At 57.3% G+C, this 68,445-nt stretch overlaps 2 protein-coding genes, 2 long non-coding RNA genes and 1 pseudogene across 6 annotated transcripts; 3 read left to right on the top strand and 2 right to left on the bottom strand.

The window, feature by feature from the left end:
* Window positions 1-4,918: 4,918 nt before the first annotated feature.
* LOC309859621 (cytochrome P450 11B1, mitochondrial-like) lies at window positions 4,919-12,978 on the top strand (the record flags this gene model as incomplete). The annotated part of the gene is made up of 9 exons (XM_082720549.1): window positions 4,919-5,157; window positions 5,566-5,721; window positions 9,493-9,692; window positions 9,822-10,025; window positions 10,300-10,454; window positions 11,517-11,683; window positions 12,109-12,187; window positions 12,285-12,482; window positions 12,728-12,978. The coding sequence occupies 9 exons, from the start codon at window positions 4,919-4,921 to the stop codon at window positions 12,839-12,841; spliced, it is 1,512 nt and encodes a 503-aa protein (XP_082576675.1). The 3' UTR covers window positions 12,842-12,978.
* A 20,282-nt stretch (window positions 12,979-33,260) lies between these two features.
* Window positions 33,261-41,114, bottom strand: LOC309859662. Its single transcript, XR_014308788.1, has 3 exons — window positions 40,264-41,114; window positions 37,909-38,147; window positions 33,261-33,987 (listed from the first exon to the last, which is right to left on the bottom strand). It is a non-coding gene; the product is annotated as an uncharacterized lncRNA (long non-coding RNA).
* Window positions 41,115-56,013: 14,899 nt separating this feature from the next.
* LOC309859656 lies at window positions 56,014-57,308 on the bottom strand. Its single transcript, XR_014308782.1, has 3 exons — window positions 57,044-57,308; window positions 56,851-56,965; window positions 56,014-56,302 (listed from the first exon to the last, which is right to left on the bottom strand). It is a non-coding gene; the product is annotated as an uncharacterized lncRNA (long non-coding RNA).
* Window positions 57,309-64,343: 7,035 nt separating this feature from the next.
* On the top strand, window positions 64,344-65,605 carry LOC309858770 (glyceraldehyde-3-phosphate dehydrogenase pseudogene; annotated as a pseudogene). Its single transcript has 2 exons — window positions 64,344-64,804; window positions 65,105-65,605. The product of its transcript is annotated as a glyceraldehyde-3-phosphate dehydrogenase pseudogene (transcript).
* A 1,301-nt stretch (window positions 65,606-66,906) lies between these two features.
* LOC309859642 (lymphocyte antigen 6H-like) lies at window positions 66,907-68,390 on the top strand. 2 transcript variants are annotated; one of them, XM_082720603.1, is made up of 4 exons: window positions 66,907-67,012; window positions 67,123-67,207; window positions 67,379-67,504; window positions 67,795-68,390. In XM_082720603.1, exons 2-4 carry the CDS (start codon window positions 67,156-67,158, stop codon window positions 68,046-68,048), a joined length of 432 nt encoding a protein of 143 aa, XP_082576729.1. In that variant the 5' UTR covers window positions 66,907-67,012; window positions 67,123-67,155; the 3' UTR covers window positions 68,049-68,390. The 2 variants fall into 2 exon arrangements, with proteins under 2 accessions (XP_082576729.1, XP_082576730.1); XM_082720604.1 differs by having other exon boundaries at window positions 66,930-67,012; window positions 67,120-67,207.
* The last annotated feature ends 55 nt before the right edge of the window (window positions 68,391-68,445 follow it).

Here is a 68,445-nt window from a genome sequence, read left to right as displayed (position 1 = left end):
ACTGAAATTCACAGGAAGGAAAAGAGATGGGACATGCAGCCGGAGGCCCAAGTGCTTGGCCAGTGGAGGACACAGTGTAGAGAAGTAGGGAGAAGGCCAAAGAGGTCAAGGGAAGAGGACGCACAGGCCACATTCAAAGTAAGAACCGTGGAGGATGTGCCAAGGGGGCTGAAGGGCAGGGCAAGGGAGACGGGAGGTATGGATGGGTTCCTCGGCACAACGCTTCCGTTGTATGGGGCGAAGAGACTTGCAGAGGGTAGCAGTGATGGACACAGGACGAGCTGATGGCACTCAATACCCCTGAGCTGAGCACTACAAAATGGTCAAGAAGGTCAAGTTCTTACTCTGCGCATCTTAAAACCAGGGAAAGCGAGACAAACGGAAAACATGGCGTAATCTGAAAACAGAACGTGAAGAATAATCGTTCTACATCAGTTATTGCACGTACGCCACCAGAATGAATTTGGGAGGAAAAGGCGCCGAGTTGAGATGGGCAACCAGACACCGCCGCACAGCACTCCAGGAGCCTCTGTCTCCGATGCAGTTTCCTGAGAGGCCGAGAGTCGCAGGATGGAAATCTACATCGCAGGCGACGGTGGCCACAGGAAAAGGCTGCCTCCGTGCTGCTGGGGTGGGAGGTGCACCCATGTCTTCCGTGGACCAGGGCAGGGCCCCGGGCCGGTGAGCCAGCATGGGTCCCTCTTGCTACCCGCTCCGTAGTCTGCCCAGAGGGATGGGGGCACCCGGGCAGGCGTGGGTGGTGATGAGCACACCTCACCAGCCCTCGGGCTGTCAGCGTCTTCTCCAGCGACCGACCACCCGGAATACAGACGCAGCTGGCGACGTCAGAACACTGCAAGGGAGAGCCGCGCCGGAGAAGCACCCAGCGCAGAAAGCGTCAGGTCGGTCCAGCTGTCTGGCTTGGACAGAGTGACGTCCACTCCGGATGGCAAGATTCGCTGACGGCCCTCTCATGGCCTCGTGCTGTCCCATCTCACACTGGTGAGCAGCTGGGTGGCAGAGGGACAGAGAGAGGAAGAGGTGTGTGTGCGCATGCACGAACGCACACACATACCCACACACACACACACACACCCCCTCTCCCACTGCGGGCACCGGCCTCCCAGAGACCCAAGTTCAAAGCAGTGAGCTCTGCAGTTCTCAGAGTTGATCCCAGCAGGGAAGCAGGAAGCACAATGGTCCAGAGGTTGGAGACACCCATGTTCTGTGGAAAAGCACCTGAGGGCCCCAAAGAACCTAGCGGGGAGGAGGCACAGGGCGCTGGGCGGCCACTGCTGTCTGCACGTCGGGGCTGTTGGTCCGTTCGAGAAACACTGCCTGAGTCCTCCCCACGTCACCTCTGCCACCCACGAGGCCAGACCCAGGTGCTGGTCCGGCACGGAAGGACAAGCTGAAAGGCCAGGACACTGCACTTGGAGCCCCTCGTGTTCCCCGAGCACCGCAGGAGGCGCTCAGAGAGCCCAGGCTCGACGCAGGAGCTGCGGACCACTGTGGGGGCCACTCTCTGCCTGGCGTTCGGATTGGCGGTCTGCCACCGGCCAGCGATCAGCCTGGGAGGAGGGGAGCTCGGGATGGCTAGAGCCCGTTTGTCTGCTCCTTGGTCTGTTGGTCTGTCTGGTAGGAGGGGCTCCCGTCCAGAGCTTCAGGGCATTTGAGCAGGTGCCTGCCCTCTGCTGGTCTGCAGCCTGCCGCGGGGGCAAAGCTGCTGTCCCGGGGACCCAGGAGCAGCGTGGGGCCTGACTGGGTCCTGCCCGGCCAGAGCAGGCTACCCGCACTGGTGCCCGCGGACCACTGACATTGGCCTACAGGCCTCGAGGTCTGTTGCTTCCTCGCGGAGGCCCTCTTCGGAGTGGAAGGAAGGACCCAGCCCAACCCTAGAAGAAGAGCAGGCAGTTCCCCCACCTCCCGTTCCCAGTGCACCACCTCCCTGTTTCCCCCAACGTAAGGCCCGTCGTGGGGTCTCCGTCTCCCCCAGACCTCATGGGGGACCTGACCTTAAACAGCCATACGTCGTAGTGCACTTCAGCGTCTAGCTTCTGGCCGTGCTCAAACCTGATGCCAAGCGTGTGGTGCCGCGGTGAGCAGCTGAGACGTGTTCCTCCTCACCCGGGGCTGTCTGGCCCCCTGGCCCTGTCCTCGCTGCGGGTCCTTCTCCCTGCAGGCCCTGGGGCAGCGCCGCCCCCGCCCGGGGAAAGCCAGCTACCACCTTGGAAGGCAAAGAGGCGCTTCTCTTGCACGAGGTCCCGTGGTGATGCCTGCTGAGCACGGGAGGGAGGGTGGGGCAGAAGGGGGAAGGGAGGGAGGCAGCCCCGGCCTGGCCCGTCCATGGCTTCCCCTTCAGTGATGCGCACGCGCGGCCGGGACAGCCCTTTCCCCCCGACCGGACATGGGGGGGCACTTGTTCCCCGTTTCTCCCCGGTTCTCCTAGAGCACCAGCGCACACTTAATGCCATGTTGGGAATATAGTATCATGGCGTGGAGGCCGAGAACATTAAGGCCATCCCCCGTCAGGCTTAGCTCTCGCATAAGTACGGCCACCTCAGCCCAGGCGGCCGGCTCAGACCCTGTGCCCAAGGGCTGAACTACCCCTACTTCGCTTTCGTAAGCCCCACGCTGCTTTGGTTCCAGGAATCCCCACCCTGCTCTAGTAGCAGGAACCCATAAACACCCCTGCCTTTACCAAGCTCGCATCCGAGTCCCTGCTCCGCTGTGTCGGGTATACTTGGGCCCAAGCTTAAGCTTGACAAATAAACCCTCGCGTGATTGCATCGGTGCTTGGCTCCTTGGTGGTCTCTCGGAGGGGAAAACTCGGGCACAACAATGGAAATAGAGGGGCGGGGACTCCCGGGTACCAGGGCATGTTCTGTGCGGAGCTCCCTGCTTCCAGAAGAGGGGCCCCCGTGTTCCCCATGACCTGTCTGGTCTGCCATCATTGCGAGGCAGCTGATGGGGCCAGGCCAGGCTTGGGTTTGCTGCCCGCAGCCCAGGGGAGGGCGTCAGAGAAGCCCCTTGGGGGCGGGCTCCGTCCCTGCCGTTGGGGCCAGGAAGGACTAGCTATAAAGTGTGGACAGCTGGGACCCAAGCCCCAGGGAGGGCGGAGGGCGGACCCTGTAGTACTTGCTCCCAGCAGCCCACGTGCCAACCTCAGCTCTTTTGCAGAGGCGGGCCCGGGGCTCAGGGTGCCCGTCAGCGGACAGTTCTTTTTCCGGACACTGGGCCTTGGGGCGCCCGCCTCATTCAGGGACACCTTGCACTGGCCTTGCCCTGGCCCGCCTCCGACTGTGTTCTTCTCCCTCCCCCGCTGGTGCGCTGTCAGCAGGAACGGGCAGCGCCAGGGCTGGGGATCTCCCTCTCAGGCCGCTTGGGCCTTGGCCCCCCAGCTCTGCCTCAGAGCAGCCACCCTGCCCCGCCCCCCAGGGCCTGCCAGGCCTGTGGGTCCATGGGGGGGGCAGGCAGCAGCGGAGCAGCGGCACTGGCAGCCCTCCTGGGTGCGCACCAAGGAGGAGGCTTCACAGGAAGAGTTTTCCGGAACCTGCTTCCGGCCACAGGGCTGGGGCGCCGGCCCGCACCGGGACTTCGGGGCAAGTGCAGGACCGTCCACCACAGGCACCTCCCTGCTGGAGCCGGCTGCACCGTTCCTCTCGGCAGGAGAGGCTGGCTCCAGGGCACCTGCCTGCCCAGGTCCTCACGGCAGGCTGTGTGGGGACACGGAAAGCAGACCCCTTGCGGTAGCCCGGTCAGGCCCGAGAACGGGCAGCAGAGGTCCGGAGGGGCCGGGAGGCAGAGGGCCCACGGGCCGGCACGGGCAACAGGAGTGTCCGGCGCGGCGTGGGCCGATGTGCCTCCAGCCTGCCTCTCTGCCCGAGGACCGCTTGGGCCGCCTCCGGGTTGAGGCACCGCACACATCTCAGCTTGCTGAAGGGGCCTGCCTGGCCGTCCTGACTCCTCGGCCGCCGCACCTGAAGACCTTCCCCTAAGCCGCCAACCCACGGAAGGGGCAGGAGCAGGGAACGGATTCAGCAGGAGGGTGACCCTGGGAGGTAGAAGGAGCGAGGGGCTTCTGTCCCCTTGTCTGGGCATGGGAACAATGGCGGCCATGGGAAGGCTGCCAGGAGTCGGGGGGATAGGTGCCCTGGGACCCCGACCCGCGGGCCCAGCCTGCAGAGGGTGGACAGCCCACGCCCGCAGCACCCCCAGCACAGACTCCACGCTGCCCCCGGTCTGCGCTCAGAGTCTGCATCCGGGAGAGCCCGCTTCCGAAGGAGGAGAAAGGAGGGCGTGGGCCCCGAGCACAGGCCCGGGCGGGCCGGCCAAGCTGGGGCCAAGGCGAGCGAGCCTCTCCCGGGGCCTCCGCCCCATCACTGCCATCCCCAGGTGTGTTTCTGGGTTCCTCTGACTGACCCCCAGCACTGAAAGGCCTCACTGGCGGGGACTCAGGGACTCTTGCCAGCTCAGGGCTCCTGGTTTGAGTCCCGGTGCCCTGCACCTAGCCGGAGGCCTGGGGAGGAGCAGACAGAAAGGCCCTGCGTTAATGGGATGGAGGCCCTCGCTCGCCCCAGCTCCTGTCCCAGGCCTCTCCTCTCTCTCTATTCCCCACGGGAAGGACGGAAGGGCCCCTACCCCGCCGCCGACCGGCCGAGCCCACCGAGCCCCCAGGCCAGACCCTGCACAGGCTCTCAACAGCCACCCGCCCGCAGGTCTTGCGTCAGTGGGAGACAAGGCACCCATCCATCTCTTTCCTCTGCCTCCAGCCGGAGGCCTCCAGCCCTGACCCCTGCCTTGGGTTTCCTGGCCTGGTCCAGGGACAGCTTCTCCCGTGACGTGGTCAGGTCGGCTGCTCCAGGCCTCCTGGCGAGATAAAAGGGTTGCGCTGCCCAGGGGCAGAGGGAGCTTCAGAATGGCACTGGGGGCAAAGGCACGCCGGTGGCTGGCCGGGCGCCGGCTGTCCCTGAGCTGCGCACGCACACTGGGCACCAGCGCCGCTCAGGCCCCCAAGGCGGTGCTGCCCTTCGAAGCCATCCCCCAGTGCCCCGGCAACAAGTGGCTGAGGCTGCTGCAGATCTGGAAGGAGCAGGGCTCCGAGAACCTCCACCTGGAGATGCACCGGACCTTCCAGGAGCTGGGGCCCATCTTCAGGTAAAGCCCTTCCTGCCCGCCTGGCCGAGAGCACCCTAACCGGCTGTCGCTCCGGACGACTGAGTCCCGGCTGGGTGCCTCGCACCAGCGCTGTCACGTCCCTGCCGGGCGCCCGTGGCCTGGGCTCTGTCTGCGCCCTCACGAAGGCAGGGTGGGAGCCGCGGGGTGGCTGTTCTGGGCCTTTGACGGTGGAGGCGGCGGCTCTCGGTGAGGACAGAGCAGTCCCACTGGCCGCTGAGAGGGCGGAGTGCAGACAGCAGAGCCCCAGAGGCTTCCTGCCTTAGACAGCGGGAGGGAGCGCCTGCTCTGGAAGGGAGAGGCCCCCGGAGACAGGCCGGCTTGGTGCTGCGGAACGAGGCCCAGGGGAGGGCAGGCCCCTCTGGCAGGGCTCTGAGCTTTGCCCCGCAGGTATGACGTGGGAGGGACACACATGGTGTACGTGATGCTGCCCGAGGATGTGGAGAGCCTGCAGCGGGCCGAGAGCCCTCAGCCCTGGCGGCCGCTCCTGGATCCCTGGCTGGCCTACCGACAGCATCGTGGGCACAAATGTGGCGTGTTCTTGCTGTGAGAGCCAGGAGGGGTGGCGGTGGCGGGGAGGGCGGGGGACGGGGCTGGGGCGGGGGAGGGGGGGCACGGGTGGCGCGCACCCCAGTGCGGGGTCCAGCCAGGTCCAGAAGCCCACAAGCGCCCCTGGCCAGGGAGATCCTGAGAGCAGGTGGGCCCTGTGTGTCGCAGGGGCGGGAAGGGGCCGTGGGACCCCAGCCCCAGAGACGAGGAAGGATGACCACTGGCACTAGGGAGCACCCACTCTGCGCCCGCCTCTGCGCGTTGTCCCGGCAGGGTGGGCTTCTCCCTTCCTATAGGTTGGGACGCCCAGGCCTGGGGGGGGTTCACCGGCCAGGCGTCCATGTCAGCCTGAGGGCCCCCCGGACTGCAGCCCTCTGCACGAGGTCCCCTGTGGGACTTCGAGGTGAGCGCAGGTAGCCAAGGATGGGGAGGCTGGGGTGGGGAGAGGGCAGGCAGTAGGAAAGGCGCCCTTGTTCAGAAGCGAAACTCTAAGCGGGTGCCCGTGCGAGCGTGAGCCTGTGCGTGTGCCCGTGTGTGTGTGTGGCTTCCTGGCTGGAGCTGTCTGCAGCCTCGGAGTTGTGTGCGCTGTGAGTGCTGCATACGTGCGCGTGTGTCTCCGTGTGCGCGTGGGTTGAGCGCTCCAGCTGTGCTGTGGCAGCGGTGTGTGTGGGGATTGTGGGCGTGCTCACGCGTGTCGTCCTGGTCAGCGAGCGCGTGTGCAGGCGTCCCGCTGTGGTATGCTCATCTCTCCGGGCGCACGTGTGTTCGCTGGTGTGCAAGTGTGCACGTGTGTGCACGCGATCGTTCTGACGACCTGCTGGCAGCCAGCCGAAGCCAAGAAGGTGTTTCTGCTTGAGTGTGGCTGAGGATGCAGGGGCCTCCCCGCAGTGCGCTGAGGGCGTCCGTCCATCCTTTCAGCCACCACAGCCCTGGGCCCTGGTGCCCTCGGAGAAAACTGGTCTAACCATGTCCTCATCAGCCTGTGGGGGAGAAGCTTCTCTCCTCCCCTTTCCCCCTCCCCCCCCTCCACCCTCCAGCTCCTCCTCCCCTTCCCTTCTGCTGCTGCTGTGGCCTCTTCTCCTCCTCCCCCCCTTCCCCCCCCTCTTCCTCCTCACCCTCTTCCTCTGTTCCCCCTCTTCTTAGCCTGTCTCTCCTTCTCTTCCTCCCCTCCCTCTCCTGTTCCGCTCCTGTCCTCCTCTTGCTGCTACTTCCGACTCACGGACCTGTACTCCCATGAACTGGCGCACTAGGACCCGGGGTCCAGTGGAAAACTCAACACTTCCGTGTGCTGCTCAGCGCTCACCCCTACACGCGCACTCTGGATCCCCGTCCCCCACCCCCGAATTCCCCCGCTCCTGCAACCACAGTTTGTTGTCTGGATTTAAGACTCTGCGTTTGGTTTGATCTCTCTGTGTCTTTGTTCATTTGCTTTGTTCAATTCCGTACATGAGCAAAACCTTATACTAATCTGTCTTACCCTGACTGACATTTCTCTCTTAGCCTAATACCCTCTGCGTCCATCCATGGGCTCGCAAATGGCCAAGATCCCATTCCTTTTAGGGACCGAGTAGTACCCCATCACGTGGACGAGCATCTCTCTGTATCCCTCTCTGGGCCATCGTACCCGTGCTGCAGGAAACACAGGGGCAGGTATCTCGTCGCATTTGTGGTTTCATTGTCTTTGGGTAAATGACCAGTAGTGGAACTCGTTTTAGCTTCTTGAGGGACCTCCACACTTTTCTCCAGAGTGGCTGCACCCGTCTGCATTCCCACCAACAGTACACAGGGGCTCCCCTTTCTCCACATCCTCACCAACGCTGGTTGTTTCTTGTGATTCTGATTTTAGCCGTCTGACCACTGGGAGGTGATGTGTCCTTAGAGCTGACGCGGACCTCCTTGATGATGGGTGCTGCTGAGCGCCTGTTCACGGGTCTGTTGGCCATCGCCAGGTCTTCCGTGGAAGAAGGTCTCTTCCAGTCTTCGGCCATTTTTAATGGGATCGTTTGTTTGCTCGGTGTGCCGTTGCTTGGCTTCTTTGTATGCTTTAGATATTAAGGTTACCGTACATACCACTGGCAAGTATCTTCCGCCAATCAGGAGCTTCCCCCTTTTCCTTCTGTTGATGGTTTCTTCGCTGGGCAAAACCTTTCCAAATTGTGGCAAGGTGCGGATAGCTTAATTTTGCTTTTCTTTCCCTTGTCTCCGGAGACACATCTAGAAAAATGTTTCTGTGGCCCGGGGCAGAGTCATTACTGCCTGCCTTGTCTTCTAGGAGTTTTGTGGTTTCAGGTCTCACACGTGGGTCTCTCATCCATTTCAAGTTTATTTTTCTGTGTGGCGTAAGGCAGTGGTCCGGCTTCATTCTTCTGCATGGGGCTGTCCAGGTTCCCAGCGCCATTTGTTGAAGAGACGGTCGTTCCCCATTGGGTGTCCTTGCCTCCTTCGTCATAGGTCGGCCATACAGTGGACCGTCCAATCATGGGTTTGCTTCTGGGCTTTCTATGCTCCTTCATCGATGGGTGTGCCTGCTTCTGTGCCAGCACCACACAGAACTGATCGCTAGCGCTTTGTCGTCTGGGTGGAAATCTGGGGTTCCGGGGTTCCGGCTTCCTTCTTCTTTCTCAAGGTTGCCTTGGCTAGTCAAGGTCTATTGGGGTCCCCTCCAAATTTTAGCATTCGTTGTTCTAGTCCGTGAAAAATGTTGCTCTTGTGATAAGGATTGCAGCGAACCTGTAGCTTGCTTTGGGCAGCACGGACATTTTAACAAGACTGGTGCTTCCTCACCATGAGCCTGGGATGGCTTTCCGTTTCCTTCTGTTTCTTTCATCTGTGTCGTAGACTTTCTGACTACGGGGCTCGTACCTCCTTGGTTAAGCGTATTCCTAGATGTTTTGTTATTTTGGGTGCGACCGTACATGGGACTGTTTTCTTCATATCATTTACTGCTACTTCATCATGAGTGTACAGAAATCCAGCAGGTTTCTGTGTATTGATTCTGTGTCCTGCGACCTGATTGAATTCAGTTGTCAGTTCTTTTTGTTTTGTGTTGGTTTCACTGCTGGACACTTTAGGGCTTTCCCTCTATACAGTCTCATGCCATCTACAGGCGGGAAGAACATTTTATTACTGCTTCTTTACCCACTCGAGGTGTAGCCACAGCGATCAGACAAGAAAAAGAAACAAAAGTCATGCAGCTGGGAAAGGAAGAAGTACAATTCTGGGCTCTGTTCTGAGCACGTGACAGGACCCATGGTTTGGCTCCTGCCCTGGAGGACCAGGAGACGGGCCGGGACGGACTAGGTGTGACTGGCACAGGGGTAGCACTCTCAGCAACGGGGAGGGTGGGAGGTGAAGCGGGCCCCGGGCCTCCGCCTCTGGGGCCTGGTGTGAGCAGGGTGGCAAAGGCGGACAGGAAGTCGCCCCTCCCTCCTTCCTCCCGGGACAGGGACGGCCCAGACGGGTGCTGACGGGCCAGCAGGGGACCTGTAGGTGTGCACGAGTGAACGCCAGGAACCCACTCGTGGCGTGGCCAGGCAGAAGTTCTGGGTCAGCCCCTCTTTAGACGGGAGCACCCTGGGCACAGCACGCAAGGCCTCCCTCAGAGAAAGGGCTGCGGCTGAGGCCGACAGGCAGGCATCTGCCCCTCAGGCCCAGCAGGCAGCTCCCTGTCCGCGCCCCCCCCCCCACCCCATCCGGAGACGATGTGTCCGGGGCTGGCCCCGAGCTGCTGACGCCGGCTTCCCTGAAGCTCCTCTCTCTGCTCTCCAGAAACGGGCCCGAATGGCGCGCGAACCGGCTGAAGCTCAACCCGGACGTGCTGTCGCCGCAGGCGGTGCGGAAGTACATCCCCATGGTGGACAGGGTGGCGAGGGATTTCTCAAAGGCCCTGAAGTCAAGAGTGCTGCAGAACGCCCGGGGCAGTCTGACGCTGGACATCCGGCCCAGCATCCTCAACTACACCGTAGAAGGTAGGGAGGGGCCGGGCTCTGTGGGGCAGGGGCCGCCCGGAACCGGACTGGGACCGTGTGGGTGTGCTGCAGGAGGCCCCCGTGAGGCCATCGGCTGCCCGAGGCTCAGCAGCCATACCCTCTCCTCAGCCAGCAATTTAGCCCTTTTTGGAGAGCGGCTGGGCCTCCTCGGCCCTAGCCCGAGTCCTGCCAGCCTGCAGTTCATCCGGGCTCTGGAGGCCATGTTGAAGTCCACCGCGCAGCTCATGTTCATGCCCAGGGACCTGTCACGCTGGACGAGCGCCAGGGTGTGGAAGGAGCACTTCGAGTCCTGGGACTACATCTTCCAGTACGGTGAGACCCAGAGACGGGGCAGTGCCGGGTAGCAAGGACACCAGGGCCCCCAGTAGCCACTCACCGAAATCGGGGTGGGGGGCGCTGAAGCCACTTCACTGGGCTCATGGCGTCCTCGGGGCCCAAGAGACTTGGCAGGGAGGCTGGGCTGGGCCGGTCCTGAGCATCTGGCACAGGAACAGGGAGTCTTGGGGGTGGGGGGGCTGCCAGGTGGCGGCAGAGGACAGGTGCTGCCCAGCACCGGGCCCAGGCCCCTGTTCGCCCTTCTGCACAGCCAACAATGCCATCCAGAAAATCTACCAGGAGTTGGCCCTCGGCGGCCCACAGCACTACAGCGGCATCGTGGGGGAGCTGCTGATGCACGCGGACATGACCCTGGAGGCAGTCAGGGCCAACTCCATCGAACTCACCGCCGGGAGCGTGGACACGGTCAGGCCGGCAGCCAGCCCTGCCCTAGCACTCAGAGCCTCCTGACTACAGGCAGAGACCCCCACGCCGCGTGGCTCCCACAGGCCCTGTTTGGAGCAGATGGAGGGCTCTGATCTGAGGGGGTTGGGGGGGAGAGCACTCCGGAGCTGATCTTGCCAGGGAAGGGTTGCAGATGCTCTGGAGGGAAGCCTGCTCCAGGCCCAGTGCAGAATGGGTGAGGCCCAGGAACATGCAGCAGCGCAGACCCCTGCCAACGTCTGGGCCCTGGGAAGGAGGGGGGCTGAGGGGCCGCTGCACAAGGAGGGGTGTGCACAAGCAGGGATGCCCGCACAAGGAGCCCCTGCCGGGGCCACAGTCCGTTGGGCTGTCGTTACAGAGGCTTCGGAGGTGAGGGGCTGAAGACCCAGAGGGCAGCGGAGGCTCCAGCTTGTGGAAGAGAGAGCAGCTGGCAGCCCAGCCCCGGGGCCGGGGTGCTGTAGGGAGGTGCAGGCAGGTCCCAGGGTGTGGAGTGCAGTGAGCCTCCTGCCCTACAGCCAACCCTCATCTGCCAGCATCCCTGAGGTCCGGCTCTGGGCCAGGCCCGCAGGCTTCGTAGCAGAGGCACAGAGCGCTGGCTGGAGAAAGCCCATGAGCAGAGGCTGCAGTTCGGCCACTTAGGGTCCAGGGTGGCCCGTTCCTGTTGGGACCCCGGGGTCTGGGCTGACCTGACATGACGCAGTGGGTGCCAAGGGGTCTGGGGATGAAGGGCTACACCCCCGCACCCCCCCCCGTACCTATACACTTGAGTAGATGGACCCCCGAGGAGGGTGAGAAGCAGGCCCTGGGGGGATGGGAGGAGGCGGCCTGGGTCTTCACCAAACATGGGGACACCTTCCCTGAGGGATTCAGTGGAAGCAGATGACGCGAGTGTTAGATCTTGAGGTCTCAGATCCCCAGGGTCGGTGCTTCCCTGGGCACGCACGTCCACCCCCGGGGGAAGGGCGTCTTCCTGGGGGAGAGCCCCTGGGGTCGGAGGTGCGTGGCCTGTGCCAAGGTCTGAGCCCCGCACCGTGGCTCCCGCAGACGGCCTACCCCTTGCTGATGACTCTCTTCGAGCTGGCGCGGAACCCTGACGTGCAGCAGGCTCTACGCCAGGAGAGCCTGGTGGCCGAGGCCGGGATCACTGAGAATCCCCAGAGGGCAACCACAGAGCTGCCCCTGCTGCGGGCGGCCCTCAAGGAGACCTTGAGGTGGGTGTGGCAGACCCTGGCCGCCCCGGTGCCCCGGCCCCAGTGTCTGGAGAGCCGTGCTCAGCGGACCTGCAGACAGATCCTGGGGCTGACGAGCAGATTTGCCCCAGATGCGCGCCCTGGAGCTCCTACTCTTCTCCCTGAGGGATCGGGGTGCTTCCCTGCCTGGGGTCCCGCGTCAGCGCCCTGGGCGCCCCCTCGGCTGCGCCCTCCTCGGCCGGACCGCTCAGGCCGGGAGAGCTTTGCCTGGGCTCCGGAGGTGCAGGGAGCCCGCCCCTCATGGTCTGGGCTTCCCGGTGCCCGAAGCCACCTGTGGGCGTGGCGGGGAGCTCCCCTCGTCGGTGCCTCCTGGGCTAGGAAGGCCGCAGAACGCAAGCGAGGGTCCGGGTGAGGCTGAGGTCCCCGTTGGATGCCCCTGTGCACAGGCTGTACCCCGTGGGCATCTCACTGGACCGGCAGGTGGGCTCGGACGTGGTGCTGCAGAACTACCACATCCCGGCAGGGGTGAGTGGGGCCCCACAGCCCCCGCAGCAGACGCCAGGCCCGGCTGACCTTTGCCCGCAGCGAGGCACTGACGCTGCCCCTCCCCACCTCTCTACAGACCGTGGTCAAGGTGCTGCTCTACTCCCTGGGTCGAAACCCCTCTGTGTTCCCGAGGCCGGAGCGCTATCATCCCAGACGCTGGCTGGACAGCAGGAGCTCCGGCACCAGGTCCCCCAGCCTGGCCTTCGGCTTCGGCCTGCGCCAGTGCCTGGGGCGGCGCCTGGCAGAGACAGAGATGCTGCTGCTGCTGCACCACGTGAGCAGGCCGGGGCTGCCCTGGCCGCAATGACATGCCACTGCCCGGGCCCGGCCCAGGGTGGGGGTGGGGGGAAGTAGGTGGGGTGGGGGCTGGGCGTGCTGGGCGGCCTGGCTGGGAACCACTGGCTTCCCCGGCACGGCACGCAGCCCACGGAGCAGGGCCCAGGAAGGAGGAGGAGGGGGAGGCTGGGCCAGACCCCAGGCTGAGCAGTTGTGCAGGTGGAAGCCGCGCCTCTGTCCTAGGTGCTGAACCACTTCCTGGTGGAGACCCTCACGCAGGAGGATATAAAGATGACGTACCAGTTCATCCTGATCCCCTCCACCCTCCCGCTCCTCACCTTCCGGGCCATCAACTAGTCACGTCAGCATGCTGTGGGGACAGCCGCGCCACCAGCCCCTCCCTGCCTGACCCCAGGCCACCCCGTTATCTCCCAAGAGCCCTGCTCCCTGCCCCGCGACACTGTGCGGCCAGGCCAGCACCTTGCTCGAAGGGTCGGGGATGACTCTCGGTTGCACGTCCTGGCTGCGTGCTGTCCCGCCAGCGCCCTGTCCACCAAGGAGCACCATGGGAGGGCCTGAGAGCCCCTGTCACCCCACACTAGCTCCAGGGTCTTCGGACCCGCCCCGCGCCCGCCTCCCTGTCTAGTCTCTCGGGGAACCCTCAGCCTCTGTACTCAACTCTGTCCCCATGAAGAGCTGACAGCTGGGGCTCCCTCGGGCTTGCCCGTTGCCATTTCAAACTCCTTGTCTGCACTGCTCTCGTCCGGCCCAGAGCTTCGAGCTGGGCTCTCAGTCCCCCTACCTGTTGCGCTCAGGCTGCTTGGGTCCTCCCGGCACTGCCAGGCTCTGCTTGTGGCTGAAGCACCCAGCCGGGGAACCAGATACGCGGGTCGGGTGTCGTGTGTCCTGGAAGGATGGCCTCCAAGGAGCTGCCGGGGACATCTGGGCCAATGATCCTCCTCTGACAGCTGGGTGGAGGTGGACTCCTCTGGTTGGCCGCAGGGTGACCGACCTCAGAGGAGTCTCTAGAAGAAGGCTTGGGGCCATAACAGCCAGGCACAGGCATATGTTCCCTTTAATGAAGCCCTCTGTGTGCGGTGCCGGCTGCCCTCTTGCAGTGACCCTCAGGACAGGGGACCAGCCCTGACCTGGGAGGAAGAGGCTCTGAACAGCTGAGAGTCGGCTGGGGTCTCCTAGCTGGCAGGAGCGAGCAGTGCGTCCCACGCGGCCTGGGGCCAGGTGACACCCGCGAGTCGAAAGGGGACCGGGAGGCCAAGCTGGGGGGTGGGGTCGCTGTGCTCGCCCTCCGTCCCCACCCCACCCCCACCTCACCCGGGGAGAACCAGGCAAGGCAGTGAGGAGGAGGGGCTGCCCTCCACCCTGGTCTGGCCCGCCCTGCCTGCACTGAGGGGCCCCTCGGGCATCTGGTCCTGCCCAGACTCCCTGGAGGAGGGAGGCGATGTGCACCCTTCTGGCTCCACTGGCCGCGGAGAAGGGCCGCAGCGGGGGGCGTGGGCTTCTCCCGCTCCCGCCAGGCACGGCTCAAGGGGCCGTGGAGCCGTGGAGAAGAGAGCGGCTCCCGGACCCTGCGGGCACAGGCACACGCGGGCCTGGCCCTTCCATCGCGCCTGGCCCTTCACCCCTCTGAGCCTCGAGTGCTTCCCGTGGGCATTCTGCTGGAGAACTCCCACCCCCCAGGCCCCGGGGAGGACACAGCAAGGTTGGGTCTGGAAGGGGCCCAGCTCTCTGCTGCAGCAGGCGCTCAGTCAGCAGCTCCGGCTTCTCCCGCCGCTCCAAAGTCCCTTCCTTGTTTGCGGCCCTGCTCTGTGGGATCGCGGGAGGGAGGCGGGCCTGGAACGGAAGAGGCTCCGCCGGAGGGATCCTCTGTTGCGGGGAGCACACGTGTTCACCTCATGGTCACTGCAACCCTCCAGGGGAGCGAGGAGCTCATGCGTGCGGGCCAGGCCGGGAAGCCGAGGCTCAGAGGGTCCCTCCTGCTGCACCGCCTCGCAGCTCCCCCGGGCAGAGGCGCCCTGCGACCCCCGCCTGTCAGGCCCTCCCCGCACCCCTTCCCGCCAGCGGAGGACCTTGGGTTGGCAGTGACCGCACACATCTTGGAATGACCTCCCAGTAACGGGTCTCGGGGTCAAGGTCATCTCTCGTTTTGCGTGGCTCCCGATGTCTCACTGTGCGATCGCTCGTGGCAGTCCCTTCCCGTGAGTCCCACTTGGGATTCCCTGCGTCCTTGGGCGGTGGATGTCCCTGGGCTCTTTCTGAAGATGGTCCAGGCGATCTGGAGAGACCCAGCTTGATGATCCTCACTCCTATCTCGTCAGGACTTCCCATGCACAGGCTGCCTAGACCTTCAGATCGTGGATGTCCCCAAGTGGGACACCTGTTCCTTGGCCAGAGGGGGCCTGGGCTGAGGCCGCACTGCCCATGGGCGTTTCTCTGGCTTCTTCCAGTCACCCAAGCATGGTCCCCTGCCCAGGGCCACGTCCTGTGTTCATCCCTCAGCGTGAGGGTTCCCCGAGGACGTGAGTGACAAGAACCCTAAGCCAGCATGAGGGCGTTTCTCCTGGTTGTCGGGCGGGAACAGGTGTCCCTCCCGCCTTGTGGACATCAGCTTCCTTCTCTTGTCGCGATACTGCCAGACAGACCATTGCCGCCCTACGTCTTCAGTGTCGCCGTGGTCTTTCAAAGTCCTGTCCTGGGGTCCCGGGGTGGCTCCGAAGGTTAGGGGTCTGCCTTCAGCTCGGGTCCCAATGCCAGGGTCCTGGGGTCAAGCCCTGCATCGGGTTTCCTGCTCAGTGGGGAGTCTGCCTCTCCCTCTCCTGCTTCCCCTCTCGTGCTCACACGCTCGCTCGCTCTCTGACAAAGAAATAAAATCTTAACGAAAAAAAGGAGGACATGTGATCTGATGAGCACTAGGTATTACACACAACTAGCAATCCTTGAACGCTACAAAACAAATGATGTGGGGCACCTGGGTTGCTCAGTGGGTTGCACTCAGCTCTGGTCATGATCCTCAGGTTCTGGGATCGAGCCCCATGTCTGGCTCCCTGTTCAGTGGGGAGTCTGCTTCCCACTCTGCTTCTGCCCATCCTCTCTCTTGTCTCTCAAATAAATAAACTTCTCCCCCTCCCAAAAAAAAAATCTCAGACAAATGTCCTGTGCATTTGTGCTGAGGTCATTAGGTTTCGGAGAAGAGAACAGTGTGCTCACAGCACCAAGGAGAATGACTTCCGAGGCGGAAGCATGGGTCAGCCCACCACACAGCCATGGGTACCCGCTGAATGAAACTTTTCAGCCAAGCATCTCATTATCCAGAACCTTTCTGAAGGGACCACTCAGAATCTGCTTCAACAAAGGAAAATTGAGGGTGCCTGAGTGGCTCAGTGGGTTAAGCCGCTGCCTTCGGCTCAGGTCATGGTCTCGGGGTCCTGGGATCGAGTCCCGCATCGGGCTCTCTGCACAGCAGGGAGCCTGCTTCCTCCTCTCTCTCTCTCTCTCTGCCTACTTGTGATCTCTCTCTGTCAAATAAATAAATAAAATCTTTAAAAAAAAAAAAAAAAGGAAAATTGAGGGGCGCCTGGGTGGCTCAGTGAAGTGTCTGCCTTCGGCTCCAGTCGTAATTCCAGGGCCCCGGGATTGAGCCCCGCATTGGGCTCCCTGCCCCAAGGGAACCTGCTTCTCCCTCTCCTACTCACCCTGCTTGTCCCCCCCACTCCTTTTTGCTGTCTCTGTCAAATAAATAAGATATTTTTTTAAAAAAATAGAAAAAAGGAAAGTTGGGAAAGGGGGAAATGTTTGTCAGGCTCACGAGTTCCAGCCTGCCCTACAGGGGATGGAGAGCTTCCTTTTTTTTTTTATTATTAATTATTTTTTTAACATATAATGTATTATTTGCCCCAGGGGTACAGGTCTGTGAATCTTCAGGCTTACACAGTTCACAGCACTCACCACAGCACAGACCCTCCCCAATGTCCATAACTCAACCACCCTCTCCCCATCCCCCACCCCCCAGCAGCCCTCAGTTTTTTGTGTGAGATTCAGAGTCTCTTATGCTTTGTCTCCATCCTGATCCCATCTTGTTTCATTTTTTCCTTTCCTGCCCCCCATAATCCCCCCTCTGCCTCTCGAATCCCTCAAATCAGAGAGATCATGTGATAATTATCTTTCTCTGATTGACTTATTTCGCTAAGCATAATATCCTCTTGTTCCATCCACGTCATCGCAAATGGCAAGATTTCATTTCTTTTGATGGCTGCATAGTATCCAATTGTATATATACACCATATCTTTATCCATTCATCTGTTGATGGACATCAAGGCTCTTTCCATAGTTTGGCTATTGTGGATGTTGCTGCTATAAACATTCGGATGCATGTGCCCCTTCGGATCACTACATTTGTATCTTTAGGGTAAATACCCAGTAGTGCAATTGCTGGGTCATAGGGTAGCTCTATTTTCAACTTTTTAAGGAAACTCCATGTTTTTTCCAGAGTGGCTGCACCAGCTCGCATTCCCACCAACAGTGTAGGAGGGTTCCCCTTTCTCCACATCCTCGCCAGCATCTGTCATTTCCTGACTTGTTGATTTTAGCCATTCTGACTGGTATGAGGTGGGATCTCATTGTGGTTTGGATTTGTATTTCCCTGATGCCGAGTGATGTGGAGCACTTTTTCATGTGTCTGTTGGCCATCTGGATGTATTCTTTGCAGAAATGTCTGTTCATGTCCTCTGCCCATTTCTTGGATTATTTGTTCTTTGGGTGTTGAGTTTGATAAGTTCTTTATAGATTTCGGATACTAGCTCTTTATCTGATGTCATTTGTGAATATCTTCTCCAGTTCTTTCATTTGTCTTTTGGTTTTGTTGACTGTTTCCTTTGCTCTAAGCTTTTGATCTTGATGAAGTCCCAATAGTTCATTTTTGCCCTTGCTTCCCTTGCCTTTGGCAATGTTCCTAGGAAGATGTTGCTGCGGCTGAGGTCAAAGAGGTTGCTGCCTGTGTTCTCCTCAAGGATTTTGTTGGATTCCTGTCTCACATTGAGGTCTTTCATCCATTTTGAGTCTCTTTGTGTGTGGTGTAAGGAAATGGTCCAGTTTCGGGGCACCTGGGTGGCTCAGTGGGTTAAGCCGCTGCCTTCAGCTCAGGTCATGATCCCAGGGTCCTGGGATTGAGCCCCACATTGGCCTCTCTGGGGACCCACATTCCCCTCTCGGGGACCCTGCTTCCCCCTCTCTCTCTGCCTGCCTCTCTGCCTGCTTGTGATCTCTGTCTGTCAAATAAATAAATAAAAAGAAGTTGTCCAGTTTCATTCTTCTGCATGTGGCTGTCCAATTTTCCCAGCACCATTTGTTGAAGAGACTGGACATTCCTTCCCGCTTTGTCGAAGATTAGTTGATCATCAAGTTGAGGGTCCATTTCTGGGCTCTCTACTCTGTTCCATTGATCTATGTGTCTGTTTTTGTGCCAGTACCTTGCTGTCTTGATGATTACAGCTTTGTAATAGAGCTTGAAGTCTGAAATTGTGATGCCACCAACTTTGGTTTTCTTTTTCAATGTTTCTCTGGCTATTCGGGACCTTTTCTGGTTCCATATAAATTTTAGGATTATTTGTTCTATTCCTTTGAAAAAAAATGGATGGTATTTTGGTAGGTATTGCATTATATGCATAGATTGCTTTAGGTAGCACAGACATTTTCATAGTATTTGTTCTTCCAATCCATGAGCATGGAACATTTTTCCATTTCTTTGTGTCTTCCTCAATTTCTTTCATGAGTACTGTATAGTTTTCTAAGTACAGATTCTTTGCCTCTTTGGTTAGGTTTATTCCTAGGTATCTTATGGTTTTGGGTGCAACTGTAAATGGGACTTACTCCTTAAATTCTCTTTGTTCTGTCTTACTGTTGGTGTATAGAAATGCAGTTGATTTCTGTGAATTGATTTTATATCCTGACACTTTCCTGAATTCCTGTATAAGTTCTAGCAGTTTTGGGGTAGAATCTTTTGGGTTTATGCATAAAGTAACATATCATCTGCAAAGCCTGAGAGTTTGATTTCTTCTTTGCCAATTTGGCTCCTGTTATTTCTTATTATTGTCTGATTGCCTAGGCTGGGACTTCTAGTACTATGTGGACTAGCAGTGGTGATAATGGGCATCTCTCCCGTGTTCCTGACCTTAGCAGAAAAGCTCTCCGTTTTTCTCCATTCAGAATGATACTCATGGTGGGTTTTTCATAGATGGCTTTGATGATACTGAGGTATGTACCCTCTATCCCTACACTGTGAAGAGTTTTGATCAAGAAAGGATGCCTTGCTTTGTCAAATGCTTTTTCTGCATCTATTGAGAGTATCATATGGTTCTTGTTCTTTCTTTTTTTAATGTATTGTATCACGTTGATTGATTTGCAGATGTCGAACCAAACTTGCAGCCCTGAAATAAATCCCACTTGTTCGTGGTGAATAATCCTTTTAATGTACTGTTGGATCCTATTGGCTAGTATTTTAATGAGAACTTTCACATCTGTGTTCATCAAGGATATTGGTCTATAATTCTCTTTTTTGATGGGATCCTTGTCTGGTTTTGGGATCAAGATAATGTTGGCCTCATAAAATGAGTTTGGACGTTTTCCTTCCATTTCTATCTTTTGGAATAGTTTCAGGAGAATAGGTATTAATTCTTCTTTAAATGTTTATTAGAATTTCCCTGGGAAGCCATCGGGCCCTGGACTCTTGTTTATTGGGAGATTTTTGATGACTGCTTCAATCTCCTTAGGTTATGGGTCTGTTCAGGTTTTCTATTTCTTCCTGGTTCAGTTTTGGGAGAGCTTCCTTTTGAAGAAGAGAAGGGAAAGGAACAGGAGCTGAGGTACTCTGCAGAGCATACACCATGAGTGTGAGCCCAGCAGCGGCAGCGGCCACGTGTGGACACAGTGACCAGCCACTGACCACAGAACCCAAGAGCCATATCCTGCAGCACAGAGCTCTGGGTCACTTGGAACATCTGGATGCAACCAGCTCCCAGCTGTGATGCATGTTCCTCGTCAACGTTCCTGATCAGTCCCTCTCAGCCTTCAGTATATGCCAAGGGCACTGTGTCAAGCCCAGCACCAGGCATCCCTGTCCAGCACCAGGCTCCCTCCAGAAACCAACGTGCTCCCTGATGGCCCAAGGCAGCCTGGGCAGCCTGAGCCGCAGAGTGAGCTCCCACTCTGGGAGCCTGGAGAAGTGGTTTAACTCCTGGCCTCCAAGATTTTTCCTCCATCTGTAAAACCATACTGAACGTGTACGAACCATGGTAGTTATGATATTGCTTTCGTGTATCAACCATGAGCAGTCTTGAGCCCTCAGGTGTGACCTGGTCCGCAGTTTCTGATAGTCACATAGCTAGAAGATTATGGAGGAGGGACTGTCATTCTTCTACCTTACAATCAGCAAATGGAAGCCCAAAATATAAACATCTTTCTTTGCCTGAGGATATAAGGCTAATGGGTGGGACAGCGGGGATCAGCACCCTCATCCCTGTGACTGCATGGCCAGAGGTCCTCCTGGGCTTGCACAAAAAGCCAGGTATGGGGAGACCTTCCTGCCGATGAAGGCCAGGGATCAGGGTGCATGAGGAGGAAACTCTCTGGGGAAACTGACCCCAGCTGGACCACCTGAAGGATGCTGGGTCTGACCAAGACTGACTCTGGGATTCAGTGGGGTCTATGAGGCCTCCTGTCCTTCAGTTCTTCCCTGCCACAGCAGTTGAAATAAGAAGCAAGCAGCCCGCCCGTCACCCCTAGGAAACAGGGCTAACATCTCCCCGGGGCCTGATGCCACCCCACGTCCACCCACCCGCGGAGAGCTGCACACATGTCTCCCACACCCTGCTCAGTCCCTGTAATCCCTGAGCCCAGTCTGGGCTGTTCCCCTGACAGAGACTTCGGGCACACCCAGCACCTCTGTCCAGGAGCTCCCCTGGTGCCCCTGTGCCTCTCACCTAGGCGGAGCCTCCAGGACTCCAGGGTCTGGTGCTCGGATAGACCAAGTCTACAGCTCTCCTTCTCCTAACTGCCCTGGGTAAGACGTGCCTTCCCCTTATCTGAATAAAATTCATATCTGTTTCCGCTCAGAGGCTGTCTGTCCTTCTGAAGATAAGGCAAGAGAATACCAACTGCCTAGATCCTGGTCCTTCCTTCCCGGTAAGATCTGGGAGAGCCGCCAGCATGGAAGGTGAGGGCTGCTTGGAAGGAGGGACATGGCTTAGACAGGAGGCCAGCCGGCACACCGTGCTCCTCCATGCCCGGGGAACACTCCCCACTGCCCCCTTCCCACTCCTCCATGCCCTGGGCACACTCCTCCCCGCTAAGGCCCCAGATTCCCCTGGTCCTCCACTGAAGGATTAGATCCTGCTTACGGAGTCGAGACCCCCCAAGGCCCACTTCCCCGTCAGGCCAAGGAGGGCTGGGGTCCATGCTCTGAGTTATATTGTGGGAAAATGTTTTCATTTTAATTTTTGTAAACGACAATGAAAGAGTCATTACAATAATGCTGATGTGATCATACACACGATGGAGTCGTGAACCCAGCCTGGAGTGCTGTTGCCTTCGTACTGGTGCAGTCCGACACGTATTTGTTAATCTTCCTCTACGGAGAGAAGAGCCCATGAAGGGACCGGGCCTTGGACCTGTGAGAGCAGCAGCACCCGGCCGAGGGGTCTCGTCTGCTCAGTCCCATGTCCCCTCTCTCTTTCTGCCCCTCCCACACACGTGTGTGCACACGCGGCTCTCCGAAGGGCATCGCGACTCGTGGTACCTGAGGAGCCGCACGACCAGCAGCTCTCTGCAGCAGTGAGTACGTATTTACTGAGCGCCCACCATTCGCCAAGTAATTTTGCGGGTTTGGGGCACAGGCTGGACTCCACCGCAAACTTCTCTGCATGGACTTTGCGCGCTAGTCAGAGAGTCGACAAGTAGATGGGGCGGGAGAGGCGTGTGCGCTGAGGGCGGGGTAGAGGCCAGGGGCGGGGGAGAACAGGGTGCCCGAGCTCAGCTGAGGACAACAAGCCTCTCTCTAATCAAGTCAATCTTTTCACCTTATTCCCAAGTTTTGACTTTTTTTCCTTAGTGGGGAACCAGGAGATGGAAATACATTTTTACAGATACGTGAAGCCACCAGACAGGCCACCAGGGAATTCGGTAGCCAAGTCTGAAAACCAAGCCGGGGGCCCTGCCAGAGTGGGGCTGGGGGCCTCTTGGGGGAGGGGGCTGCAGGAAGGAGGCCCCCCAGCACTGAGTGCGTGAGCAAGGAGTGAGTCGGGGACTGAAGTCAATGCCTGGGTTTGCACTGCAGTGGTCCCAGGTGGACATGAACACAGTTGTGTTCGTGGAGTGCCGGCTGGGAACCCTGCTAGAGCAGGAGCGAGAGGAGAAGCAGCCACAGAACACAGAGAAGGTTCTCGGCCACTTTTCTATAAAAGTAGACAAATGGGGACTCGCTGGACAGGAGGAGACATCAGGAAGAGAAGGGTGTCATCACCGCTGATACCCCAGTGGGGCGCTGCTCTACCAAGGGGACAGCGGTGAGAGGAGCAGCTCCTGGAGCCCTGTCCTTGAGCAGAGAGACGGGTCGAGTGCTGCTGGGGAGCAGGGCACTGGCCGCGGGCCCCCCTGCAGCCACGACCCTCTGGGACGAGGGAGGTGGAGACGCAGCCGGCAGGAGCCTCTCTCTCGGGCTCTCTGAGTCACGAACACTAGACCCCCCAACTTACGACGCTCAGGAAAGAGTGTCCTTGGGGAGCCCCTCGCCCTCGGACACAACTATGAAGAAAAGAGAAGAGGACACTGTCGCTTTCAGAGGGTGAGCGGGCACTACAACACCCGCCGGCGAGCAGGCGGTTCGGAGACCTCCACACTTAAAAGCCGCAGGAGGCGAACGCGGTCTGTTCTTCGGGGGGAACCATCCAGGAGGGAGGACAAGCAGTAGCCGGACGCAAAGAGGGAGCAGACAGAAGGGCGGCCTGTCCGCACCGACCGCCAGGGAGCGTGTACGCACAGACACGTCCTCGGGGTGACTCAGGGCTCTCACAGCGGATCTGGGAGCACTGGACCGGCTCAGATGCTCCCCACAGTGTTTGGCAGAGCCCCCCCGGATTGCAGCCTTGGAGACAAGGAAGAGAAGCAACGCTCACCACCGTCAGCTGTCAACCAAGGCCAAGGCCGTAGGCCATTCTGAAGAAGCATTTCTCAGTCCCTGCATCGCCAACCCTCGTGAGGGTCACCCCTTCTGCAGTGAGATCTCCTGGCTGCGCGGGCCCGGGGAGCGGCTTCGGGTGTGCACCCTCCGACCCCCAGGCCCTGAGAGTGGACAGCAGGCGCTACGCCCTCAGGGCCCTGGTGGCGACCGTCTTTGCCTTCTCTGCTGCCTCCGTCCCTGGAAGCTCCAGTTAGGAGGGGGCTGTGTGCTGCCTCAAGAGCAGCGGTCTCCCCAAACCTGGGCTTTTGGGGGATGCTTCCTTGTTGGTGATGCGAGCAGTGCACAGCGGGGCCTCGGGGCAGCAAGCACTTGGCTTATCAGACCTGGCCAGGGCCCCACCCTCTTCCTTCAGGGCTTCAAGGACACAGAAACCAGGAAGAGTGGAGTTTCAGGAACTCACTTGGCCTCTGGGTCTTCTAACAGGAGCCATTTCAGGAACTCACTTGGCCTCTGGGTCTTCTAACAGGAGCCATCACAGGGGGCACCTGCTGCTCTCCCCGGAGGCACTTGCCCAGATTCCTCACACGACCGTTGTCCCAAAGACCCGCATGTGCCCATCCTACACAGGCACCTGCTGCCTGCCTGATCTTTCTGTTCACGGAAGACCGCAGCCCCCAGCACCTGGTTCCTGGCCTTGTCTTGATGAAGTTTTAGAATATAGGTGAGGTTCAACGGGGGTAAGGTCTGGAGCCGAGGACCCAGAAAGAATTCTTGAGACATCTTTGGTGCAAAACGGTGGTTTATTAAAGCCCGGGGACAGGACCTGTGGGAAGAGCTGCTGCCCTGGGAATGTGAGGGGGGCAGGTTCTGCATGTGTGATGGGGTTGGGGAGAGAAGAAAGGGAGGTGTCAACGGAACTTCCATCCACTAACGAGGACCTGCAAGACCCGGGATGCCAGAGGCCTTGCCATCGCCAGGGTCGTTCTGCCCTTTTTAGCAGGCTGTTAACATTAAGATGTTGTGAGATTCCCGGAGAACGTCACACACGTCCCACCCGGGAGTGGGGGTGGGAGGGCTGCAGCGTGTCAGGTTCTTCCCCTCCCACGGAACCCAGCAACTCTGTCCCATGACTCACCCGGGAACCTGCCATCTGCCAGTCTTTCTCTCCCAAGCTCCGGACCCCACTTGCCGACAGGAAACATCACCGTCTCTCCGGAGCCCTCCCTCGCTGCACGCCCTGCCACAGCCCCCTCTTGTTAGCGCGTTCGCCCAGCCTGAGAATGCAGGGTCTTTCGCCTCACCCTCCTAATCTACCCCACCCAGATCTCCTGCTTGAGGCTCTGGTCTTGCAACGCTCACAACCTGAAGATCCCGGACCACTGGGCAATGTCACAGCTTAGCGGCCTGGTAGACTGAGTCAGCCATGGGCCCAAAGGTCGGTACTCTATCACCACCAGGTTTATGATGCTGGGCAAGTCACTGGCCTGCCTCATCTACTTTTATACCCTCAGATACAGAAGAGGTGGTAATTAAGCCACATTGCGTAATGAACACTGAGAAGCTCCCGGAATAGACTGAATATTTTCCGTAAATGCCAGAGTCCCGATGCACATTTCCTGCTCAGACAGTGGCTCTGAAAAGCTGGGCAGGTAAGCAAACACATCCTCATCCCAGGCCAATGTGCAGCCATGTTCCCCAGGGTCACAGTGACCGCAGCCCTCCACCTCCGCAGCCACCACGACCCCTCTCCCTTGACCCACAGCCATGGGGAAAGGGGAGCCAAGCAGGACACCCTCCCTCGGACAGCAGTCCCCCTCCCCGCCACACACACAGTCAGGCCCCTCCTGCCTCTTGAGGCGAGATGAGGCACCCAGGAAGGGCAGGCCCGGCCAGGTAGGAGGAGGTCGTTGGATGGAGAGAAAGGGACGCGGGACCCGCCACCCGAGAGGTCTGCGCCAGCGCAAAGCTCCCTGACAAACGTGTGTGGACCCGGGCCTCTAACCACACACCAAACACTTAGGCTGCTTTAAGGGGAAATACACTGTTGCTGTTTTTAACAGCGCTTCTCCAGCCCTACCGCGCGGGAGCCTCACCCGGACGTCGCCGACAGAGTGCAGGCTCCGATTTGGCGGCTCAGACACAGCCACGCACCACTGTCCGTCTCCAACGGGCCTTGGGCGCAGTGGGAGCTGCCCCCCGCCCCAGCCGGTCCGCGGGACCAGGCGTGGAGGCGTGAGGCTTCGGTGCAGAGATCGCCCCAGCAACACCACCACCGTCCCCCCCGCCGCCCAAAAAAACCCAAAAATTGCAGGCTGGGCTCCCAGACACAGCCGCAGACCTGGCCTGCTCTGGACGCTGCTGTGTCCACGGTGGCCGTGGCCCCAGCACCGGGCCTCCTCGGGCCCACGCGCAGCTGCCATCCCGCCGGCCGGCTCCAGGGCTGCCTCCAACTGCCACCCTCCGCGCCTGCCGATGGGCTTGGGAACCTAGTCTTCTGGCAAGTTCCACCTGGCACTTCTGATTGGTGGAGCTACGTCACATGTCCAGCCACCGCCGCAGGGGAGGCTGGGAAATGTAGTTTTCGAGCGTCCACTGTGGGGAGGAGGCGCCGCATGGTGGAGAACTGTCCGCAACGAGTGCCAAACGCTAGGATGGCTGGTGCGAGGTCGAGTCACGAGTGTTGGCGAGGACGCGGGGCACCGGGGCCCATGTGCTGCTGGCGGGGACATAAAATGATGCCGCCGCTGCGGAACACGGTCTGGATTCTCCCCAAACCCTAGGCCGGAGTCCCCTTTGGACTTGCAGGCCCGCTCGGGGCAGGGGTGCAGGGGCAGGGCCCCCAGAGAGCCACGTACCGCGTCCGCAGCAGCCGCGCCTCCGGCCGGGTGACCGACCGACACGATGCAGTTGGGCTGCCGCAGAGGAAGGAGGAGACGTGGTCACCTGCTACCCCGGGTGGACCTGGAGGACGGCGAGACAGGCCGGGGCCGAGAAAGCAAACCCTGTGGACGCCGCTCCCGCGAAGCACCTGCGGACGCGGTTCCCCGCGGCCGTGGAGGTGGGGGAGGGGCGGGGAGCCCGTGTTGGAAGGGACGGCCTGTCCCTGTCGGCCTGGGAAGGTGGAAGGATCTGGAGGTGTGCCTGGGTGAAGGTCGCACAGCAACGTGATCGTGCTTAGTGAACAATGGCTAAAATAGTAAATTTTATGTTATATATATTGTAAAACGATTTTTTATTTTTTTAAATATTTTATTTATTTATCTGTCAGAGGGAGACCGTGAGCGCACAGCTGCAGGAGCAGCAGGAGGGACAGGGGGAAGCAGGCTCCCCGCTGAGCAGGGTGCTGGATGCGGGGCTCCATCCCGGGACCCTGGGACCACAACCCGGCACAAAGGCAGACGCACAACCCACTGAGCCACCCAGGCGGCCCAGCGCGATTTTTTATAAAGATACAGGAGGATTTTTAGAAGGTCTGAGACTTCCCTAAGTGGTTAAGTGGCGGCTTATTTCTCTGCCTTCTCACATCAGTACCATTGAACAAAGTCCTGTCTGTAGCCCCCACGGTGCCCCTCTCTTTTTTTCCCCTCACGGCCCCCAAACCAACAAAAACCAGCCAGTCTACCCCAGTTGCCTCCCCTGTGGTCCGTCTGCTCTGGGGCTTTCGCCTCCCATCTGGCCAGTGTTATTCCCCACGGGCGGCTGTGGTCCTACAAGTGAGGACGGCTACATTCCTCCCCCTTGCAGAGGCTCCCACACCCCCTTCTCCATATTCCTTCCCTCCGTTTCCTCCTGGGGACCAAAGACCCCCTGTCGCTGACTGCCAGGTCACGGGGTCTCAAGGTCTCCGCTCACCGTCCGCCTTGTCAGCCGCCCAGAGGCTCAGACTTCCATCTCCTGGCAGGGAGGCTGGTGAGGCTGAGCTCCGGGCCACTCGCCCGATGCTTCCCACGGATGGCACGGACTCCTGTCTGTGAGCGCCCACAGGCACCCAGGCTGCGTGGGCACCCCTGGTACGCGGGCTCGGGTTTCTGCCCAAGGGGCCCCAGGCCTCCACAGCCACAGAAGAAGGGGCCGCTCATCAGAGCACGTGTCCTCAAGGCCGCGTTAAAGCACCGTTTTCTTCAGCCAGACACGTGGGTCTCATAGGCAGACGCGGTGGCAGTGGCGCCCAGCTGCAGGATAAGTATGGAGGCTTCCAGGCCCTCCGCATTTCTGAGAGGCTGCTCTGGGCTCTTGCCTCCTTCCACGTCCTTTGTCCCAGAGACCCCAGAAGGAACTAGTGAGCCCAAGCGCCTCGTCTCTGTCCTCAGCGCAGGACGTGGGAAGCACCGCCAAGGGATGTCTTGATCGCTTGTCCGTGTGGGCCTGGGATAAAGGACCTTTGCTCTGGGGGTGTGTCTGGCCCAGGCTGCAGGGGCGTGACCGTGACCCGCAGGGTTGGAGGCAGGAGCCACTGAGGAGGAGGAGCCTGGCAGCTACATAAGGGCCAGCCCAGCCCAGCCTGGAGCTCTCTGGGCGGTGGTCACTGTGAGGATGAAGGCTGTCGTTCTGCTGGTGGCCCTGCTGTGCCAGGGTGGTGAGGCAGGGAGACGGGGTGACGGGGGGGGGGGGGGGACGCCTCTTCCCAGACTCACCCTTCCTAGTGCCTGCCGTGTGTCCTCTGCTGTACTTTCTGACCACCCCCCCCCCCGGCTCACTGGGGGTCCTCCTCCCTGCCCCGCCCTCACCTGTCCCTCCTCCCTGGAGCACCTGGATTCTGCACTCCGGTCTGTCCTGGATCCCAGGTCCCGGGCAGCAGACGGGGCTCTGCCTCCTTTCCTGCCTCCTTTCCTGCCGTGGCCAGGCCCTGGAGCTTCGGCACACCAGGCGGTTGATGCTGGCCTCTGTCCCCCCACAGCCTGGGCCTTGAGATGCCACAATTGCTCTAGCACTGGAGGGAGCACGTGCTCAGGACCTATAGAATGCCCCAGCCACGCGCAAGCCTGCATTTCAGAGAAGCTAAGTGAGTCCCTCTCCTCCTGCTCTTCCCCCTTCTGCCTTCTAGAAGCCAAGAGGGGTAGATGGGATGTGAAGACCTCGGCAGGGGTTGGGGGAGCAGGACAGGGCAGCCCGGGGCGGGGGGTGGGGGGTGGCCACTTCCCTACCTGGCAGAGGTGCGACACATGTCACTCTGTAACAAGAAAGCCTGTGTTCCGGGGCATCTGGGTGGCTCAATCCGTGAGCATCTCACTCTTCATTTCTGGGGGTCACAGTCTCAGGGTGGGGGGTTGGAGCTCCGCGCTCAGGGGAGCGCCAGCTTGGGATTCTCATTCTCCGTCTGCCCCTCCCTCTCTAGCTCTCACTCAAAAAACAAAAAAAAACCCAAAATCTGGATGTCAGAATGAGAATCCCCAGGGGATTTCCTGCAAATCCAAATGTGGCTTTGTAGCGTGAGCCAGATCCTGGCCTCGAGGGCACCCCTCCACTGTGGGTCCAGCCAGGGGCTCTGTGGCCAGCCTGGCTCTCTGGGCTGTGGGGCTGGGTGCCATCCGTGGGCTCTCGGGCCTGGGGCTCCAGAATGAGCCCATTCTGGGGTCAGGAGGAAGGTTCCAGGCACCGCTCGCAGACCCGCAGCCTCTGGGTGTTTCTTCTGTGCGACAGGCATGGACGTGCTGGGCGGGAAGTACACCGTAGTGGCCAAGAGCTGTGTGCAGTCCTGCGACTACCCCATCCCCGTGAAAGCCAGAGCGTACATCAAGGAGATGCAAGTCTTCCAACACTGCTGTAGCACTGACCTGTGTAACGGAGCCGGGAACTGGGGCCCGGGGACCACCACCGTGGGCCTCATGCTTGTGGCCACTGTCCTCGTCACCCTCCCAGGGGCCTTCTTGTGACCCAAAGGTGCAGGACGTGCGTGAGGCGGCACAGCCCCCGTCCCCATCCAACTGTCTGTGAGCACATCCATGGAGGACGGAGCTTGGGGAGGTGGGGGACTGGGCGGGATGGTCACAAAGGACTGCGCCAACTCATCCCCAATCTTCAAGGCTGACAGATGTCCCCACCCCCCGCACGCCGATGCAGAGAACCCCCCAGTCTTTGACTTTGTCTGAGGGTCCTCCCTGGCCTTTCAGCAAAACCAGCCCTGCCCTTGTCCTCTGGGAGCTGCCGTCCCATGCGGGTGGTGCTGGGAGGAGTGTCCTTTGCCCTGGGTGGAGGACCCCACAGCCAGGATGTTGCTTTCAAGGGCAGAACGTGAGGCCTGACTCACACCCCAGAGCCCCTGGTCAGGCTGGGGCTCTGGGGGTCACAAGCCCTCCCCGCAGTGCCTCCCGTCCCTGTCCAAATCCCCGCTTCCTCACGGGTCCCCCAGGAGTCTCTGGAATAAAGCTCGTACAGGGGAATCCTGCCTCAGTGTCTGCTTCAAGAGAACCCAGCCTGAAGCCGAGCTTCGTGCCCGCTGTGGCCATGGCTCCCAGGCGGAGGCATGTTCTCTGCTCTCCCCGGAGGTCTCTGCGCCTCGCGAAACCTTTCAAACCATACAGTGTGTCATTCGTGTAGCACTGAGGCCATCAGTCAGGAAATGCTCGGGGTGCTCTGAGAAGAGGTGACTTGGGGGCCCTCTGGAGACAAAGTGGCCACAGGCCGGGGTGCCTGGATCAGGTTGGCCAGAGTCCAGTGGCCTGTTAGCCGCCGCCTCCTCCTGAGAAACCGGGGAGGAGTCCCAGGCAGGGCCGGGGACCAGCGGGAGCACTGGGCAGGACTGGCCCATCCCAGGCCCTGCAGACAGAACTCAGACCCCTAAGTTGCTGCCTGGCAGAGAGGGTGGCCGGTGGGAGGCCGGGGGGGTACTCACCATGGACCCCCCTACACAGCCGGGGGAGGCGGGCTTTTCCCAAAGACCTTACCAAACCCTGGGGCAGAAGGCACTCCGGGCGGGGCTCTCAGCTCCTTCTCTCCTTTAGTCCCAAAACCACCACCACCACCACCCCGCCCCGAGAATCAGACGTCACTCTAATTGTCCTTTGTCTGGTGAAGGGACCTGCTGAGAGTCTGGGTGCTGGTCAGCTCAGGTGTGACAAATCACCAGCAACCAGTGCGATTAGCCTCCCCTGGTCCTGCAGCCGCCGGCGTGTCCTCCCCCTACCCTCACATAGTCTTCGGGTTTCCCCTTCTTATCAGGACACCAGTAACACAGGTTCAGGGCACCTGTAGGAGTATCTCGAGACACAGTCACCTTCTGAGGTCCTGAGGCTTAACACTTCAACCTCGGAGTTTGGGAAGGACTCAATTCAGGCCACTATACAGGAGGAGGGAGGGTCCCATTGAAGTCCAAGTTCAGACTCACCAGGATCCCACAGACGTGAAGGGGCTGCTCCCACACGAGCGGCTGGAAGGTCCAGCCCAGACAGCTGCGCGAGTCCCTGTGAGTAGAATGTTTAATCTCGCCCCAGGGAATGCCGGCGTCGGTCCTCCGCTGCGGGAGGTCATCGCAGAGCCTGGGGACGTCCCGAGCACAGTGTCCCATTTCCCCGGGGCTCTGGGCCACACGGTGTCAGCTCGGGCTCCCGAGGGGCTGGAGACGGAGGTCGGCCACGCAGGAAGACGACCAGGTCAGCGTGACGGGAGCGGGACGAAGACCCTGGACGGGGAGGGGGGGCTTCCCTGGCCGGCAGCACTCGTGCGAGCCGCACTTCGGGCCGGGAGAGCACTCGCTGCCCGCGACTCCACGGGGAGAGGGCGGTGCGGACGCCCCCCCCATCCCGGGCCCTGCCCGCGCGCCCCTGCCCCTGGCTGAGGGCAGTCTGCGTCCTTTCCTTGCGATGAGCCTAACCGGGAGCCTGACCGCTCTCGTGAGTTCTGGGAGCCCTTGGAGCGAACCAGCGGACCCCACGGGGTCTCGGGGACGGCTGCCTCACTTCACAGTATGACAAAGCTAGTAACCGTGCCTCTTACAGTGGATGTTAAGGGCCGGGGAGACGGAGAACGGCAGGCCCCGCACACCCGCGGCCCCGACGCAACGCCCGGAAAGGCCAGGACGGAGCGAGCAGGGCGCGTCCGGTCCGCCCCCAAGCCCTGAGCCCACTGATGGCCTCGGCCCACCAGGACCCCCCAGAGCTGTAAATTCAGGACCCGACGGACAACTCTGAAAAATAAAGAAGAGTCCAAGAAATTATTCTCTGGAGGTGAGATGTAGCCACTGGAATCCCACGAACCCTAACAACCCCGCCCAGCGGGACTTGGAGGCCGCGGCGTGGCCGCTCAGGGTCTCCACGGCGCCCAGCGCGCCCGGCTCGCGCGCATCTAAGCCCCGCCTCAGGGCTGTTTCCATGGCGGGAGACGTGTCGTTGCATTTAGACCCTCCAGATACTTCGCCAGCGCGACTTGCATGTGCGCCCCGGTCTCCCAGAGGCCTAAAACGTGTGCGAGCAGGAAGCAAGGGAGCGGAGGGTAAAGGACCTTCCGCAGACGCCGGGCCGGCGGCAGGACAGACGGACGCGCGGGCGCCAGACAGGGGCGCGTGTGCGTGCGATGCAAGGACGGGCCGGAGGCTTCCAGCCTCCAAGCCTGCGGCGCCCAGCGACATCCCAGCCGCGCAGAGCCGGCAGGAAAGAGCGGGCGGCCGGGCAGGCGGGGAGAGCCGCGCAGCGCAGGCTGCCGAGGAGTGGGGCAAGAGAAAGAAATCTAGAAACTGCGATTTAGAGACGACCAGAGGTTCCTGCTGATGGCCTTAGAACAGAATAGCTTGGACCAATGTTTATGAATTTTAAATTCTTCAAAAGTAAAAATATTTGCGTAACAAACATAAACAGTAAAACGTAAAAACAGCAAATGTGGGGCGCCCGGGGGGGCTCAGCGGGCAAAGTGTCTGCCTTCGGCTCAGGTCATGATTCTGGGGTCCCAGGATCGAGCCCCGCATGGGGCTCCCTGCTCAGTGGGGAGCCTGCTGCTCGCTCTGCCTCTGCCCTTCCCCTTGCCCGTGCCCTCTCTGCGCCCCCACATAAACAAAATCTTAAAAAAAAAAAAAAAAAAAGCAAACGGTAAAAAGGAGGAAATATGGCCGCCTGGGGGGCTCCATGGGGTGAAGCCGCTGCCTTCAGCGCAGGTCATGATCCCAGGGTCCTGGGATGGAGCCCCGCATCGGGCTCTCTGCTCCCCCCCCCCCCCCCCCCGCCCCGTCTCTCTGCCTGCCTCTTGGCCTACTTGTGATCTCTGTCTGTCAAATAAATAAATAAAATCTTAAATAAATAAATAAAATGAAAAGGAGGAAATATTTGCAATCGTGTAACAAGCAAAGGTTAATATTCAGGACCTTCTACTGTCCCCTAATTAACATGGAATATATACATCCCACCAAATACAAGAGCAAGGGATATGAGTAGGCAGTTTGTAGGCGAGAACCTGCCCCCCACCCCCCAAGCGAAACTCAGCTCGGCTCCAGAATGTTCTGGGAAGTGGCAAAGGTGTCCCTGCCGGCTCAAACTTTGTAAGGGATGGAGACACGAGCTTATTCACCATATAAGCTGATGCAACATTTTGGGGGTGATGGAGGGTAGCGATTTGTTAGTAGAATCAAAATTTTACACATGCTGGCATTTCACCTTTTTCCAGAAATTTCTCTTCTAGGAATTGTCCAATAGAAATACTGATTTGGGTGCAAAGGTGTGTGCGGATGATCTGTAGAGCCGTGAAAACAGGAGCCTGGAAACACACTAAGTACAAACTGAAGGGGCAGGCGCTGAGCCACAGCTCCTGACGCGGCCGCTTACAGACCAGATTTGGGTCCTGAAATTCAACTATCTCTAAGACGTGTTGTCAGTTTTTAAGATCAAGGCACATCCCGATCCTGTGGACTAACGTGTGGAGGGACAGAGGTGAGTACAGCAGGCAAATGTCCAGGGAAAGGCTGGAAGTACTTTGCATAAACCTGACTGGGGCCTCTGCCCTCCCAACCAACCCGCCCCTCAGGAGGGACCCGGGGGAGGACAGGCAACCCGTGATGTGTCCACTCCCTTCCCGGGAGCGATTTCTCACCAGGTTTTCCCAGCACCTGTCATGGGGCAGGTGACCCGCTTGTTTGAGGGACCTCCTTGCTCCGGCCAGGTGCACAGGGAATGTTAGTCAGGTAGAAGAACTAATTGCATGGCAGCGGCCGTGGGGGAACATGGCAGAGACCCCTGGAACCTCCATTATCTTGGCACGGTCCCCTTCCTGCCAGCTATCCCCAGACTTGTGCTTTGGGTCTGATCTCGGACGAGGCCTGCAGGGGTGGCTGTGTGCGGGGCGGGAGGGTGGTCGGTGTGCCCTGCTAGGGCAGGGCTGCTGCTGGGCCTTTAAGCCTGGCCTTGCCCTTGTCCCCAAGGGCAGAGCTGCCCTGTCACTCTTGCCCACCAGCAGGTGGGGCTGGCGGTCACATTCTAGAAAAGGACACCGTGGTGGATGGACCAGTCGTGAAAATCTAGCTTGCAATTTACAGCAGTCAGAATGGTCGGGGTCCATCCCAAGAGTGTGCGGTTTTGGGTTTTTACCCGTTTGCCCACTTTTGACCTTTCTGAGGCCATTCTAGCCTTTTTTCCTTAAACTTATTTATTTGACAGAGAGAGAGAGTGAGAGCGGGCACAAGCAAGGGGAGTGGCAGGCAGAGGGAGAGGGAGGAGCAGGCTTTCTGCCAAGCCAGGAGCCAGATGCCGGACTCGATCCCGTGACTCCCGGATCAAGACCTGAGCCAAAGGCAGACACTGAACTGACTGAGCCCCCCGGGCGCCCCCCATTCTAGCCTTTTGTTCTAAGGACTCATCTTCCCAATTTCATGTCACACGCAGGCGTTGCAAGCTAAGCAGAAAGTGGGGGCCTGCCTGAGGCTGTGAGCTGGGGAGCCGCGGACACTGTCTGTCCCCCACACCCAGCGTCAGGAACACGAGGAAGGAAGGGACCCAGACTCGGACTCGGAGAAATGCCATCTCCCTCAGGAAGCAGAGATGCTCAGGGTTCTGCCAGCCACTCCCCTCCCCCGAGGGCCAGCCCTTCACTTGGCATCAGGACAAATGTCAACGGGACCCAGATGGGTCAAAGTTCAAAGGAGAGACAGCAACTTCAGAGAGACTCTGCTCCAGCTGTGGAAGGGACTTGCTGGCCAGCAAAGGGAAGGCTTCATAGTTTCCAGGATAGAAAAGGTCCATCTTGGGGTTCCCAGCGGCTCAGTCAGTGAAGCATCTGCCTTCGGCTCAGGTCACGTTCCCAGGGCCCTGGGATCGAGCCCCGTGTCAGGCTCCTTGCTCCATGGGGAGCCAGCTTCTCCCTCTCGCACTCCCCCTGCTTGTGTTCCCTCTCTCCCTGTGTCTTTCTGTCAAATAAATAAATAAAATCGTTAAGAAGAAAGAAAGGAAACGTCGATTTTACGCACAAGAAAATTTAAAGTATATAGAAAGCTGAGAAAATGCACAATGGGAGATTTTTATCTTTAATACATGAGCAAGTGTTAAAATTTCCATGCAGGCAAATCACAGGAAGGAGGGGCCAGTGATTCTGAAGCACGTGGACAGACAGACGGGAACCCTCAGCCTCCCTGGCAATAAAATTCCAACAAGGAAGCCCCGTATCACCCAGCCCATGCCTTCCACTGTTCTATTTGATTTTGGGTCATAAAACCCAGTGTTACGCAGAGTTAGGAATGAGCCCTGAGGACAACAGCACATAGCTGGGGGTTCTTCTAGAAGGCAGTAGGCTCATCTGCGCCCAAAGCTTTAGACTATCCCCAGCCTCTGACCTGGTCATCCCAATTTAAGAAAATTATTGAAAGTCAATAAACAAAAATGCAATGTGCCTTTATGACTATATTATTCATTTCAGGAAAGGCATGAGCGAATCAGTTCGAAGGAGAAGAACCAGAGGAAGAGGAGAGAGCGCGATTTTTCAGAGGGTTAAGAGACTGACAGAGATTGTAGGTCTGGGCCTGGAGGCAGCTAGGGGAGGTGATGGGGGCTCAGCCCAGGAGCCCCGGGAAGACCAACAGTGGCCAGCTCCCGAGACCATACCCTGGACAGTGGCAAGGACCCAGCACAGACACACACAAGTGTCTTGTAATGTCTCACATCTGTGAGAGGATGGTCTCTCTTGGAATCTGAAGTATGGAGGTGCCAGGCCCAGTGGTGGGGCAGGCCAGGAACTGGGGCGGGGAGGTGGGGCCCAGAGACGGGGAGCGCCATGCCTGAGGTCACACAACATGTCAGCCTCACAGTGAGATCGGGCCCCAGACTCCTAACACTGCGTCTCCTGGGTATTCCTGAGGCTGGCCCCTCTGCGATTAACCGAGGTGGGCTCCAGGACGCAGGGCCAGTCGCGCCCCGGCTGCTGCAGCTCCGCCCCCGGTCGCTGCAGCTCCGCCTCCCGGCCGCTGCAGCTCCGCCCCCGGTCGATGCAGCTCCGCCCCCCCCCCCCGGCTGCTGCAGCCCCGCCCCCCGGCCGCTGCAGCTCCGCCCCCCGGCTGCTGCAGCCCCGCCCCCCGGCCGCTGCACTGACCACATGGTTGCAGAAAGCTGTGCTCCGACGGGAGGACTTGGAGAAAACCAGACTCCGTGGAACGCAGGGCAGCGGTTTTGATGGCTATCCTTTCCCGGCCTGGGGAACCCGGGACCCACGGGACAGAGGGTTATTGATTGAAACCTGCAGAATGCACTCTTCACCCCTTTGAGCAAACCTGCCAGCACCTGCCTGGACCTTTTCAGATAACTCTCCCATTCTGTGGGGATGCACAGGAAAAGGTAAGTGAAGTCATGTCTCCTCATGTACCCAGGATCGGGGCTCAGAGTGTGACCAGGGTTGGAGAGGGCCCAGCGTGTGACTGGGATCAAGTCTACCCTCTGCCCCATACTTCTCCCGCTTCCTTTCTGTGCAGCCTACACCCTCCAGTCAGTAACTGTAACGACCTGTCTTACAACCTGGGCATGCCCGTGCCACACGCTGTGGGGAATGCCCATATGGACCATCTCCTTCACTCATCCTAAGGACCTTGAGATGGACACAACCACCTCAGTCCCATTCTGGCAAGAGAAGACTGAGACCAGCATTTTCCTGGCAAATGCATGTACTTGGATTAAAAACGAGGTCTTCAGGGGCACCTGGGTGGCCCAGTGGGTTAGCCTCTGCCTACCGCTCAGGTCGTGATCTCAGGGTCTTGGCTTCGAGTCCGCATCGGGCTCTCTGCTTGGTGGGGAGCCTGCTTCCTCCTCTCTCTCTGCCTGCCTCTCTGCCTGCTTGTGATCTCTGTCTGTCAAATAAATCAATAAAACATTAGAAAAAATTTTAAAATAAAAAACGAGGTCTTTAGACACCTGGGTGCCGCAGTCGGTGAAGTGTCTGCCTTCCGCTCAGGTCATGATGCCAGGGTCCTGGGATGGAGCCCCGCGTCTGGCTCCCTGCTCAGCGGGGAGTCTGCTTCTCCCTCTTCCCTCCCCCCGCTCCTTTTCTCAATCTCCCGCTTTCACGCTCTCTCTCAAATAAATAAACAAAATCTTAAAAAAAAAAAAAAAAAACTATGGGAAAAAAAGCGGAGGAAGGAAGGAACCAGGCTTTCTTGGGGCCCCTGGCTGACTCAGTCAGTGACGCATGTGGCTTGATCTCAGGTTTGTAAGTTTGAGCTCCAAGCTGGGTGTTGAGATTGCTTACAAATAAAATCTAAAAGGATCGGAAGGAAAGATGTGAAGAAGGAAGGGGGAGGGAGGAAGGAAGAGGGGATGGAAGGGAGACAGAAGAGAAACCGGGTCTTCTCAGACTCTGCCGATCTCGCCTGCCACTCCGCAGCCTCCTGCTGAAGGACCCACGAGCTCCGCGGCGCCCAGCCTCCCTGCCCTCCGGCAGCGCTGCGCGTGCTGCTCGTGTGATCTGCCAGAGCAGTCTTCTCTCCCCCTTTTTTTTTTTTTAAAGGATTTTGTTCATTTGAGAGAGCGAGAGGGCACGGGGTGGGAGGAGGAGCAGAAGGAGACGGAGAAGCTGACTTTCCCCTGAGCAGGGAGCCCGATGCGGGGCTCCACCCTGGAACCCCGAGATCATGACCTGAGCCGAAGGCAGACACTTAACGACTGAGCCCCCTGGTGCCCCCAAGCAAATGTTCTCTGCAGGAGGTGGGCTGGAAGCACTGCCTGGGCACCAAGGAGCACCTCGGCTGCTGGGGGAGACACAGCTGGTGGTCAGAGACCGCGCCCAGTTCCCTGCCTGGTCCTCTGACCCCACAGCTGCACAGCCTGGGGCCTGGCAGGAGCCCACTGCCGTCTCCCACACTAACTCTGGGAAGTACCAGCTTGCCAGGCTCGCCTCCCCTCACCCACGCAGGGCAGCCCCTGAACATCACGGCCCCGTGGGTGCACACATGGGCTCAGACAAGGAGCCACCACGACGCAGAGCCTTTCGGTGCCTCCAGGGGAGGGCAGCACAAAGCCCTGGGGTGGGGGCTCTGAGCGGTGGAGGTCCTGGGAACCGGTGCCTCACAGCATTTCCAGGGTCGTCAGCCAGCCTGGTGGAAAGCACCTCTCCGGGGGCTGCAAAGGCAACAGTAGGTCCAGCGACACGTCTGGGTAATGCGGGAAAAGGCGGAGGGGTGTGGGCATGTCGGGACGAGGAGAGCTCGGCTGCTGGCTGCGCTCGATGTGGGACCTCTGGCAACCCCCTTCCTTTCTGTGCCCTGGCTTCCCCCTCTGGGCAGCAAGGGACCCCTCCAGCAGGTCAGCTCCCAGCACCCAGGATGGAGCCCAGGTACCCCAGGGACGGGGGGAAAGAATGAAGGGCGACCCAGGCCAGCACCCGGCTAAGCCAGCAGGAGCACAGGCAGTGGCTGGACAGAGCAGGTGCAGGGCAAGAGGGCAAGTTGTGTGGGGCCTGGATCAGGCCAGCCTGTCCTCAGAGGGCCTCTGTCCAGCTGTGACTGGGGTGGGGCCCTTGCAGCCCTCACGGTCTCCTGACTCTCTCCAACCCGGCGTGCCTCATCACCTGAGCTGTGGTCAAAGCAAGAAACCCTTCCCCCTGCCCCCTGAATGCCCACAGCTGTCCAGGCCCCCTCTTCCTCGTGACCCTCTCACACACTGCCCCCTCCACCCTCCGTTTCCCGTGACTCCCTCACACATACCCCTTCCACCCCCCTTCACCTAACAGACCTCCAGGGCGGGTTGCAGACAAGTGGGAGCCCAGACATCCCCTGGAGAGGGCTGTTCGCCAGCATTCATGACAGACCCCACAGACAGGACAGCTCAAGTGACAGAAGGCTGTTACTCCTAGTCCCAGAGGCTGGAAGTCTGAGCTCCAGGCACGAGCGGGGCTGCTCCTCCTGGCATGTAGATGACCGACCCCTCCCCATGTCCTCCCATGGGCATCTCGGTGTGTGTCTGCGTCCTGCTCTCCCCTTCTCTTCGGGACACCGGTCAGCGTGGATCAGAGCGTTTCTCCTAACACTTCCACAAACCCCCATCTCCAGGCATGGTCACCCTCCAGGGTGCTCCAACATGTGAATTCTGCGACACAAGAGGAGGTAGACACGGGTCACGACTCCTTGATGGCAGCTTTGTTGCCACACCCTAAAGTGGAGACCCCCGAGATGACCCTCTCCAGGTCACAGACCCACGTCGGGAAGGGCCCAGTGGAAGAGCTAACTCGGGGTCCCCAGGATGTATGCTGTGCGGGAAATGCTGTGTGACTGCATTGAAATGACATTGTCCTGCATCCGTGTTCACAGCAGTGTCCTTCACAATCGCCAAGACATGGAAGCAACCTAAGTGTCCTCCCACAGTCCGTGGGTAAAGGACTGGTGGTGGTGGCCCTTCTGAGATAAAAGTCAGAGACAAATGCGGCCAGATACTGCACGATCTCACATACACTTGGAACCTAAAAAAATAGGAGGGAGGCAGAAAAACCAAACTTCTAGAAAAAGAGATCAGATCTGGATGCCTGGGTGGCTCAGTCTGCCAAGCCTCTGCCTTCTGCTGAGGTCATGATCGCAGGGTCCTGGGACAGAGGCCCCAATGCCTAATAGGGTTCCCTTCTGGGAGGGGAGCGGTGGCCTGCTTCTCCCTCTCCCTCTGCACCTTCCCCTGACCCCTCCCGCTCGTGCGCGTGCGCTCGCTCACTCCCGTAACGCTCGCTCGCTCGCGCTCTCAAAAAATAAAAAAAGTTTTCTAAGAGAAATCAGATCTGTGGAGTGCGGGAGGGAGGAGGTGGGGGGCGTCCGAAGGGCCGATTTCCCTGGTGGAGAAGCAGGAGCTGCACCGTGCGATGGGCGGCTCGTGCTGCTGGGCTCCCAGCGCAGACGAGGGAGAGGAGGACACCTGCGTACCCGTCTGACAGCCTGTGGCCGCCCTGGGTTCACTGCCAACGTGACTTCGTCAACACTGCACACGGGACGCTGGCGGTCTTCACGTCCGTCAGGTCTCCGGAGAATGGGCGGGAAAGCAAAAGGCCAAGTGCACGAAGCAGCATTCTCAAAGTGACCCGTTTGCAGGCCAGAGAGCGGCCGCAGACCAGCTATGCGAGCCAGTGACGGGGGAGGAGGGGGCTGCGCGGTGGAGGGGTGAAGGCCGCGGGACGCTCAGCGAGGAAGCCCTCCCTGCACCTGTACCGGTGTCCCCGCGCGCCTGCCCCCACCCCAAGGCTGGGCCGCTGCTAGGGGCCAAGCGCCTGCCCGCAAGCCTCCCCTGAGTGTATAGCTCCGTCCAAGTAAAAGTTAACACCCCCCCCCCCAAAAAATCAGAACTTTTTGTGTTCTATTATTTCTTGTAAGTTTTATTAGCTTTTGATGCATAATTTACCTCATTAACTTAAATTTTTTTAAAGATTTTATCTATTTATTTGTCAGAGAGAGAGCGAGCACAGGCAGAGCGGAAGGCAGAGTCAGAGGGAGAAGCAGGCTCCCTGCGGAGCAAGGAGCCCGATGCGGGACTAGATCCCAGGACGCTGGGATCATGACCTGAGCCGAAGGCAACCACCTAACCAACTGAGCCACCCAGGCATCCCTCATTAACTTAAATTTTCAGAATTTTTTAATATTGAACATGTTAGTACAATCCTAGCGCTGTGGGGGCGCCTGGGTGGCTCAGTGGTTTAAAGTCTCTGCCTTCGGCTCAGGTCATGATCCCAGGGTCCTGGGATCCAGTCCCGCAACGGGCTCTCTGCTCAGCGGGGAGCCTGCTTCCTCCTCTCTCTCTGCCTGCCTCTCTACCTGCTTGTGATCTCTCTCTGTCAAATAAAATCTTTTAGAAAAAAAAAACCCTTGCGCTGTGTGCTGTGTTTTAAACCAGTTGGTGTCTGTTTGGGCTGCAGCCACAAACGCCTAGGCCAGGCTGGGGGCGGGGGAGCCATGCCCAGCACTGAGGTCAGTGTGGGCCACCCGTTGGCTCAGAGCTGTCTCCTCCGGCTGTCAGCCCCTCCCCAAGGGCTCAGGGGGTCCCGACACTAGTCCCATTCCAGAAGGCAGCCCTCACAGGACTCGGATCCCAGCCAGGGTTAGGCTGCGGGGCAGGTTTGAAGGAGCACGATTTTACAAGGGCTGAGACCACTGCTTCCCCTTTTTATCCTGACTAGTGTCACCAGATTTCCACCCGTCATTATGAAATGCCAATAGAGTATTACCCCCACCTTAAAAGACCACCAGAGACGTGAGTCAAAGCCAATCAGCAAGGGTCGTTTATTGCAGGTTCGAACCTGGACCTCTGCGCCGCTCGTTGCCGATAACGCCGAGAGGTCCAGAGCTGGGTTGGTGCAGGGTTTTTATAGACAGATACAAACAAGTTTCGGGTGGGACTGAGCTGTTTGAACAGGCATACTTGGCGTCAGTGAATTGGGTCAGGGGACCCCCGCGCGAAAGCAGACAAAGCAATCTTACAGAAGCAGAACTGGCCGGTTAGCCCAGGCATGCGAAAAAAAGCACTATCAGGATATTGAAGGCCTGATTACTACCAAGTAAAGACAATTGGGAGTCTCCTGGTGGAATGTTACATTCCTGCTATCAGGCATCCTTGTTAATGAGATTTAGGTTTAGAAGAAATTTAACTTTATTTACTTTTCCTTCTACTTCCACCTCCTTCGGTTTTTTTATGGAGGGGAGGGTGACATCAGGGCTTGAGGAACTGAGTTCTGTGTCCCTGGAAATTGGGCTATTGATAAGGTAACTTCTTTGTTGTAAATCTCAAGGACATTTGCAAACCAAGGGAGACTCCTGTCCTGCAGGATTGTGATCTCAGCAAGTTAACCATTTATCATTTTATGGCAGTCAGGGGTGCCTGAGGAACGCCACACATATGGAGGGGAGCGGGTGAAGGGGGGGAGTGCAAGGCGCCAGCCTTTGCTTTGTCCTCAGCCAGCCTCCTGCTCCTTCAATTAATGTTGGGTCGGTGGCTCGGGCGGCTCGGGGAATGCAGAGAAACAATAGAAACGACCGACAGGACCGCCGTCTACCAGCCCCTCCCCCCACTTCCCTAACCCTTGACTCCCGCCTAAAGGATGTATGCCCAGGTCACGTCTCCATAGGTAACCCAATACCTATGCAGGAAAAAGGAGTATCAGGGGCCCCCACCCCATACCCTCCAATCACCAAATACCTTACCATGTATGGACGTGAACCCATGCCCTGCCTTGGCCCCATGAAAGACCCCCGCCGACTCCCTGCCACCGCGACTTCCCCGACTCCCCTTTCTGTGGAGTCGCGGAACCTCACCCGAGGGTGCCCACCTCCTCCCCTCACGACTTTCCCGGCTCTCCTTCTCCTGAGCCCCAAAACTTCACCAGAGATGCCTTTAATAAATCTTGCCTTGCGCCTACCTCGCCTGGTGTTGTGTCTACCTCATGTGCAAAACTTTACAATTAATGTTTCCAAACACATCCTGTTTTGGGAGAGCTCTGTCCCCTGCAGGCGTGGCTTCCCTGTGGTTAAGTTCCACTCTGGTTAGTGTTCCCTCTGCTTTCTTGTATCTTCTATTTGTTGGGTGCCGCTTCCAGTCGGCGACGGGAGAAGAATTAGGCACAAACAAGTCAGCGGCAAGAGACTGGGAGCAGCGGACAACAGTCGAAAAGGACGGCTGCCCCAGCACCTCCACAATCGCACGTTTATTAGACAGAAGACAACAGCCAACAGAAGGACTGATGAAGATCAAATGTTAGTCACTGGTCGCGTCTTGTGGACAAGCAAGAAGGAGGATCAAGTTTCTAGTTAACCAAGCACACTCGAAGGACTCGTCTTCTGGGAAGAGAAAGGAGCGAGAACGGAAAAGGGAGGCAGCCGGTATTTCGTTCCACCCTGAGCGAGCCGGGCGTCCCCAGCTGCCCAGCTTCACGGTCGTACATCGTCCTTCTCCGCAAAGACCCGTTGCCAGTATATGTATTTCTTAAGGCCATATCTCAATGTGCTTGGCCACTAGTAAAATCCTCCAGGGGTTGCAGTTTAAGTAACAAATTGTTCCGAGGGGCGGCAGCAGTTGGGGACTTCTTTGGCGGTTCTTTTTGAGGGACACTTAATTGCTTCATTAATGTTGACCCTTTTCTTTTCCTTTTTTTTTTTTTAAGATTGTATTTATTTGACAGACAGAGATCGCAAGTAGGCAGAGAGTCAGGCAGAGAGAGAGGAGGAAGCAGACTCCCCGCTGAGCAGCGAGCCCAATGCCGGGCTCGATCCCAGGACCCTGAGATCATGGCCTGAGCCGAAAGCAGAGGCTTTAACCCACTAAGCCACCCAGGTGCTGCAATGTTGACTCTTGTTTTGGATGTAGGAAAGTAAGACCACAGTTCTCTCCAGGTGTGGTCAGTGGTTTGCATGTGAGTGGACACATCCCATATCTGCGATCATTTACTTAGCAAGCCGAGTCTCATTTTGATTTCTTCTGTGACCCATGAGGTATTTATTTTAAAAACTTATTTCCAAATAGAGGGGGATTTTCTGTATTTGTGTTAATAGTTTACAGTATAATTGCACGGTGAATAGTTGATAATGTAATAGTTGATAATGTAATTATGTAAGATTGATTTTTTTTTAATGTCATGGCTGTTATGCCCCAATAATGGGTCCGTGATTAAAGGAGCGAGCCTGATACAAAGCGAAGGTCAAGCAAAGCTTTATTTCGCACCAAGCATCAAGAATCTAACCGAACGTTCGGGGCCGCACCTCTCCCAAGAGAGGGCGACCCCTCTGTTTCAGAGACTAGCTTTTAAGGGCAAAGGCCATGCGGTCGGGCCTGGCCACGCACAGGTGACCGATGAGATTGTAACACACACAGGAAAGTCCGCAGTGATGCAGGTGACCAGTGGAGTTACAATTTACCCTAGTAGACATTTGACCCAGCCTATCACACCTTGGCTGGGTGCCAAAAGGGCTCCCAAAGGGCGGGGCCCATACTCCTTGGTAACCAGGGAGACAGTACGCATCCCCCACTGATCCCCCACTGATCCGCTGTCTCCACCTGGCCTGACCCACCCTTGTATCTGGGCGTTGTGACCTGTAAATCCCCTGGGGGAAGGGAGCGGGAACAGTTTCTAAATAGGCCCCCACGTTCCCCCCTTTTCTTTGGAGACAAGTCAAATCTTTGACTTTTTAGCCAGTTCTATACCCTCCTTTTTTTTTTTTTTTAATTCGTAATTGCTTATACCTCCCGCATATATCTTAAGAATTTAATGAACTCATTGTTTTTCGAGTCTTAGTTTGAGTCCACAATTGGCAGGGCCATTGGCGGTGGCATCCACCTCTGCGGGGCGTTCTCATGCTTGGCTCGTTTGACGGGACCCACAGGAATCCAGATCCTGATGCCCCCTACTTTTATTGCCATGGGGGTGGTCAGGATGACATAAACGGTCCCTTCCAGCCAGGCTCCAAGCCTCCCACTTGGCAGTAGCGCCTCCAAACGAAGTCCCTGGGTTGGCGAGGATGTGTCCCAGTGTGGGCAGTCCGGATCCCAGTATGGGCTCTTTGAAGACAGACTGTGACGCCTGCCGTGACTGGAGTACAGACTGATCCGTCCTTTCTGCTACAGCAACCTCTTTCTCTTTTCCCTCTTCCCATTCTAGTTCTTTCCGCATTTACCGCCTGACATTGAGCACATCTATCAACCATAGCTTGAGCCATACGCCCTAAGTTAGAAACCTAGAACTGCTTGCCCATAAGCTCTTTAAACTTGCGTGTTCTTCTAGTCTTAGTCCAATCTCCTTTATAGTCTAATTTAGTCCACTCTACCATAGTGAGTCCTCCCTTAGTCAGTTCACAGAGGTCACGCCATCTCCACCAACCACGGTATCCACAGCCTGCAGTAGCCCAACGTCCGAAGAAACTCCCTCATGGAGACCAAAGCCTAAGTAAATGGTGTAGCTCTTACAAAGCTGTGTTTTCATTGCTGACACCCAATACCTTTTTCCTGCAGAGTCTGTAAGAGAGCTATCATCCCCTGCAAGCAAGACCCAGAGTCCTCAGCGGCTATTTCCCACTAACTCAAGTCAGATTCTTCTTTTCACATTCCTCAATTTTCTGAAGTTTATCCCTTATATCTGGGGCTGGCTGACTGGCAAAAGCAAAATGGCCTACACTAAGTTATCGTCCAACTTCTCTGAAGTTTACCTTAAGTTGTCTAGCTTAGGTAAACAAACATTTAATAACAATCTAATCTAGAACTTAACACCCATAAAGCCATGTTATTAAAACATAATTTTTCTCTCTAAAATAACCCTCATTTCCAGAGATAGCCAAATCAGGACTAACTTGTTTGAAAAACAAGTCCAGTTTTAACAAACTTGGCCTAATTATTTACATAAGTTCAACAAGAACAGAAAGTGTGATCATATAGATCTTTTATAATCTGCTTTGCTGGAACGTTTTATAAGGAATCTATAGGTTGAACTTTTAGTAGCCTCTCCGGGCCAGAAGCCAAGCCGCGTACTTGCCATCAGACGTGCCTGTAATGCCTGTCGACTTGGGCAAACTCCTGAGGTGCCCAAGGTATCTTGAGGCTCTCCTCCTACCAGGGAGTGACATTCTTTACTCCCCTGGTGAGGCTGCTGGGAGCTCTGTAAGCAAAGTATCGGGCCAACGGTTCCAAAGGGCTTTACGGCTCAACCTCAGTTCCTTTAAGCTGGTCATCAGAGTCTTTTCAAATAGGACATTCCAGTCAAAGCCTTGGTAAAATAACCTGTGTCCAATACTGTCCTGTTACAAGGAGAACAGATTCTTATTGAACTTATGCAAATGAATGATTGCGGAGGAAGAACTTATTGAGCCCTTTTGGTTTCAGAGGGTTCAGATAGATAAAGGTTGAATGCCTTGATTCGTTTACAAATGAATACCTTTACATCTCTTTAAGTTACAGGTAACTTAAAAAGTTTCCCTAGTTTAGAGGAGCAAACATTACAGAAGCAGTAAGGTTTAAAACATTGAGAGAGGGGCGCCTGGGTGGCTCAGTGGGTTAAGCCGCTGCCTTCGGCTCAGGTCATGATCTCAGGGTCCTGGGATCGAGCCCCACATCGGCCTCTCTGCTCAGCAGGGAACCTGCTTCCTCCTCTCTCTCTGCCTGCCTCTCTGCCTGCTTGTGATCTCTCTCTGTCAAATAAATAAATAAAATCTTAAAAAATAAATAAATAAATAAATAAAATAAAACATTGAGAGACAGAACATTACCACCTTTCAGTTCATCTAGTCCCAAGTTACTAATTCTGGTAAATCTGAATGTAACCCTTCTGTAAATCTTTACCCATTTTAGTTCCCAGGATTTTAACGTATCAAAGACCTGTATTTGTCCTGAAAGTCTTCCCATATGAATTTCCCTTAAGTCGGACTCCTCTTGATGAAGTCCCAGAACCTAAGTCAGGTTCGGTGGGGTGAGGAGGTTCGGAGCCGACGACTAAAGAAAGAATTCTTAAGACGTCGTTAGTGCAAAAGGTGATTTATTAAACCACGGGGACAGGGCCCGGGTGCAGGCAGAGATGTGGCTGCCCGGGGTTGTGAGTGTAGGCATGTTATATACCCTGCGGTTGGGGGAAGGTGAGGGGAAGGGAGGTTTCAGTGGAGTTTTCATATGCTAAAGAGGGCTGACAAGGTGCCAGGATGTTCCAGGCCTGCCGGAGGCCTTGCCCTTGCTGCTGGATCAATGTTGTCTTTAGACCAGCCATTAACATTAAGATAGTTGGGAGACTTTTTGGTGGGGTGTCACAATCCTGCTATCAATCGTCTTTGTTAGTGAGATTTAGGACATTTGTAAGCCAAGGGAGACTCCTGTCTAGCAGGATTGTGAGCTCTGCAAGTTAACTATTTGCTTATTGTTCATAGCAGTCAGGGCTGCCTGAGGGATGCTACACTTCTGGAGGGGAGCGGGTGAAGAGGGGGTGCGAGGCGCCAGCTTCTGCTTGGTCCTCAGCCAGCCTCCTGCTCCCTCATCACTCTTACAAGAGATCTAAAATAATTACAAATGAAAAATCTCAGAACAGATATAGTTGAATAGCAAGTGATGACCCTTACCAAAACATTAAAATTTTAGGAAATGTATAGAACCTCTAGAATAATTACAGCATTTACCCAAATGCAACCCAAGTTTTATCAGTAACTTAGCAAATCAAGGAAGCCTTATGAGCCAAAGAGATCTTATTTACAACTCTGGGCAGGTAAGGAGGAAACCATTTACACTTCAATTAACCGAAGAAAACTTTGCCCTTTTAAACAGAGAGAAAACCAGCTTTTCTATACCAGTGTCTTTCCTTTTTTTAAGTGTGCAGCCTTCAAATAGGAGTTGCCTGGGTTTCCCTCCCATCACGAATGATGTCGCGGACAAAGGGAGAGGCATCTTTCAGGTGCTGTCCTGCTCACGTCCCTGGCGGGAACTTAGGAGAGTCTTAGCTAAGGTCTGTCCAAGTAAGCCTCGGACCAGGCTACTCCGAGGAGTAGATGACCGTTACGCCATAGGACGCCCCGCGAGACTCAGGGTGCAGCCCACTCAGACTCCGTAGCCGAAGCGGTGGAGCCACACAGACCCATTCACACAGTCAGGCACTCCGGATTCAAACAGGTTGGACACCCTCCCCCCACCTCGTCTCCCCTTCCATTCGGTACAAATGGATCTAGCTCAAACAGTGGCCCCAGGCCTGTTTTCCTTTCTTATTCAAACAGATCAGGCATCGGGTATTTCTCTCCTTTTTACCTATTTCCTACTTTTCTACGGAGTTGTTTCCTTTATTTCCATCAGTCTTAATTACACTTAGCAGAACTTTGTACTCTTAGAAATACCTTAACCTCTACTGAATTTAAATATAAACCAATTGTGAACTGTTTACAACAGAATTCTTCAGATGGCAAATTTATCAATTAGTTAAGAACACAACAGGTTTACCAACAGATTTCAAAAGCACAAACCTAGTTCCAGCAACCAGCGCTCTAGCATTTTATCCCATTTGGTTGAAGTTTCAGGTTAGCAAAGACTTTGAAAGTTACTTTAACAATTACCCATTGAAACTCTGAGACAACCATCAGCTTAGTCATCTCTTTGATAACAGATTTCAACACAGATTTTCACACAGATTTCTTTTTACCTTAAGTAAAAACTCTGAAGTTTCACATTTACTACTGTTAACTCAAAAGACATGTTCATCCTAATGAACCCAACAAGCTGAACTTCGATCCAATGCTGATTTACGTTCCACCTGGGCCCACTCCACTTCGAATGTTTCCCTGAGACCCGGGTGGGGAGATCGGGAGTGGGGGTGTTAGGTCCAGGGGCGCTCTTCTTGTTTCCCGACAGTGAAGAACAGAACAAAGTGCCATCAGAAGGCAGAGAAAGGGTTCCGAGTTCTAGGGCTCATCAGCTCCAAGAGAGGAGCACACATCACGCCTTCCCGCCAGCAAGGGGGAGGGGCTAGGCAGTCTCCCGTCGGGCCAGAGAGGGTGAGGAATGTCCCCAAAAGAAAGTTGGTTCCGCAGCTGCTTGGGAATATTCCTTAAAGTCTCTGTCTCAAGTTAGACTAACCCCAGTTGGCTCCAGTTATAGCCAGTTCAAAGTCAGAGTTCCCTTACTCTATCTGCCCCATTCCTTCAAACAACAAACAGCACAGCAGACAAAAAAAGGACAAGACAAAGACAACCTCAGGCCCTGCAGATCTTAGCCAGAACCTGCCACCGGTGGGGACTTTTTGATCTTCCGTCGTCTAGGGGGACTCGAACCCCTGGTGACCACCTGGGGGACTCGAACCCCCTGACCCCCTAAGTGACCGCCTAGGGGGACTCGAACCCCCGGACTCTCTCGGAACCCCCCGGCGATCTACCAGTGGAGGGAAGGGGCGTCCCCGCATCCTCTCCAGCCCTGGGGAGCATGGCCGCGTCTGGCTTCACCGGAGTGGGCTATACTCGGAGCTCCACCCAGACCGACCAACAGATCTCACAGACCACCTGGAGATCGGCGGATCCCACAGAGTACAATCTGTGAGATCTTACCTCGAGGCTTTTCCCAGAAATTCTGATGCTGGCTCAGTTCTAGTCATTTAATCCCGGACAGAGCCCCCATATGTTGTGCCCCAATAATGGGTCCGTGATTAAAGGAGCGAGCCTGATACAAAGCGAAGGTCAAGCAAAGCTTTATTTCGCACCAAGCATCAAGAATCTAACCGAACGTTTGGGGCCGCACCTCTCCCAAGAGAGGGCGACCCCTCTGTTTCAGAGACTAGCTTTTAAGGGCAAAGGCCATGCGGTCGGGCCTGGCCACACACAGGTGACCGATGAGATTGTAACACACACAGGAAAGTCCGCAGTGATGCAGGTGACCAGTGGAGTTACAATTTACCCTGGTAGACATTTGACCCAGCCTATCACACCTTGGCTGGGATTGGTGCCAAAAGGGCTCCCAAAGGGCGGGGCCCATACTCCTTGGTAACCAGGGAGACAGTACGCATCCCCCACTGATCCACTGTCTCCACCTGGCCTGACCCACCCTTGTATCTGGGCTTTGTTACCTGAAGCTGGTTTCCAGGACGTGTCTCCAAGTAAATCCCCTGGGGAAAGAGGGAGCAGGTCCTCACAATGGCTCGCCACGTTCCACGGTTTTGCTTCAACCTTTACAGGCCTTACAGCTCAGGTGGATCTCTAGGAACAACATGTATTGAATATTTTAAAACTATGCAAATATTGATCCTTAATTGGAGCATTAAATCCATTTACGTTTAATAAATTACAGGGATATACTAGGGTTTTAATCTATCATATTACTGTAAAGAGCTATTTTATATTTTTATATTTTAGCAGGAGGCTTTCATTGAGGCAAAAAAAAAAAAAAAACCTTGTTGTTTAACCCTTAAAATGTCCCTGCTCCCCTACCCCCAGGGGATTCACTTAAAAACAAGTCCCAGAAACCAGCTCCAGGTTACAACGCCCAGATACAAGGGTGGGTCAGGCCAGGTGGAGACAGCGGATCAGTGGGGGATGCGTACTGTCTCCCTGGTTACCAAGGAGTATGGGCCCCGCCCTTTGGGAGCCCTTTTGGTGCCAATCCCAGTCAAGGTGTGATAGGCTGGGTCAAATGTCTACCAGGGTAAATTGTAACTCCACTGGTCACCTGCATCACTGTGGAGTTTCCTGTGTGTGTTACAATCTCAACGGTCACCTGTGCATGGCCAGGCCCGACCTCATGGCTTTTGCCCTTAGAAGCCAGTCTGTGGGGACGCCTGGTGGCTCAGTTGGTTGGACGACTGCTTTCAGCTCAGGTCGTGATCCTGGAGTCTGAGACCGAGTCCTGCATCGGGCTCCCAGCTCCACGGGGAGTCTGCTTCTGTCTCGGACCTCCTCCTCACTCATGCGCTCTCTCACTGTCTCTCTCTCAAATAAATAAATAAAATCTTAAAAAAAAAAAAAAAAAAAACTAGTCTGTGAAACAAAGAAGGGTCGCCCTCTCTTGTAAGAGGTGTGTCCCCGAACGTTCGGTCTGATTCTTGATGCTTGGCGCGGAATCAAGGTTTCCTTGACCTTTGTTTTATATCACTCTCGCTCCTTTAGTCACGGACCCATTACTGGGGCATAATAACAATCACTATGATCTTTTATGATCTACCCCATACAACAATATTCCTTTCTTCTCTCTTTCTTTCGTTGCCTCTTGTCCTTGTCATTCTATCGTTTTTTTGTCATTCCCACTCCTAGTTTAGAAGTGGAGACTCCCTTTGGAGGTGTGTAGTGCGGCTCTGGAGAGGGGACAGTCACTGGCTGGAGAGGCCTCCCTGGGGTGGCATCCAGGACACCTGCGCCACCCCCTGCCCCCGCACGCTATGCAGCTGTGCTCAGCTCAGCCCTTGGCTCTGCCTTGTAACTTTCCATTCTCCCTCTATCAAATTGTCTCCCACAAGACACAATTAATTAATGCTACAAAATCAGTGTTTGGGGGCGCCTGGGTGGCTCAGTGGGTTAAGCCGCTGCCTTCGGCTCAGGTCATGATCTCAGGGTCCTGGGATCGAGTCCCGCATCGGGCTCTCTGCTTGGCAGGGAGCCTGCTTCCCTCTCTCTCTCTGCCTGCCTCTCCATCTACTTGTGATTTCTCTCTGTCAAATAAATAAATAAAATCTTTAAAAAAAAAAAAAAAACTTCTAAAAAAAAAAAATCAGTGTTTGTTAGGAATTACCACGTGTTCACCAGGCTTTCCCTCATTCCTGGATCCTTCACTTCCAAGTGGCTTCCTTTTCCTTCGGGCTCACGAACACTTCTACACTTTCTTCCGTGCAAGTCTGCGGTAAGAAACTCTGGGTTGTGTTTTTCCAATGATCGATGGTTTTCTTTCAACGTTTTCTTGGTACCTTTGCTGCCCAGAGAACACTAGGTTCTCATGTACTTTCTTCCGCTTCACAGTTCCTGTCAGAATTCAGGGGTTATTCTCAGTGTCACTCCTTAGTAGACTATCTTGTTCTCCAGCTCATTAAACGATGACAGGGACAGGGAGAGGAGGCGCAGGGCCTGCCTGGCGTGGCCTGCGTCCTGGGCACCCCTGGAGACGCACAGCGGGTGGAGGCCAGAGCTGGGGCAGGATCCCTCCACCTCCCAGGCCAGCAGGCCCAGCAGCAGGGAAGGCAGGCGAGAAACAGGAGCCTGACAGGCCCGTTTTCTCCCCAGAGAGAGACCCCCTCCCTGGGGGGATGCGGAACGGACCAGAACAAAGAGCTGACTCTGCTACTGAGATGGGGGCGGGGCGTCCCCGGGCTCCAGGCGCTGAGATCAGGGAGTCTGGGCTCCTGGCCACCCTGTGCCTGGCCCCTCCCCGCAGCCTGGCCAGGTGCCAGGGCACCCCTAGAGTCTGGGGCACGAGGCCCCAGCACCCCTCCCCCCACGGCCCCGCCCCTCCCCACCCTACCTGCCTTCCCCCAGGCGGCAGGAAATGGAAACTTAGAGCTCTGGGCTCCTCCTCCCACAGCTCAGCCCCTTCTCTCCCACCCCACCCCTGCCTCTGCTCCCTCTGGGGCCTGCACCCTCCCCGCCCTCCAGCCTCCCCCCTACCCAGGGAGAGGCAGAGGGAACCCGGGGGGCCCACCGGCCTCTGAGCCCAGCTCTGCAAGGACTTGACCCCAGAGCTGAGGCGGTGCGGGGTCCCGGGGTCCCCCAGCCAGCAGTGCGGGTGGCTTCAAGCCCCCGGCCTCAGGGGGCTTCTGAAAACGGGATAAGCATCACCATCTCTGAGTGTAGGTGTGGGAAGGGCAGTGACAGAGGAATGCCACCAGGGAGACAGCAGGTGTGTGGTGTGGGCAGGAGCAGAGTGCGGGGGCCACGGGGTCCTGCCGCGTCAGCACCGCCCAGGGCACCTCGCGACTCAGAGCCACGCCAGCGCCGTCGCTTGACCAATGTTGAGTGAACAATACCACCAGTGCCTTCTACACGGAGACTCGGAGCCCCGCGGAGGACCCTTGCCCGCTACAACAGCTGCCCCTGTGTATCTGGGGGACATTCTGATGTCTAGTTCCTGGAATTCCTTTTCCTTTTTAAATACTTTTTACTTTTTTAAGTGACCTCTATACCCAACGTGGGGCTTGAACTTCCAACTCGGAGATCAAGAGTCGCCCGCTCTGGGGACCCAACCAGACGCCCCTTCTTCTGTTCTTAATGTCAGCCTGACCCCTTCAGGTGCGTCTCACGGTCACTGCCCACTCAGTCTCAGTCAGGCTGCCCCAAGGTGCTTCCCGATCCTTCCCCAAGGCACTGGTCAGCCGGGGTTTCCTTCCTCTTGTCGCCCTACCGGGGCAGATCCCTCCTGCGTCCCTTATTTGGGGACTGTCCCCTCCGCGGATGCAATCCCTGCACCGTCACCTGGCTGTGTGTTGGCGGGGTGTCCCCACTTTGGTGGCCGTGGCGATGAGAACCCGCATTTCCGAGCGTCCGTGCCCACGCTGGAGCTCAGAGATTCCCCAAAGACGGGCCACGACCCTGAGCCCCACACTGACCACTGTCCCGCGCTGCTGGACAGTATTCTGCGGCCACTGGCACAGGCACAGCACTTGGGGCCCCCGGGGTCAGCCCGAGTGCGCGGGCAGCTGTGAGCTGGGAAGCCCCAGGGACCGCGATTCCCAGAGTCTCCGTCCCGCTCTTCCTCGGGCGGGCGCGTCCCAGCGACGCCTGCTCGGCGGTTCCCTGGCTCTGAATGGGCCCAGAGAAGCTGGTTTTCCACTCCACGGGCTGCAGGTTCATCCCTCTGAGTTCCTCCAGGGCCCCAAATGAAGTCCCAGAACCTAAGTCAAGTTCGGTGGGGTGAGGAGGTTCGGAGCCGACGACTAAAGAAAGAATTCTTAAGACGTTGTTGGTGCAAAAGGTGATTTATTAAAGCACGAGGACAGGGCCCGTGGGCAGGCAGAGATGCGGCTGCCCCGGGGTGTGAGGAGTGGTTGGTTATATACACAGGAGTTGGGTAGGTGAGCACAAAGGGGTGTTCAGAAGGGCTCTCAGCCAGCCTCCTGCGCCCTCATCACAAACACCTGGGAAGGCCTCAGAGAACAGGATGGACCCTGGCGCCAACACCTCACCCCCGGTGAGTCTCGGCCCAACTCCCATGGTGACCCTCGCTGTCCATGGACTCTACCCTGGCTTCCTGAAGGAGCAGGAGCCCGGACCCCTTTCCAGTAGGAAGCTCACCCCAAGGGCGCCGGTGCCCCAGGCGCGGTCTGCTCCGCTCTCCCTCGTGCTGGTCAGGAAGCCCTTCCCTCGCTCCTGTCGGGAGCCAGTTCCGGAGGCGACTCTAAGAGCCGTAAGGGACTCAAGATGATTGGCTGTTCATTTAGGTCCACTCACGCGGGAGGTGCATGAGCACTGCATTCTGATTGGTTAACACTGCCTGCATAAAAACGCATGCGCCCGGGGTAAAGGGAGAGGAAGAAAAAAGCGATTAATAAAAAAGGTTCGCCGCTACGTGAGTCTCCGAGTCGTTCTTGTGGGCCGAGAGTGACACACTCCCTCCCAGCTCCCTTCAGATTTCCAGCCTGAAGCCACGGACACTCTCAGCTCATCCTTTGGGGCCCCGCTGGGTCCTCAGACCTGGCCCGCGGGCATCAAGTAGACCCCGACTTCCCACCTCCGGGAGTGCCCGCCGCGCCCCAGCCCAGGCAAAGGAGCCGTGGGCTGGGAGCACAGAGCCTTGCCGGCAGGGACGGCTTCCCTGGTCACCACAGACACAGCGTGGCTGGCAGAGAGGAGGTGGGCACAGGGCAGTGTCCCGCTCCCCCGCTCCCGGGCCCCCGCCCATCCTGCCAGGTTTGCCTGTGCCTGCGGGGACCCGACGGGCCGCCATCCCATCGTCGGGTCCCGGAGAGCCGGACGCCGGTGCCCACCGAGTGCCCACCGAGTGCCTGCTCCCGTAGGCTCCTTCTCCCCACTCCAAACCCGTGCCTGCCTCTGGAGGGGGCTGCCTTCCGCCCAGAAGCCGGCCGACCTCCCTCCCTGCTTCCGGTCCTGCCCTGTCCCGCCTGATGATGAACTTCCCACGTGGCCAAGCCTGGAGGTTCCCTTCTAGGCCTGGAGGGCAGAGAGCTATGGACTCAGGGGAGCCCCTCTCCCCATTGGGCCTCTGGGTGGGGCCATGGGGGTCCCCCGCCAGTGAGGCCCCTGCAGGGAGAGGGTCCCCCACACTGCAGTCATGGCCACAGGCAGTCACAGCCAGAGAAAAGGTGGAGAACATGTGTTTATGAGAGGCACCGAGCAGCAGGCAGAATCCAATGTGGGGAAGGAGGGAGAGGGTGGGGCGGCAGCTGGAGGTCGGGGTGCGGGGGCGATTCCTGGGTCCAGCGGCCTAAACCCTGATGCACTGAAACCCCATCTTCCTCCCAAAGGCCAGCCTTACCGTGAGTGAATGCAGGCTGCAGAAAGGCCAGAGCAAAGCAGCTTCGGTGTTGGGGTTGGGGAGCTCCAAGGCTAACGTTGGACTCCGGCATGACTGTGGGCAGGAGCAGAGCACAGGGGCCACGGGGTCCTGCCTCTGCCCCTGCCTGGGGATTTGAATGGAGAAGCTCACTAAGGCCGAGATGTAAGTGATGAGGGAGCAGGAGGCTGGCTGAGGACAAAGCAAAAGCTGGCGCCTTGCACCCCCTCTTCACCCTTTCCCCTCCACAAGTGTAGCATCCCTCTGGCAGCCCTGACTGCCAAGAACAATAAGCAAATAGTTAACTTGCAGAGCTTACAATCCTGCTAGACAGGAGTCTCCCTTGGCTTACAAATGTCCTAAATCTCACTAACAAAGAAGATTGATAGCAGGATTGTGAGACCCCACCAAAAAGTCTCCCAAAGATCTTAATGTTAATGGCTGGTCTAAAGACAACATTGATCCAGCAGCAAGGGCAAGGCCTCCGGCAGGCCTGGAACATCCTGGCACCTTGTAGGCCCTCTTTAGCATATGAAAACTCCACTGAAACCTCCCTTCCCCTCACCTTCCCCCAACAGCAGGGTACATAACCTGCCATCCCTCACAACCCCGGGGCAGCAGCTCTTCCTGCCCACGGGTCCTGTCCCCATGCTTTAATAAACCACCATTTTGCACCAAAGATGTCTCAAGAATTCTTTCTTGGTCATCGGCTCCGGACCTCAGCCCACCAAACCTCACCTAGGTTCTAGAACTTCATCATAAGGAAGTCACTCCAGGTCACCTTCCAAACCAGCACGACTGGAGGGAGACTTGTTTAAACCCAAAGCCTGGGGAGGATGAGGGAGCAGGAGGCTGGCTGAGGACAAAGCAAAAGTTGGCACCTTGCACCCCTCTCCACCCACTCCCCTCGGTAATGTGTGCGACATTCCTCAGGCACCCCGACTGCCATCAGCGAGAAACAAACAGTTAATTTGCAGAGATCACAATCCTGCAGGACGGAGTCTCCCTGGGTTTACAAATGTCCTAGAGATCTACAAAGAAGTTACCTTATCAATAGCCCAATTTCCAGAGGCGCATAACTCAGTTCCTCAAGCCCTAACGTCGCGCTCCCCTCCATAAAAACCGAAGGAGGCCGAGGCAGAAGGAAATGTAAATAAAGTTAAATTTCTTCTAAACCCAAATCTCACTAACAAGGACACTTGATAGCAGGAATGTGACATTCCATCAGGAAACCCCCAACTGTCTTCATGCTAGTGCCTCATTAAGGGGAAAAACGGCCTTGGCTTGATAGGAACCAGGCCTCCAATATCCTGACAGTCTTCTGTACCCCAAGAGCCCTTCTGAACACGCCTTTGTCCTCACCTACCCAACTCCTGTGTATATAACCAGCCCCTCCTCACACCCCCAGGCAGCATCTCCCCCTGCCCACCAGCCCTGTCCCCGTGCTCTAATAAACCACCTTTTGCACCAAAGGCATCTTAATTTTCTTTCTTAGCCGTCGGCTTCGAACCTCACCCCACCGAACCTCACCTGGGTTCAAGAACTTCATCAGGGATGCCTGGGGGGGGCTCGGTCGTTAAGCATCTGCCTTTGGCTCAGGTCATGATCGCGGGGTCCTGGGATCGAGCCCCACATCAGGCTCCCTTCTTGGTGGGAAGCTTGCTTCTCCCTCTCTCTCTCTCCCTGCTTGTGTTCCCTCTCTGTCTCTCCGTCAAGTAAACAAATGAAATCTTTAAAAATAAACAAATACGTAAATAAATAAACCCGAAGCCTGATCCACAGCCCACCAAGCTTACATTACACACCTGCTGTGTAACTGAGTCATCTAAAGGAAAACCATCTTGTCCTCAACATATGGACCAATTCTACTCTCCACACTCCTTGCCATTAAACTTATGATTCCTGCCTGTATGCGGATCTATCATCTTTTGAGCTTTTACAAGATGTGAGAATGTATTAAACCGCTGTAAAATGGCTCATTCTCTGGAGTACTAGACATAGTTTTGGAATATTGGTGAAGTTCAGGGCCCACAGCCCAAGAAAGAATTCTTGAGGCATCTTTGGTGCAAAAAGGTGATTTTATTAAACCCCAGGGACAGGACTGGGGGCAGGTAGAGCTGCACTGGGGTCCTGGGGAGGGGCCCCTATATATACTTCCAAGTTGGGAGGGGTTAGGGAGAGTGCGGGCCTCCTGGAACAAAGTTTCCAGGACCCTGAGGGGACAGCTCTAGTGATGAGAAGGTCATGCACTAGTGTTCCATGAAAACTCAGTCCTGAGACCTTTCGGGTTTACTGAGGCAGACAGAGCCTCCTGGCTCCAGCTCCTTTCCATCCCGGGCTCCCCTTTGCTCCTGCAAAGGCCAAGAAAAGACCAAATCCAAGTCCCCTTTGACAAAGATACAGTAACAAGTCATTGCTCCTGCTGAGCGGGAAGAAAAAGACCAGATCCCCTGCGTTGTTTGAATAAGAAAAGAAAGGGAAACAGTCCCCCCCCCCCCCCCCCCCGGTGATTTAGTACTCTCCTGAGATACCGCCACAGAGATTATGCTGCCACAGGAAAGGACCTTTCAGCCTTGGGGAACTGGGAAACCGTCCAGGCCTTGAGAGTCCTTGAAAACACCCCGCTGCTACCATCTCCCATTGCCTGTTCCCATAAAAACTCTCTCCTCACCCTGTCCGGTGCTCAGTCTCTGCGAGCGATGCCACTGAGCCCGCTGCTACTAACAAAGCTGTGCTCCCCTGTCTCGCCGTGGGCCCTTTGGGTTTTCTCGGTCAACTCGGATTTTCCTCAACAGTAGCTCGGTGCGTGTGTGCTTGCGGCGATGATGGCCACCATGTATCTTGGGGTTTAGTGATACAGGAAGTCTCCAAAGAAATGTTTATGTTAAAATAGACTTACAGGATCCTGGGGGTCGGGCCAGAATGGCTTGTTGCCCTTTGCCAAGTGTCAGCCTCGAGGCCGCTGAGCCCCTAGAGGAAGGTCGCTCTGCCTGTTCCGAGGACTTGTCAGTGGGCTGTAGGGAGAAAGGAAATTTAATTTTTCTTCTGCTTTTGGTTCCCACGTCACCCCCCCCCACCCCGAACCCTCTGACCCTTCAGCCTGTAAGTTGTTGATGGAAGGTCTCATCTTCCGAGAGGTCTCCCTGCCGACTGGGGGCGGAGAGATGGCCGAGCTGGGCTCCACGCTGTCCCTGGGGCGTTCGCAGCGAGAGCAGCAGCGAGGGGCAGAGGCGCTGAGTCAGGACAGGCCGCACGCGCGGACCCCCCGAGCGGGAAGCACCCTCGGCGGGGCGCGGCGGCGGAGAAAGCGTCTCGCACCGGGCGGAGAGACGTGGGGAAAGACACGGACGTGGTTAGAGGAACAGAAAGAAAAAGAACCCAAATAAGAGTCTTTTTTTTTTTTTTTTAAGATTTTATTTATCTACTTGGGAGAGAGCGAGAGCGAGCGGCAGCACAAGCAGCGGGGGGTCGGGGGAGAAGCAGGCTCCCCGCTGGGCAGGGAGCGCCGGGGACTCCATCCCGGGACCCTGACCGGGCCAGAGGGGACGCTCAGCCGACCCAGCGCTTCCCAGAGAAAGCTTTGAGACAGAAAATGAACCATCATTTTAGTCATTTTTTGCTGACAAATTGCAAGAGACAACAGCCTATTTGACCTTCCGCAAACCCTGGTAGAATAAATGTTTCATCTTTAATGCTGATAATTCTAAAGATATGTTCATCTTAATTAATCCAACAAACTTAAATTAGTTTCAGTGCCAATTACATTCCACCTGGACCCTCTTTTAAAAGCCAATCCGTTTGTTGCCCTCTGTGGTTTTTCCCTGGGACCCTGGGGGGAATCCGGAGTGGGCGGGGTCAAGCGCTGACCCTCCTCTCTGCTCCTCACGGCGGGGGGGGGGGGGGAGGCCCGAGCACCAGCAAGGAGGGCCCCGAAGCCAGTTAAGCAGGAGGCCCCCGGGGCCATGCAGACACGGCAGGGGGAGGGCTGGAGAGGAGGCCACGTGCCCCCAGAAGGCAGAGAACGCGGTTTCTTGGTTCTAAAGCTCCTCGGCTCAGACAGACGAACAGACACCCTATTTGTTTGTCCCCCAGCGTGGACACCTGTGGTCCAGGTCGGGCTGGAGAAGACAGGAAACTCCCCGGACACAGAGGGAGTTTCGGCAGCTGCTTGGGAAACCTCCTTCAAGTCCCCATCCCCGGGTCCAGCCCCACAGCTGGCTCTAACTGCAGCCAGCAAGCCCGCGAAATGCGGGACACGCCCCCACAGCCGTCAGGAGGAGGGACCGTGAGACCCCGTCCGCCTCCTCGGGACCACGGCCCCTGCTTCCTCCAGCAACCTGGATCCTGTTGGGACCAGGCCTGTTTAGATCATTACCATCCTCCACGCTGGGAGGGAATTGACCAGCCCGGGTCCTGACCCAACCTGTTCTGCAAGAGGCCCCTTAGGTCGGTCCGATGCAGAGCCCGCAGGCTGCCCTAGAGCATCCCCGCCCATGCGCCCTGCTTCCTGCGGAAGAGACGAACCGCCACATCCCACCGAGGCCACGCGGGGCTACAGGAGCTCAGTCCTTTCCTCAACTTCGCAATCCACATGGTTTCCGGGGGGCTAGAAGGCTCCCCGAGGGAGAGTTCTTGGGAACTGGGGGGAGAGAGAGAGAGAAGGTCCATCACGGGGAATCCCATTCCCGACTCCCAGGTGGCGTCCCACACGGGATCCATCAGAGGCTCCTGGTGTCAAAGGGACTCAACGTGTCCCTCCGATGAGGTCGCTCTGATCACCGCTCTGCCTTAAAGTCCCCGGAGGAGCGATGCCAGCGTCCCCCCATGTCCCCACTGCGTCCTAGGCTAGTAGGGCCTGAAATACCATGCCTCGGAGGTCGTGCCGTGAAGGTCACCTCTTACTCCACCTTGCCTTGAAGAACCCACCATTGTTAGCCCATGGAAAACACTAGAAAAGTTTTACAAGGGGAAATGTCCCAATATTGTAGTTTAAGTACTTAGAGGACCTTGACGGAAAACAGTAAAGATAGAAACCCGTCACGTTCTGAGTGACATTCCCACACGTGTGGTCTTTACAGCCAGAGTCCCCAGGAAGCCATCCCCATTGGGTTTTAGTTCAGTCGGGTGCTGGGTTCCGCCGGCTCCCCGTGGAGGTCCCGCGGCCAGAAGGGGCCAGACCAGGGACGTGGGTAGGATCACATTAGACCGATGAGGAGGGAACCTCACATGGGAGAGTTAAGATGGGCAGCCAGGCTGGTCGCTGGGGTGGCTGTCCCGTGCCCACGACAGATGACTTTGTCGAAGGACAGGATCAAAGAGAGGGCATCAAGTTTCTGGGTCTTATTACCGTTCAGGCTCGGGGACTGACTTCCAGCGAAATGGCAGGGTTTCTCCGTCCGTCCCGGTAGAGCAGCCGCGGGCTGGACAATCGTACCTTAGCGATGGACATGAACGTGTTCCAGTAAGACGATACTCCTCAAAAAGCCCCTGCAATGAGAGTGCAGAGACGAGAGAACGTACTCGCCAGGCCCACACCAAGGCTGAGTCCAGGAGACACAACCGGAGCCCCACACTGAGCGCCAAAGCATGTAGTTTTGGAATGTCTGTGAGGAGCCCATGGCCCAAGGAGGAATTGTTGAGACCTCTTTGGTCCAAAAAGGTGGTTTTATTAAAGCACAGGGAGAGGACCCGGGGGCAGATGGAGCGGTCCTGGGGTCATGAGTAGTGAGCCATTAAATACTCTCGGGTTGGGAAGGGGTTAGGAACGGCGAAAGCCTCCCAGGTATTTTGGAACAAGGTTCCCAGGATGCTGAGGGGGCCCCTATTGTTAGGAGAAGGTCATTTATTACTGTTTCATAAAAACTCAGTCACAAGACACTTCAGATGTATATCAGTGGGTCATATGCTGGGGGGATGATGGGTCATATGCTGGGGGGACATGTATCTTGGGGTTCAGAGATAAAGGAGTTTTCCAAAAGAATTTTTATATGTTGAAATAGACTGACAGGGTCCTGGCAGTCGGGCCAGAATGGCTCGTTGCCCTTCGCAAAGTGTCAGCATTGAGGCCGCTGAGCCCCTAGAGGAAGGTCACCCTGCCTCATGCAAGGCCTTGTGAGTGGGCTCCAGGATCTCAGGGTATCTAACAGTGTTCCTTTGCCTTGTTTCCCCTCACACTTTCTGCCCCGGTACAGCACATTCCCCAGCAGCTGTCCTGACTCGGACTGGACACAACGCCTTCCTAGAGATGCCTAAAGCCTTGTTCACTTGGTGTGGCGAGGCTCCCCGCGTTCTGCAGCTGAAGCGTGAGTTCCTGACTCTGACCCTGGAGGCCTGTAGCCCTCACTGCCTTCCACGACAGCTTCCCCTCCGCAGATGACCCCAGCCAGAGCACAGGCTTTCACCTCCCACTGAGGCCGTGCACAGCTCGGGGCAGAAGACGGGCCCTCCCCCCCTGCTGGTGCTCATCCCCCGGGGAGGGGGCTCAGTCCCCCTGGATGGGGTGAAAGACCCCAAACCAGGCTGGAAATCAGGAGGACTCAGAGCGGTGACCTTCACACACACCCCCACACTGCCTCCGTCCATGGAGCCGGTGACTCTGATCTCAGGGTTGTGAGTTCAAGCCCCACACTGGGCGTGGAGATTACATAAAAATAAAAATCTCTTTGTTAAAACAGTGTAAACTCTAGAGGGAAACAAGCCTGCACGGCCTCACCGGCACAGACACACGTGTGTGTGTGTGTGTGTGTGTGTGCGTGTGTGTGTGTGTGAACTCTGCACTGAGTAGGGCACAGAGACAACAACCCACCATTGGGAACGACGCCTCACACAATTTAACAGGCACAGGACAGCCCATTGTCTGTGCAGCTGAGGCACTTCCCCAGCGAGGGCCCGCGCTCCCCTTCACTCCGTTTCTCCGCGGTTCTCGGGGAAATCCGGTCGGTTCTGCCGCCCGAGCTCCTGGGACCGACCTCTGCTCCGCTCACAGGCACCGCAGCGAGACCCGGGCTGCGGCCCTCTTCCCCCCACCACACCCCCTCGGATGTTTCTAGAACACTCCAGGCACGTTGCGCACTAACTGCCCTCTCCTTTTTCTGTCTTTGCTCAAATTACTTTCTCCTGCTTGAAATTACAAAATAAGCTTAAAATCGCCACACCCCCTCCTCCCACGTGCTGGACTCCAGCTGCAGAGCCGCTGCTGCCCGCTGCCCCTCCTGTCCAGCCCCCTGACATCGAGCAAGTTCCTTCTTACTGAGCTTCATAATCCGAGTCTCATTAAGGCAAAGGAATCCCCTTTTTCGCTGACGGACTGCAAGCAGCTGGCGCAGCCTGTTAGGCATGGCACTGACTTAGCAAGGACCCCACGAACGGGGCTAGCAGACGGCCTGCAGACAGGCGGTCGCCTGCCCGGCCTGCAGTGACTGGGGCCACGGGGAGGGAGATCTTTCTAGCTTCCTTTATTTGTTGCCAAACCCCTTTACATTCTCCCTTCTGAGCTCGAAAGAGCCGCTCTCTCTCCTCCTCCTGACGCACTGAGTCGGAAGTCCCTGGAGGACAGAGCAGCCCCGCCTCAGCTTCATCCCCTCAGCCGGGTCGACTCCGCACACAGGGGGTCTCGTGGAAGGCCTGCCAGCTCTCCCCTTATCTCTGGGGTGTCTTTTTGCCGTGCAGCCCCTCCTCTCTGCCCACAGCAGGAGGCCTGCCAACAAGCTGGTGCCAGGTTTGGGGCTGAGGATGGAGAAGCCGCCTGTTGGGTTTGGGACAACTCCCCCCCCCACAGCCATTGGACAGCAAGCAGCCCTTTGGGGCTTTTGCCGAGGCTCTCCTGTGAGTGTGCACGTTGACACGGTCATAGGGCCACATCCCGTGGCGCTCACCTGCAGGGACCTTGAGCTCGTGGCCGCACAGTGGACAGTGAAGGTGTCCCCGGGGTCTGCAGCACCTGGGCCTCATAGTCTCCCACTCTCCGAGCCCGAGTTAACCCTGCCCTACAGGGCTTCCCAATGCCCATTGCCCTGGGCTGTTAGGCTCAGGAACAGGCAGAGGGAGGGACCCCAGTGAATCAAGAGCCCAGACCTTATCATTCTTGCTCAGTTAGTGAAACCGCTGTCTTCTATCCTGGGGTAATCAGCATACACACCCAGCTCTTCAGGGACCCTATTCTCTGCCTTAAGGGGCCCCAGATGGGGCGGTGGTGTGAGGGTAGTGCTCAACTGGCAGAAATGACCGCAGTGGGGTAGAAGGTCCCCCCACAGGGCCCGGCAGGTGGGGGCTGCGGCATCTGACAACCCTAACCGGCCGACTGGCCGCACTCGATAGAAACATGTTCTGTTGCAGTTCCAGAGGCTGGAAGTCCAAAGCCGAGGTGGGCAGGGCCGTGCTCCCCTGGAAGCTGCAGGGGAGACTTGCGCATCACCTTCTCTGCTCCCAGTGCCGGCCTGCAGTCCTTGCTTGCCCCTGTGGTCACTTGGCCGTCCTCTCCTTGCACGCCTGATCTAAGAAGGACTCTCGTTGACACAGGAGTCTCCCTATTCCAGTATGGGTTCATCTCAACTCAGCCAGTTATATCTGCAATGACCCTACTTCCAAATAAGGTCAAATTCACCGGGGGTTAGGACCTGGACATATCTCTTGGGCGACACAGTTCAACCCAGATCGGGGGAGATGGGAGACTGGCAGCAGGCGGGGGAACCGAGCTGCTGTGGGCGGGGGGAGCTGTGGGAAAGGGGCAGCCGGGAGGCAGCCAAGGCTGTTGGATCCCATGAAGATGCTGGTGTGAAGCCATGGTTCCCATGAGCACAGGCACAGAAGTGCCACAGGTGTCCAGGCATGAGCAACAGCATCGACATGCGTCTCCTGGCTCTGGGCACTGAGGGAGTCTGGGGACAGTGGTCCCCAGCAGCAGTGAGCATGTCCACGGCCGAGAACAGCTCTCCACCAGGAAGAACTGGGGCTCGGGGGAGAAACAGCCGCTCCAGGGCTGGATCCCGGAGAGAGGAGGAGGAGCCTGGAATACTCTTTCCGCCAAAAAACCAAGATGTGCCTCTGCCCGCTGGGGACACAGCAGAGCACAGAGATCAGTTCTAAGGGCTCCGAGTACCAAGTCTAGGATAGTGTGAGCCTCAACGTGGGTCTCTACCTCCCAAACCAAGTGGACACCCACCGGCCGGTGAGCGTGAATAAAGCCAGACCGGTGGAGAGGAGGAAGCTTGCCTCGGGCTCCTTGAGTTCTGAGCCGAGAGCAGCTCCGAGTGCAAGTGCCGCCCGGGGCACCGTGTGCACTCCCCCCGCCGGGGGCCTTGGCTGGGAGATGACGGATCAGAGTCCACCAGGAAGGTCCTGGGGCTTCCTCCAGTTCGTGGAGCACACGGCGGGTGTTCCGAGCTTACCTCCCACCCCATTCCCCGTCCCTTCTGCCCATGAATGCGTCGACACGTTGCCGTCTGAACATTTCAGAGTTGGTGCGTTTCTGTGCACCCTCCCAAACCCAGCTGTCTTCTCCCGTGCCGGCCAAGGCCCACCCAGCACCTCCCAGGACAGCAGCAGGGGGGAGTTGCTCCTGACCCACAGGACAAGAGGGACACCATTCAGCCCGCGCCCAGGACCGACTCTTTAGAGCCCAGGAACTTGGCGCCAGATCTAACGGGGTTGAAATGCGGTCCTTGTGGTGCAGGCGGCTGCCTCCCTGCGGGGTCCGGTTGGGACTCTCCCTTGTGGCTTCCCCACCCCACCCCACCTCCCCCCACCCCGCCCCGTCCCTGGCTTCTGAAGACTGCCAGGGCCCTGCCGCCCGCCACCATGGTGCTAGCTCTGTCCCCTTCCTCCCTGTTGGCAAGATTTTACTAAGGATAATTTGGACCTCTGGAGACCTCTTTAGGACACTGAAGACCTCCCCAGACTGGTTCTTCCCGGACCTCTCTGTTCCCAAGCTTTACCACCACCAGCCCCCGCCTGTCCTTGAGTGTCCTTCAAACCCCAACCCCTCTCCACCCCCTCCACTCCACCCTCCGCCCCTGCGGCCACTCAAGCCCGAGGCTGCCTGCCATCACTGGAGGCTCTCAGGGACGCAGGGACCCTACCACCAGACCCATCAAGCTGGGAGGCTCATTGGAAACCCTATTTCAGCCCCTCAGAGGAGCCCGGCCCTCAGCACCCCAACCGAACCGTAGTCCGCAGCCCCCGTAAGACTGCACATGGGGCCGGAGAAAATCTTGAGGTCTGTTCTATCAACCTGGATGAGAAGCATTCTCCCTCACGTGAGGCAGGAGATCTCAAATGGTCTCATCTGCAGAAACACAATTCAGGTAAAAACAGAAAGTGGGGGCTCTTTGCTCTTCCCCGTTCGACAGACAGACGCATCTCCAGGTGCAGTGCCAGCCCCGTGCCCGAGACACAATGGTGAAGGTCGGAGTGGACGGATTTGGCCATAGTGGGCGCCTGGTCACCAGGGCTGCTTTTAACTCTGCTAAAGTGGATATTGTCGCCATCAATGACCCTTTCATTGCTCTCAACTACATGGTCTGCATGTTCCAGTATGATCCTACCCACGGTAAATTCCACGGCACAGTCAAGGCTGAGAACGGGAAGCTTGTCATCAATGGGAAGTCCATCGCCATCTTCCAGGAGCGAGATCCCGCCAACATCAAATGGGGCGATGCTGGTGCTGAGTATGTTGTGGAGTCCACTGGGGTCTTCACCACCATGGAGAAGGCTGGGGCTCACTTGAAGGGCGGGGCCAAGAGGGTCATCATCTCTGCTCCTTCTGCTGATGCCCCCATGTTCGTGATGAGTGTGAACCATGAGAAGTATGACAACTCCCTCAAGATTGTCAGCAATGGGGGCTCCTGGGTGGCTCAGTGGGTTGGGCCTCTGCCTTTGGCTCGGGTCATGGTCCCAGGGTCCTGGGATCGAGCCCAGCGTCGGGCTCTCTGCTCTGTGGGGAGTCTGCTTCTCCCTCTCTCTCTGCCTGCCTCTCTGCCTGCTTGTGATCTCTGTCTGTCAAATAAATAAATAAATAAATAATCTTTTAAAAAAAGATTGTCAGCAACGCCTCCTGTACCACCAACTGCTTGGCTCCTCTGGCCAAGGTCATCCATGACAACTTCGGCATTGTGGAGGGACTCGTGACCACCGTCCATGCCATCACTGCCATCCAGAAGACTGTGGACGGCCCCTCTGGGAAGCTGTGGTGTGATGGCTGAGGGGCTGCCCAGAACCTCATCCCTGCTTCCACTGGTGCAGCTCAAGGCTGTAGGCAAGGTCATCCCTGAGCTGAGTGGGAAGCTCACTGGCATGGCCTTCCGTGTCCCCACCCCCAACGTGTCTGTTGTGGATCTGACCTGCCGCCTGGAGAAAGCTGCCAAATATGATGACATCAAGAAGGTGGTGAAGCAGGCATCAGAGGGCCCCCTTAAGGGCATCCTGGGGTATACTGAGTACCAGGTTGTCTCCTGCGACTTCAACAGTGACACCCACTCCTCTACCTTCAATGCTAGGGCTGGCATTGCTCTCAATGACCACTTTGTCAAGCTCATTTCCGGGTATGACAATGAATTTGGCTACAGCAACCGGGTGGTGGACCTTATGGTCCACATGGCCTCCAAGGAATAAGAACCCCCTGAACCACCAGCCCCAGCCAGAGCAAGAGGAAGAGAGAGGCCCTCAGCTGCTGGGGGATCCCTGCCCCAACTTATCCCCCAAAACACTGAGAATCCCCCAACCTCCACTCTTTCCTTCCCAGACCCCCTGAAGAAGGGGAGGGGCTCGGGGAGCCCTACCTTGTCATGTAACATCAATAAAGTATACTGTACCCAGTCAAAAAAAAAAAAACCAGAAGCGGCACGAAGCGGAAAGTCAAGTCTTTCATATAAACCAGAGAATTTTGTCTCACTGGGCTTCTGCCTGACGCATGGCTAGAACTTCGGATAGAGCGGCACCGTGACCGTCTGCACCTTGTCACCTCGGTCACCTTGTGACATTCTCCTGCCTCTGCGTGAGATCAGCAAATTCAGTTATAAAATCCCATGGACAAAACTCTTCTGTTCTAATTTGCTTCCACCAAAACAAACTATCCCTAACACTATTGTCAAAAGAGAAATGAACCAAGTACCGTTCAAGTTTATGTGATTTGGGCAAATCTTCGGTAAATAAGACTAGTTTGGGGGTGCCTGGGCGGCTCAGTGGGTTAAAGCCTCTGCCTTCGGCTCAGGTCATGATCTCAGAGTCCTGGGATCGAGTCCCACATCGGGCTCTCTGCTCAGCAGGGAGCCTGCTTCCCCCTCTCTCTCTGCCTGCCTCTGCCTACTTGTGATCTCTGTCTGTCAAATAAATAAATAAAATGAAAAAATTAAAAAAAATTTTTTTAAAAAGTTCATGAAGACTAGTTTGATATCGTGAGTCTCGTCGAGACGGCCGCGTCTCCGGAGCTGTCAGCCCCCAGTCTCACACGAGCACGCGTCTTCACTCGGGCCTCAGATAAACTACTGTTGCATCCCCAGGATGGCTAAATCATCAAAACTATAAACTCAACCAAAGAATAAGTGTGTAAGGACAGAGATCCTGAGACAATGAGGTACCATTACTACACGAACACCAAATGCAGCAGAAAAACGAGAAAAAACCAACAACGATGTGTTTAACATTAAAAAAATTTGTTTCTGCTTCTGTGACTTGTGAGGAGCACTTTTTGGGGAGCATACATGGAGGACAGGACGGGTTTATGGGACTGGGGACTGGGGGCCAGGAGTGGAAGAGAGACAGAGAGGTCTCAGCTGTATAGCTGGGGAGGGCCCCACAGCCTCCGAGAGACCCTGGAAGTTGAAGCCAGAAACAGAGAGCGCCCAGCTTCCTCCTGGAATTTCCCTGAAGCCACCACTGGACGGCTAGGTGAGACCCCGTCCTGGCTGGGACTCAGGTCGGGTGTGATAGCTACTCCGGAAAGGGTGGAGACAAAAGAGTCCAGCCCCAGCTTCCTCCTGATGGGGCACAGGATGCTGGGGGGTGACTTCTTGGCCGGGGGTAAGAGGCTCCAGTGCCGGCCGACAGACGGGGACTGACGCCTGCGGGTGAGTGAGGCAGGAGGGAACTGGGCTGGCGAGGGCTCAGCCTTGGAGGGCCAGGGTCTGGGGAGGGGTGGCAGCAGCCTGAGCCTGAGCCCGCCCCCCTCCCCCAGCAGGAGCTCAGGCACATCTTGTCACCTCCAGGAGCCATGACAGGCCTCCACCTCTTCCTGCTGGCCATCCTGCTGTGCTGGGAGCGCGGTGAGCAGCGGGGCACCAGGCCGGGGTCTGTGCTGCTGGGCATGGCTGGCCATCCCCTGTGCGATCCCGTGTGTGCGCATGGGACGGGTCTGCCCCCCAGGCCCCAAGAGGGTGGGAAGGGGCCGCGGTTCAGGCCTGAAGAGGTCTGACTCCGTGCTCCCTGCCCCCCAGCGCCAGCCCTGAGCCTGCAGTGCTACACCTGCATTGATATGGAGAACGGTGGTCCCTGCCAGCCCCTCCCGTGTCCGATGCCCGGCGTCTGCTACAGCAGCAACATGACCTTGACCAAGGGCGATGGTGAGTCCCCAGGGCCCAGCGGGTGGGGGCAGGCCAGGGGGCTCTGCTCTGATGCTCCCTCAGCCCCTCGGAGGAGTGTGGGCTTGCCAGCGGCCCCGCTCCCGCCTGCCTCAACATCCCCAACTGCATGGCGAGGGGCCGGCCTCCAGAGGCCTCCGCGGGGACGGGGCGGGATGCCACTCCAGCAGCGGGACGGAGGACCAAGTGCTCCCTGGTGACCAGGGGCGAGTCTAGGAGGCTGAGAGGGCCGTGGAGCCTCTCACGCCAGGCTCCCCCCTCCTTGCCCACAGGAAAGCAGCTGAAATACCAGCAGAAGGGGTGCGCCCCCTCCTGTGACGAAGTTTCCAGGTTAATGCAGCAGCTCTCCCAGAGGAGCCCCATGGACGTCCTGGTTCCTGCAGACCTGCAGGGCCAACCTAAGTTTGAATCGCAGGGTCTGGTGTGCTGTGAAAAGGACCTGTGTAACGGGGGGACAGGGCACCTTGGCCCTGGCGGGGGGCTCCTGCTCAGCCTAGGGCCCGTCCTGCTCTGGGCCCTGCTGTGACCAGCTCTGACTCCAGCACAGAAAGCGGGGCCTCGTTCTGAACAGAGTCTGACGAGCACACGCACGCACAGGCACACACACGCACCCACGAGCACAGACCCTGAAAACCTCCGCCACCCCTACCCAGCCCCCCTGCCCAGCCCTAGGCTCAGGCCCCCAGTGCCCTGCTATGTTCACAAGCTTATCCAATTTTGCAAACACCGTCAACCAACTATTGGCCCAAGATGCAGAGACGGCCGCGCCCTGACCGGAGGGGCCTCTAGGAGAGCAAAGGCAGCAGCCCTGCCCAGGTCCTGCCCCCAGTGTGCCAGCCCGTGCCAGGAGAAAATAAACCTTTCTGCACCCTCCTGTTCTCTGCTGGTCCTTCGGCCCCCCTAGGGGTGGGGGGTGGGGGGGT

Source organism: Mustela nivalis, assembly GCF_964662115.1.
Source record: "Mustela nivalis genome assembly, chromosome: 2".
NCBI lineage: Eukaryota > Metazoa > Chordata > Mammalia > Carnivora > Mustelidae > Mustela > Mustela nivalis.
This window is presented reverse-complemented; position numbering and strand designations above follow the sequence as displayed.

Coding starts and splice junctions, on each gene's coding strand:
- LOC309859642 (XM_082720603.1), top strand. CDS start 67,156: ATGACAGGCCTCCACCTCTTCCTGCTGGCCATCCTGCTGTGCTGGGAG. Junction 67,208..67,378: donor CCTGCTGTGCTGGGAGCGCG/GTGAGCAGCGGG, acceptor CCTGCCCCCCAG/CGCCAGCCCTGAGCCTGCAG. Junction 67,505..67,794: donor GACCTTGACCAAGGGCGATG/GTGAGTCCCCAG, acceptor CCTTGCCCACAG/GAAAGCAGCTGAAATACCAG.